Source organism: Vanessa tameamea, chromosome W, assembly GCF_037043105.1.
Source record: "Vanessa tameamea isolate UH-Manoa-2023 chromosome W, ilVanTame1 primary haplotype, whole genome shotgun sequence".
Lineage (NCBI taxonomy): Eukaryota > Metazoa > Arthropoda > Insecta > Lepidoptera > Nymphalidae > Vanessa > Vanessa tameamea.
The window spans coordinates 5279593-5351681 of NC_087340.1; the positions used below are offsets into that span (position 1 = coordinate 5279593).

Consider the following 72089-nt stretch of genomic DNA (forward strand, 5'->3'; position numbering starts at 1 on the left):
CACCACTGTAGGGGACCATCGCCCCGACCAGTTACCCCGGGACTCATGCGGGCCTGCGTGGATATCTCTCGTAATACAGTCTTGGTACGATTAGAAGAAATAGAATACCAGACTGTAAGTTGCTGCCAGAAAAGGTGATATTGAAAAAGCCCAGAGGTTATTCAGAAGAATATGTAGCTGACCTCAACGGCACCGACATATCTAATGTGGCATGGAAAGATAATAAAATTGTCACTCTGGCTTCTACTTTTGCTGGAATACAGCCTGAAACTAATGTTCGCAGATGGAACAAACAGAACTCTAGGTACGTGAGCATAAAACAACCGAACATTGTAGGAGAGTATAATCGCCACATGGGTGGTGTTGACCTGATTGACAGCATCATGGGGATATATAAGATACAGTTGCATAGCAAACGATGGCAAATACGTCTATTCTATCATTACTTGGATCTCACAATGGCAAACGCATGGTTGCTTTATAAAAGAGTCTGTAAAGACAAAGGCCTCTCATGTCGTTTATCTTCAGCAGATTTTCGTCTAGATGTTGCAGTAACTCTTTGTAAATTAGGTGTAAAGCCTAGTATGTCTAGTCGTCGTTCGCTAGAGAATAAGATACAAGCAAAAAAAACATAAAGGACCTGCACAGCATGCACCTCCTATGGCAGTACGACAAGACCAGATTGGACACTGGCCCCAATGGTCTGACAAAAAAATCAGGTGCAAGTTCCCAAAGTGTACTGGGTTTACTCACAATACATGCGAAAAATGCGGGTTTGCTCTATGACCAAAACCAAGAATTGTTTCAGGAACTTCCACCTGTCATAACTTTTTCTTATATCTGTAGCTTTTAAGCTTATAGCCCAGTGTTGCTTTCAGGCAACGCACCCTGTTTTTCTTTTTTTTTTGAAAAATAATTAAATAAATGAAAAACTGTAAAACACGTATATTTTTATTTTGTTTTAATTACCCGTAAACAACAAAAAATAAAAAATCCATGTTCTTGAGTTATATAGAGGTTAAAACAGAAATAGAATATATATATATATATATATATATATAGAGGTTAAAACATAAATACAACATTTTTTAATAAATAAAAAACATGAATGTGCTGATCTCTTCAATGACAACAACTGGATGGCAAAATTGGCATATTTGAGTGATATTTTCCAACACTTAAATCAGTTAAACGCGGAAATGCAAGGTCCAAACCGCACTGTAGTAGACATATATGAAAAAATAACAGTTTACAAAAATAAGACAAAGCTTTGGCATGACAAAATTTGTAATCGTCAATTAGCAGCGTTTGCCACATTAAGGCTGCCTGTCCACCGGAGCGGAGCGAGGCAGCGGAGCGGAGAAACGGATAAATATTAACCAATAAGATTGCACAAAATCTCCGCTCCTCTTTAGTGGACAGGGAATTGCGAACTAGTTTAAAAATTCATACAAAACCGGTAAGCGGAGCGGAGATGCGGAGTAGGGTGGCGGAGCGGGGAAGTGGAGCGGGGAAGCGAGTGCGGGCTGCGCTCGCGCCCCGCAGTGTGCCAGCGACCAGCGTAGTCTGACTAGTGCATTTGTGGACGACGTAGTGAAGAAATGGATGAAAAACTTATCGATAGTGTGAAAAAGTTTCCGTGCATTTGGAACACGTCTTTAGAATTTTACAAATGCAATGAAACAAAAGATGCTGCGTGGAACCAAATAATCGTTGAAACAAAAATATCGCATGGTAAGTAATATTATAAATCTTTATTCTATAATACCCTCTAGTAGGCGTATGTTCATATATTTTTTCGATCATTTAAACAAAAGATGCTCAGTGCCATACAAGTCGAGTTAAAATATGATGCTAACTAAACTATATTTTTTTTTATTTAACAGAAGAATACCTAAATAATATCCGATACCTAAACCATATTACTGATTAGAGATTCTTTTCAAAATTCTAGAATCTTGCCATGGAACCTTCCCCTGATTATTGAAGTATGAACAATACATTTCGCGAACTTCATATCCATCTAAGATTTTAAATTAACATGGTTATTTTTATTACTAACATTATCTAAAACGGGATATTTACCATGTTTTTTATTTTTATTTGGTGGAGCTCGATATTTCGACATTATCTACGATCGTCAAACGTCAGTCTCGTGAACAAGACATTCGTAGATAATGTCGAAATATCGAGCTCCACCAAATAAAAATAAAAAACATGGTAAATATCCCGTTTTAGATAATGTTCATATCCATCGTTACTAGAATGTTGTGTTTCTGTAATATCATCAACTGATAATAATGTTTGCTCCATGTTACTTTCAATATTGTTTATATAATCTAGTTGTCTTTGAATTAAAAAATTGTGCAAAACACATGTTGCTTTTATTGCCTTGTCAACTGTTTCTAAAGGGTTTTCCATTAAGGGCGCTTGATCTTTGAAATGCAAAAAAAAATACATGTAGGAGAGATATTTGCGAATTTTTTTTTTTATTTGGAAGGTCTATCGACCCCATTATGTATGGAATATGACATCATTCAAATGACCGCCACGGCTTCGGTTGGTGGCGCGCACACGAAAGGTCCAATTTTCGATGACTCTGGCGCACAAATCGGGCTGTATTTGATCGATGGCGTGGCGTATGTTGACTTTGAGGGCATCGGTGGTTTGCGGCTTGTTGGCATAGACCTGCGACTTAAGAAAACCCCACAAGAAAAAGTCCAGCGGGGTCAAATCGCACGATCTCGGTGGCCAGTTCACGTCGCCTCCGCGCGAGATGACCATGTCCAGAAATTGCTCGTGCAGAACTTCCATCGTAGCGTGTGCTGTGTGGCACGTAGCGCCGTCCTGTTGAAACCACATGTTGTCCAGATCCATATTCTCGATTTCAGGCCAAAAGAAGTTGGTTATCATCGACCGGTACCGCTCACCATTGACGGTGACGGCCACACCATTATCGTTTTCGTAAAAATACGGACCAATCACGCCTCCGGCCCAAAATCCGCACCAAACAGTCACTTTCTGCGGGTGCATTGCCACTTGGTGAACCTCGTGTGGATTGGTCTCGTCCCAAATACGGCAATTTTGCTTGTTGACATAGCCATTCATCCAAAAATGCGCCTCGTCGCTGAAGATGATTTTTTTGCCAAAATCGGCGTCAACTTCCAACTGCTCTAATGCCCAGTCAGCGAACACACGGCGCTGTCTATGGTCATTAACCTTGAGCTCTTGGGTCAGCTGGATCTTGTACGGGTGCAGGCTCAAGTCACAACGCAAAATTCGCCAAGTTGTCGTCTGCGAAAGGCCGAGTTCCTGTGCGCGACGCGGAATTGACTGCCGCGGGTTTTCGAGGACACTGTCGCGCACAGCGGCGATATTCTCGGCAGATCTCGCGTTACGTTGACGCACGGGAACCGGCTGATTGTTAACTGACCCGGTTGACTCGAATTTGTCCACCAATCGACGGATAGTCGACTCGGCAGGACGATCATCGCGACCGTAAAACGGGCGAAGTGCGCGGAACGTTGCTCGAACTGAAGACCCATTTTCATAAAACAATTTTATGATTTGCACGTGCTGCTCGACACTGTAACCTGCCATGGTGGTTTGGGAGGACGGAATGAATATAACACACTGCATTTGTCAGCTGTCACTCAAACAACATGGCCGCAATCAGCTGTCAAAGTTCAAGCGTCCCTATTGGAAAACCCCTTATTTTGCATTCGAAGTTTTTACGATACACGTACCATTTTTTTTTTTTTTATTGGTTCATAAAACTGGTTACAATCCTTAAAATGTTAAACTTAATATAAACATGGACTTAATATAAACATGAACATAGATTGAAACTTTCTTGATATGAACACAGCATGCGTATATATATATAAGTATCATGTGGTGTACAATCAAAATTTTAAATAACTAAAGTGAAACTAGGCATTTATATAAAAATATATAACTAAAAATAATAAAATAAGAGAGAGAAAACTACTCAGCTAAATATTTACAATGTAAGAATTTGTTTTTTAAAAGAGGCTAAAGAACCACAGAATATATCACACTCATTTAAGTGGGCATTTATTGTTGCACAAATGCGATACAAGGGCGCGTGTTGGAATATATTCGTTCGACATGTGGGTAAACTAAAGGTTGTTCTGTTATGTAGCGTACTACTGGGGCGGTGTACACTAAATTTAAGGCGCTCAAGCAGATCTGGTGACTCAATATAATCATGAATAATTTTATATAAAAATAATATGTCAATAAATTTTCGACGGTCACTCAGAGACTTCATGTGATAAAATTGTAATTTAGACTCATATGAATCCAAAGTCTGACACCTATGACCCGTATATGCTAGATGATACAAAAAACGTTTTTGCACAAATTCTAATCTCATTGAATGAATATTATAGCTAGGATTCCAAACAGTGCTGCAATATTCTGTGATGCTTCGAACCAAAGAGTTATATACCGTAATAATTAGATGAGGATCATTAAAAAGTTTCATTTGGCGATTTATGAAACCTGATAGTTTAGAAGCTCTTTTAATTATGCTGTCAATATGATCACGAAAAGATAGGGTATGATCAAATAATACACCTAAATCTTTGATAACATATACTTGTTTAAGTGGAAATTTATTGATGTAATAAGTTTTATCAATTACATTTTTTTTCCATTAATTTGTTTTTACACCATAGTTCAATATTTCCGAGATCTTTTTGTAATATCAACGGATCTTTGTCATCATTAATTACACGATATACTTTTAGGTCATCAGCGTAAAATTTGAATTTAGAATTAATAACATAACTGAGATCGTTTATAAATATTAAGAAAAATATAGGCCCCAAGTGGGAACCTTGTGGAACCCCACATGGGACGTGAAGAATATCGGACTTAACTCCAAATAGCGACACTAACTGCGATCGATTTTTTAAGTACGACTCACACCATCTTAATAAAGAGCCGTGAATTCCCATGTTGTTGAGTTTGGAAATAAGTAAATCATGGTTAACTAAGTCAAACGCTTTTTTAAAATCAGTGTAAATAGCGTGTATCTCTTTATTATTATCAAGGGCTTCTGCTATATCTATAGTGTAAGAAATTAAATTAGTCGTAGTCGATTTTTTTGGTAGAAATCCATGTTGGTTATGATGAATATGTTTTTTTAGGAGAAATAATAATTTATTGTACATAAGTGATTCAAAAACTTTAGCAGACGTTGATAAAATTGAAATAGGCCTATAATTGCTAACATTGTTTACCACACCTTTTTTATGTATAGGAGTAAGATGAGCTAACTTCCATTTGTCCGGAAAAACGCCAGTGTTTAAAGATAAATTAAAAATGAATGCTAGTGGAAGAGATAAATTTGTGGCACAGTTTTTAAGAAAGAGAGGAGGTATCATATCCGGGCCACAACTTTTAGCCACATCAAGTGAGAGTAAGACTTTTTGCACCTCTTCTTTGGTGATTTTAACGTATGATGCAGATATAGTATCGTTGAGGCAATTAGTATTGATATTTGAAAGATTTGTAGCCGGAGATGTTGTATATTTACTCGTATAAACAGATTGAAAGAATTTCAAGAATAAGTTACATATCTCTTGTTTGCTATTAGCAACTTCATCATCTAGATACATTTGATTAGGTATTTGGGTAGAATTTTGTCTTTTAGTATTACAATAACGCCAAAAATAATAAGGATTCCTTCGAATATTACTGCCGGCTGTTTTTTTAAAATTGTTGTAACAATCCGTAATTAAAGTACTACATCGTAGTCTTAACAGATCAAACGTTAATTTGTCCATTTCATTTTGATATTTTTTATATTTCATATGATATTTAGCCTTTTCTTTTAAGGCTTTTATTAAACTACTATTAAACCAGATAGGGTAATGTTTTGAATAAGTTTTTGATAAAGGAGTATGAGAATATATAATTGGAAGCATCTTGTTATAAAAAATATCTACAACTTGATCAATTGAGGCAACATTACTGAATTCCTTTTCCCAGTCGATTTTTATTAGTTCACTATTAACTGATTCATAGTCACATCGTTTAAAATTAAGGGTAGGGATTCGTTTTCTTGGTTGAGGCCTACCACTTATATAGTTAAGATGTAAAATTAAACATGGATGATATTGATCTATTGGAACCAGACTAAAATCAGATTCTTTAACTGTAAGTGACTGGATATTCGATAGTACTAAGTCTAGAATACGACCGTTACAATTTAAAACCGAATTATATTGCGACAAATCACAGTAAGTCAAAGTATCCACGAAATCACTCTCAATAAGATTAAAAGATGACTTTGGAGCTAATGTACACGTATCACTATCCAGTTCCCATCTAATATTCGGCAAATTAAAATCGCCTAATACTATTAGAGGCGACTCTTCTTTAATATAACTTTGTCTGACATGAGTCAAATTTGTTAAAAGCGCTTTCATGTATGTTGAGTCCGTTGGAGGTGGAATATATACAGCACAAATATAAATAAAGTTATTATCATGAGTACGAATTGTTAACCATATATCTTCACAAGTTGATTCCCATTCTGATTTTCTAGTAACTTGAAATTTGTTTTTAACTGCAATGAGTACTCCAACTCCATCTTTTTTTGTACTATTCGATGAGGTAGAACAGCGATCGCGACGGTAAACATGTTATCTTTTGTCGATAAATTCATAATTAAACACAGTATCATTAAGCCAGGTTTCGATAATAACTAATATGTCATAGTTTGAGCGCAAAATTGCTTGATACATTTCATCTGTTTTTGTTCTTATGCCTCTTACATTTTGATATAACACATTTAACTCGAAAACAAAACATTAAAAATTGTTATGCATGCACTAATAACAAACACAGAAAACAATAAATAGAACATAAAATCAAAAACTTGGAAAACAGAAAAGAGATACTACAACTGCTTTAAACTATCAAAATTCTTTATCAACACAGCTGGAGAAGTGTCATTTCTTCGTACAAATTTTCTCGTCAATACACCGAAAGTTGCCTCAACAATGCGACGTGCTCTAGATAATCGGTAATTAAATATTTTTCTTTCTGTGTTTAGTCTAAAAACTAAATACCACAGGCCGGTAACGGGCAGCAGCGTCACCGGTGCGAGAAGTTGCGTCCTGCGATCGCCAACCCGCCTGCCCAGCGTGGCGATTATGGGCAATACCTCCAAATGGGAATAACAGGTAAGCCACGGCCCCCAGTTCCCGGCGGTCCCGCTATTCCTCGTCATGGTGGCGACGGTGGTAACGGCGGGACGGGGGGTGCTAAGAATCACCGGGCTACGGGAGGCCACCACAACCGACTGACCCTGGCGACATACAACGGACGCACGCTACGGCTTGACTCGCATCTAACGCAACTCGAGGTGGAACTTGGGAAAATTAGGTGGCACATATTAGGGTTATGTGAAGTCCGTAGAGAGGGAAAGGACACCGTAACCCTCGAATCGGGCCACCTAATGTACTTCCGAGAGGGAGACCAACAATCCCAAGGAGGCGTTGGGTTTCTGGTTAATAAGTCCCTAGCTGACAACGTTACGGAAATCTCCAGTGTGTCGAACAGGGTAGCGTACCTCATTATAAAGCTCACCGAGAGGTACAGCCTCAAGGTGGTGCAAGCGTACGCACCGACCTCGACACACTCGGACGATGAAGTGGAGGAAATGTTCGATGATATATCGAGGGCCCTCCACTCCACCACGAAAACCCACTACAACGTTGTCATGGGGGAATTCAACGCTAAAGTGGGAGTACAGAATTGTAGCGAATCGGTAGTAGGACCCCATGGATTTGGAAGCAGAAATCATAGGGGGCAAATGCTTGTCAACTTCCTCGAACGGGAGGGGCTCTTCTTGATGAACTCCTTCTTCAAGAAGCAGCCCCAAAGGAAGTGGACGTGGCAAAGCCCCGACACTATGACCAAAAATGAGATCGATTTCGTCATGACGGACAAAAGGCACATATTCAGAGACGTCTCGACGACGTCGTAGTGATCACCGACTTGTCCGAGGCTCTCTGAATATCAATTTTAAGGCCGAGCGCGTCCGTCTGATGAAGTCTACACTCCGACCATCCCTGCTCCAAACCACTGCGGGATCTGAAACGTTCCAGTCAAACCTGGAGAACCGATTCGCTGCCATGAAAACCACAACAGACATAAACCAGAACCTCAAAAATGTAGTGAGAATTCTCAGGGAAGAAGGCACGAGATTTTGTAGCATGCAGCGTAAGGGCAGAAAGTCCAAACTTTCGGAAGAGACTTTAGGGCTAATGAAGAAACGACGTGAAAACCCACCTGTCACTTCGTCCGAGAAACGGCAACTAAACCAAGAAATCAGCATGCGCGTACGACACGACCTCCGGTGCTCCAATACTCTTACGATTGAAAGAGCAGAATCGGGGGTCTAAGGTGTTCGTACAATCTCTTGGAAGAAGCCACCTGACGAAGTTGACCACAGCAAGTGGAGAAGTCGTTTCTTCCAAGCCGGCAGTTCTTTCGGAAGTAGAGGACTTCTACGGCCGGTTATACGCATCGCATGCATCTCGACCTGATCCCGAAAATGAGGATCCTAGAGCTACATTAACACGCCATTTCACCGAAGACCTGCCAGAAGTCAGTATTGGCGAAATCGAGATTGCTCTTAAACAGCTTAAAAATGGAAAAGCCCCTGGAGAGGACGGCGTTACAACAGAGCTATTGAAAGCAGGAGGTAAACCCGTACTGAGGGAGCTCCAGAAGCTTTATAACTCTGTCCTCTTCGAAGGGAGAACTCCGGAGGCGTGGAGTAGGAGTGTGGTCGTCCTGTTCATCAAAAAGGGAGACAAGACCCTGCTGAAGAACTATCGACGCATATCCCTAATGAGCCACATCTATAAGCTGTTTTCAAGAGTGATCACGAACCGTCTTGCGCGAAGATTCGACGAATTCCAACCCCCGGAACAGGCCGGATTTCGGAGCGGATACGGCACCATAGACCACATCCACACAGTGCGGCAGATTATACAGAAGTCCCATGAGTATAATCGGCCCCTGTGTCTTGCATTCGTGGACTATGAGAAGGCCTTTGACTCGGTTGAAATCTGGGCTGTTCTGGAGTCCCTGCAGCGTTGCCAAGTTGATTGGCGATACATCCAAGTGATGAGATGTCTCTACAAGGCCGCCACCATGTCCGTCCAAGTACAGAGTCGGCAAACGAATCCCATACCATTGCATCGAGGAGTGAGACAAGGGGACGTTATTTCCCCCAAATTGTTCACTAATGCAATGGAGGACATGTTCAAGACACTGAACTGGAAAGGGCGTGGCATCAACATCAATGGCGAGTACATCTCTCACTTGAGATTCGCAGACGACATCGTCATCATGGCAGAAACGCTGCAGGACCTACAACAGATGCTGAATGAGCTGGCTGATTCTTCTATGCGCATCGGCCTACGGATGAACTTGGATAAAAGCAAGGTCATGTTCAATGAACATGTTCTACCGGAACCGATTGCGATACACGGTACCGTCCTCGAAGTTGTTCAAAAATATGTCTACCTCGGGCAGACATTGCGATTAGGTAGAAACAACTTTGACGATGAGTTGAATAGAAGAATTCAGCTAGGTTGGGCAGCATTTGGGAAGTTACGACGAATCTTCATATCGTCGATCCCACAGTGCCTTAAGACGAAAGTCTTCAACCAGTGTGTCCTACCCGTCATGACATACGGAGCCGAAACGTGGACACTTACGACAAAGCTGGTCCACCGGGTTAAAGTCGTTCAGCGTGCTATGGAAAGGGCTATGCTCGGAGTATCTCTGAGGGATCGCATCAGAAATGAGGTGATCCGTCAGAGAATCAAGGTCATCGACATAGCCCACCGGATTAGTAAGCTGAAGTGGCAGTGGGCTGGCCATATTTGTCGTAGAACCGATAACCGTTGGGGAAAACGTGTTCTAGAATGGAGACCGCGTCTTGGCAAACGTAGTGTAGGACGTCCTCAGGCACGGTGGAGTGATGATTTGCGCAAGACGGCTGGCAGGAGCTGGATGCGAGTTGCCGAAGAAAGACCACAGTGGCGTGCATTTGGAGAGGCCTATGTCCAGCAGTGGACGAATGCGGGCTGATGTGTGTGTGTGTGTGTTTAGTCTATCACGTGGGTATGGCCTCATAAATTTTTCCATTAATGGGAAAGCTTCGTCTCTTATCAATACGAACGACATTTTTGCGCCACCTTGATACAATGGTGCCGGCGCAGGTAAATTTAATCTCTTCTCTTTTAGACTCTTCCCGAAAACGCTGTTATCAAAAATTCCTGCGTCAGAAAATCTCCCCATAGAGCCCACATCAATCATAATGATTTTTCTTCTGGCATCAGCTAAACACATCAATACGACAGAAAATCTCTTTTTGTAGTTGAAAAACGAGGACCCAGTTTTCGAGGGAGCCTTGATGTATACGTGCTTGCCATCAAGAGCACCTGTACAATTTTTAAATTGCCATAGTTCATCAAAATCTTTTGCGATTTCTTTCCAGTCGTTTTCAGTTGGTTGCGGCATAACAAGAGGTTGCAATACATTCCATAAAGCATCACAAACCTCATCAACTATTCTCGATACACTTTTCAATTCAATTTTAAAATTCTCTCCCATCGTTGTAAATGACTGACCGGTTGCTAAATACCTGAAAAAAAAAACCTATTTAATTATACGTAACGTATGTGCATCTATTATTTTTTTTATAAATAGACCATAGAATACATTGTGTATGTTAACTGTTTCAGTGAAAACTGCAAAATCGCGATGGAAACAACTAAGAGATAACCATCGAGATGCCTTAAAAAGACAAAATGCAACACGGAGTGGATAGGCTAGAAAACAACAAAAAGAATGGAAATATCAGAAAGCCATGTCGTTTCTGTTGCCTTACATGTGCAACAGAGACCGGTCATCAAATTTTGCGCCCTTGGACGATTCAGCAAGCGAAACTTCAAATCCACCAAATACCATTGATGAGAGTTCACGGGATTCATGCAATTTGTTGCCGTCAAATTCAAATAGTCTTCCTTCTGTTGGTGTTCCTAATAATTCAACAGCTCTTGAGCCTCTCCCGTCCACATCCAAAAAAAGAAAGAATGATGAAATTCTAGATCTATTGAAAAAAAATCAAGAACGCCGTGAACTGTTAGAACGAGAACGGATAGAACTTAAAAATATAATGTCAGCCAGTAATAAATACGATGAAATAGACTTATTTTTTTAAAATTTGGCTGCGTCGACGAAAAACTATCGTATTATTTACAACTTCAAATTAAAAAATCCTGCTTTAATGCGGTAATATTAGCTGAAGAAAGTAATCTTCAAAATAATTGGTATTCTCCAAATAATTATGGTTATTCTACAGGATCAACACCTACTCCCGAAAATGTTAACACTAGTGTCGATACTCCTACTGCTCCAAGTGATATCGAAACTAGTATCGATACTCCTACTGCTCCAAATGATATCGAAACTAGTTTCGATACTCCTAGTGCTTCAAATAATATCAACACTAGTAGCAATACTCCTAGTGCTTCTCAAATTCAAACAATCCAGGACATAGACACATCTGTATTAGAGCGAACAGGAGCCAATGAAAATGCGGCGAACTTTGAGATGGATTATGATTTTTAGTAAAATAAAAGTTATTTTGATTTCTAAATGTGTACTTACTTTAAATACACTGCTAATCTTTCACAGCTACTGATTGATTTCCTGTAATTTGTGTCTTGTTTCCGAATATATGGTTCTATCAGAGAATGAAGTTCATGAAAAGTACATCTTGAAACTCTATAAGAATTTTCGAATGTTTCTTCATCAGCAGTTTGGAAAAAGGTAAAATATTCACTGCGTTCTGAACGATGTTTGATATGATTTCTTAACCAAAATCTATGTTTCCTTATAGAATTGTTCAAATGGTATATGGTAAGTAATTCTGTTTCTTCTGACTCCAACTCTTCTGCCTCGAGTAATGTAAAGTAATAACGTATTAACTGTTTCGACAACATGTCTGCTGTCACTGACATTTCGCGTAGCACTAAATCAATCGCTTGCCGCCGAGAGCTCGAAATAGCTCGTCGCGTACTCATATCCCCGCGTATGAAAAATAGTCCGCAACTCCGCTCCGCATTATTTTCTAGCTCCGCTCTGGTGGACATACACAGTCTGCAACTCCGCTCCGCATTACTGTTACTCCGCTCCGCTCCGGTGGACAGGCAGCCTTAACTTGTTTTTAGATCTTAATGACAACAATATTTTTCTAGAGACCATGCCTATCTTTTTAGAACATTTGAGGCATCTTAAAAATGAAATAGCAAGATATATTCCACAAAATGTCCATGTCGAGAAATACAGTTGGGTACGAAATCCTTTTGAAGTAGATGTAATGGCGGTTGAAAATCATGCTGGATTACAAGAAGAATTGCTTGAATTGCAGGGTGATAGATTTTTAAAAGAAAGATTTGCCACAATGAGTCTCACAAAGTTTTGGGCAGAATTAACTGGGAAGTCTATTCTCAGCAATGAAGTTGAAAAGGCTCTGCTGCCATTTCCAACTACATATCTGTGTGAAGCAGGATTTTCGTGCCTTGCTGTTTTAAAAACCAAGCACAGAAATAGACTGGATCCTCAGCATGACATGCGGTGTGCACTTTCAATAAATTTAACTCCGCGTATAAATCTCCTTTGTTCAAAAGTACAGCGGGTAGTCACTAATACAATTAGCGATGATAGCCCTCAACTTTTTCACCACTTTCTTACACATTTTATTCGTTTCACGCATTGAAATGATATAATTTTTGCTTGGATAATTTTTTTTCTTGTGTTTTATGTGGGTCAGCAAGTTATTGAAATTAAAAAAAACTTACCAATGACTTCTAAATTTTTTTTAAAACTCACTTGAAAACTTTAATGTTGTACTTCTTCTGGTACTTAAATCAATGTTCCTTTTTTTTATACTAAATAATATACTCCTATTATTTTAATATCACTGGAACATAAATAAAAAGTCAGGGTCGCAGTCTTAAAATATATTTACATTTTGGGTCATCAGCCAAAAAGGTTTAGAACCGCTGATCTAACGAAAGGACAATGGGCGGTTTCGTCCCAAGTGTTGTAACATTTTTCTACCTACATCATTTGAAAGATCTCAACGAGTGTTATGTTTTTTTGTATCGGCATAACTCCGTATCTCGTGCAGGGAAACTGTTATAGTGGTATTATTAATTTCACAAAAATGTTAAATATAACTTAATTAATTAGTTTTTTAATAACTATAGGACTAAAGCGATTTAAAAAAAGTGGAAAAAAACACACGATCGACCAGGTAGTGCCTATTTCGACCCAACAGCCCCTCTACCACCCCGCGCGCCATGCGCTGCCATTGTTTTTCATTGTAAGCACAGGAGCAGCGGCAACGAACGATATTTCATGAGACAGCGCTACATGTTGGAAAGAGATGGATCCCGGCGATCCTTCTAGATGCCATTATTTACTTAGTGGGAGTGTAGTTTTGTAGCTGTGCTGTACTATCGTCTTTCAAAATTGTTACTCCGCTATTAATTTTTGACGACTTACGCATTGATAAAGGACCCCTGCTTCTACGTTTACAACGATCGGCTTTGGCTTGTTTTGTGGACTTTGATATTGTTGTAATTATTACTAACTATGGAACATTTGTGTGTGACCTGTACTCGGTCTTTGAGACCGCAGCGAGTGAGACATGAAGTGTCAAGACCCATATTAGAAGCAAGACCACGTTTTGCTGAATATATTTTGGAGCATATGAGAATAGACCAGGTATGTTTAATGTAAATATATATAACACATACAACTGTATATTTATACCAATCTTATCTATATCAATAGCAACAATTATTTATGCACTATTATCTTCTGATTTTATGTGATAGCACAATTTAAGACAATCGACTAGTACAATACATTTTATTTAAATAATTAATTTGTATTATTCAATAAATGCAAAACGAGTGTTATCACTAGGATATTATTTAATCTCTATAAAGCGAATCGAAGGATTATCATCTATCATTATCAGCATTTTTATTTTTTTGCAGGCCCTATTGAATGATCGGCAACACATTTGCCATCGTTGCTGGGTGGCTGCTACTCGACATGAGGCGAGATTAAACGAACTTGACATGGAACCTCAAGATTTACCCCACAATCCGGAACAACCGTCAGTTGATGTTATGTCTATAACTGGTTACAAAAGATCTGCAAATACATCCAACAGCTGTCTTTTCCCGAATTGCAGGGCAGATAATCCAGTAAGAGTACCACGATTTATAAAATCTCGGATGTTAGTGCAATAAGTTATATATTCCACCAAGTGCCCGCATCTGTCACGTTCATTTGACTTTAAACGAATGGAATGAGTTAGAGGAGCTGAATAATTCGTCTTTTAAGGCTGAACATTTAAAGGACATGCTAGATATGTTAAGAGATGCCTGCCAACAATCTCGATTTAATTTCGACAATATTGACTCTATAACAACATCTGAGCTTCATTTTTGTACGGGTCTAAATCATGAAGAATTCAACAGACTTCTGGAGCAGACGCCTTTTATATCCCAACGGTCGCAACGTCCTAAAACTGTTCTCGGAGCTTATTTAATGAAAATAAGAACGGGAGAACCAAATGAACGATTATCAAGCCGTTTAGACATGAGCCGGCGTAGTTTGGAGTTAGCACGTGAATGTTTAACAAATGAGTTTGTTCCTCGTCATCTCGGATGGGACCACATTAGCCGTGAAGAAATTGTAGCAAGAAACTCAACAATTCCAAATGCTATATTTGGTGTTGACAATGAAGTGCCACCAGCCATTTTGATATGCGACGGAACCTACATTTACATCCAGAAAAGTAGTAATTTTTTGTTTCAGAAGCAATCATATAGTCTGCACAAATTCAGAAACCTGCTAAAACCTTTTCTATTAATATGCACAGATGGCTACATAGTAGATGTGACTGGCCCTCATGCTGCTACGACTTCAGATGCGACGATAATGAATGCCTATATTGAAAATGAAATGAATCCAATTCATTATGTCCTTCATAATAATGATGTATTTGTATTAGACAGAGGTTTCAGAGACGCAATTTCAACCTTACAGACTTGGGGCTATCAAGCCCACATGCCTCCAACAAAACTTAGAAGTGAAAGCCAACTGAGTACAGTAGAAGCTAATAAATCAAGATTAGTTACAATCGTGAGATGGGTTGTAGAGGTAGTGAATGGGTGGATTAAACGCGATTTTAAAATATTCAGACAAGAATATTTTAATCGGGCAATGACGCATTTATTCGTTGATATACGCATTGCTGCTGCTCTTTTAAATACTTTTAAAGAGCCTGTAAAAGACCATCCTCGAGCTCATGAAATAATAGAAGTGCTAAATAGGAGAATTCATATGGCCAACAGTCTAAGTGACTATGTTATCGAAGAGAATATAAATCGACAGCGAGTATCTTTTTGTACTATCACCGCAGATGACAATCAATTACTGCAATTTCCAATACTAACAGAAGAACTTTTATTGATTTCATTAGGAACTTATCAAATAAAACTTGCACGGTCTTATTTGAGCGAACACATTAGAAACGGCATATACACAATAGAAATATGCATAGGAGCTATTCCAAACCTTGTGCGATACAATATAAACATTGTAGATGGTATTCTTTTAAGGGGGCGGATAAAATCGCGACACGTATCTGGTAGAATTTATTATTCGTACATTTTGATCAACAATACAGCAGAAACAGCGAGAGAGTCAATTTCCCATTATTATTGCTCTTGTTTGACTGGGAAGAGAACAGTAGGTACTTACGCTCACATAATGAGTATCATTTGGTACCTTGGCTGGGCAAGACACCAGCCAAGCATATTGTTACCGGCGACCTATTTGGACGACATTGTTGTAGATAATGTCCATTATTAAAAGATAGGTACTGTATATTAACATAAATAAATATAAATACTGTGATACGATAAAGAATCTGATTGTTGTAGCACAAGTACCAGTGTATAAAGTGGATTCTTTAAGTTATATAAGAGAATTATTCAGCTATAATTGTACTATTTTCAACTGTGTGTTTATTAATAACTGTCTAAAATTACGATTACTGACTCTACAATTATTATGAACGTAAAAAGTATATGAGTACGTAGCACAAAATGTAAAAAAATATGATTAAAGCATTATTCAATACAAAAATTCTTTTTTCATTTGCACCCCAGAACCTTTGACCTGCACGCAATTATAATAAAAACTTGAATTATTTATAAAAATAAAACTTAAGTGAACATGTTTAAACTAGTCGCAACATGTTACAAGGGTTGGGACGCAACCCATACAATAATGCCCATTGTCATTTTCAAGTGCTTATCCCATGGTTACGGCTACTAGTGAAGAGATCGCCCGCAATTTTGTTCATTTCATGTCTTTATTTGGGTTTCCTAAAACCATTCTAACTGATCTAGGTACTTGCTTTACCTCAGATTTATTTAAACAACTCACTGAAATTCTTAAAATAAAGTCTATTTTTTCTACGCCTTATCATCCCCAAACAAATCAAGTCAGCAGAAGGTCCAACAGGGAAGGTGTATGATCCTCCACGTCTGGTATTCGCGTTGGCGAGGTGACCAGTTGTGTCAAATCATATGCCAAAGCGAAGTCGAGAACAGATCTACCCGCATGATCGGTAGTGCGTGATCCAAGCCATTCGGCATGGTGGACATTAAAATCGACAAGAATTACGATCTCTGCGGATGGGATCTGCTGCAGCACGGAATCTGTAGCCATTTGGACGTGCTCAACCAGTCGGTCGGTTTCGGTATTACCGCTATGGGACCTATAAAGGCACGCCTACATTCGCGGATGGTCGTCGCATTCTACACGCAATGATCGGTAGTGCATGATCCAAGCCATTCGGCATGGTGGGCATTAAAATCGCCAAGAACTACGATGCACAATGGCAATAACTCTGTTTTCCCAACTGAAAACTCCCCACCTTGTAATACACCACCTGTTAGTGAAGTCGAAAATTCATCAGAAGAACAAGAATCTGGAAGTCCTACTGGTGACTCCTCTGGTACCGATCATCATCAAAGGAAAGGGGTAGAAAACGTACTCGTAATCCTAAGAGCTGGAAAAAAATATAGCAAAAAAATTAAGGAATTCCGGTAATGAATATCGATTAATTAAAAGTGGCAAAACAGTTCAGGCTAGAAAACTTGGTCCCTCTTGTTCAGATAAGTGTCGGCTCGCTTGTTCATCTAAATTTAGCCAAGAAAAAAGGATTCAAATTTTCAATTCTTATTGGGAGCTAGGCAGCCTAGAAAGACACCGTGATTTTTTGAATTCCTGCATCAGACCACTCGAAATTGCAAGCCGGCGTATTAACACGAATCGTCGGTACCCGAGACAAGGTAACTCTGCATTTTATTTACTCAATGATGGTCAGTCAGTCCGGATTTACAAAACATTTTTAATCAACACCTTGGGTATTTCACCAAGACCTATACGAACTGTCATTGATGCTAAAAAACTTAATGACGATATCATTCCCGAAGACCAACCAGGCAAACACGGGAAGCATTGCAAATTGGACGATGAAATGATAAAAGCCGTCAAAGACCACATTGAATCTATCCAACATACAAGTAGGCTTTTTTATTGACGGTGGCTTGACCATTGCAGAATTACACAGAAATTATAAGGAAATACAGCAACAAAATAATAGGCCAGCAGTTAATTACGACGCCTATCAGCGTATTTTTAACCATGATTTTAATATTGGCTTTTTTAGGCCGAAGAAAGACCTTTGTGACCAATGCGTTGCATATGAAAATGCTCCAGAAGCAGAAAAAATCAAATTATATGACAGCTATAAAGTTCACCAAGAAGAGAGGAGCTTGAGTAGGATTGAAAAAGATAGAGACATGAAAGAATGTCAAGATCCTCAAAGCACAAAGATCGTATGTACCTACGAGTTACAAGCTGTCTTGCCATGCCCATTAGAAAATTCATCAGCTTTCTTTTATAAATCAAGGCTAAATTTTACTATTTCCAATGCAAAATATAAAGAAACTACATGCTATTTTTGGCATGAAGGCTTAGGCAACAGGGGATCTATAGAAATTGGATCTTGTGTGTACTCATATTTGTTAGAAGTTGCTAATAAGTATCCTGGCTGTGACGTAATTTTTTATTCAGAAATTCATTCTGCGGGCAGCAAAAAAACCAATTCGTATTTGCAATGTACCATTTCGCAGTTACAAAATTAAACATATATTCCATACAACATAACTTTTTAATACGCGGGCACACACAGAACGAAGGCGACACTGCGCATTCAGTGATCGAAAAAGCGATCACTAGAGCCAAAAAATCTAGTCCAATCTATGATCCTGACCAATACATACGAGCAGCGAAAAAGACAGGGAAACCATTTTTGGTGAGAGAGATGAACTACAGTGATTTCGTCGATCTTAAGGCTTTGACAGATAATATAAACTTTAACATGAGCAAAAATATTAACGGGGATACTATTAAAATTGGCGAGATTATGAGTATTAAGTTTATTAAAAATTCCGCCAATTATCAATATCGAACAAGTACAAGACTGAAAACTGGTAGGAGGCCAAAGCTGTAATAGAACCAAATAGAAATAACTTACGTCGAGGTCGGGGCAATTTTACAAACATTAACGAGGTCCTTTGGAAACCAGCGTATACCTCGAAGATTCCTATTACAGAACGCAAGAAGCGCGACCTTTTGAGTTTGGTAGAGACAAACATAGTACCAAGATACTATGAAAAGTTCTTTAGAGATCTCAATTAATTTTATTAAATATTACCAGGAGTTGAAAACGAATTCAATATTTTGTTATATTACAAATTTTATATTTTTTGATGCTAATTGTTTTGTAGAATTTTGTCAGTGATTAATAATACTACACTGATAAGAATTATTAAAGATATAGGTGATTAACTCGCTGTGATGTGTGATGTGTGAGTGTGTGTGTCATAAGTCTGATTAAACTTAGAATTCAGATAATTATTGTGACTAGATCTAGGAGTATTGGTTCTGAACCCAAAGTTATTTTTAATTGTAAGTAAATTTTTATTTAGTTTTATAAGATAAAAAGGGTATACGTACTTACGTAAAATTCTCATTTAGTTCTAATAAGATTGTTGATTGAAAGACTACACTATTTACTTTCATTTCTTTTATCTTTTATTCTTTTTGTAATACACCTACGTAGAAATGTTAAGAAGTACAAGGTTCCTTATGTTTATTTTTAAGAGTTTTGTATTATTTTATTTCTTTTGTAATAACAGTGAGTATTCCTGATTTTAAATAAAACTTAGTAAACAATTTGTTCTGGATTTCTTTTTAATTCCTTATGACATCATTACAGTTATAATTTTTCGTTAGCCACAACGTCACTTCTGAGTGGGTTGGAAAGTTTAAATAATGGTAAAGTATATTTTTTACAATATAAAGTGATTAATATTTATAAAAAGTAAACTTAAAAGTTGACTTTGTAGTATAAACTGTTCATATTATCAATATATTCTAAAGTCATTGTTTTTTGAGATATCAAAGTTTTAAATGTGTCTCCTGAAAAACTACATTTTTGCATAAATGACAGTATGGCACCGGGGGTGCGATATATCAAAACCTTTGCTCTCATTCAGCCTTCGGCTGCCTACTCTGTTTTAAGTGACGATAGAATGCATTATGCTATGTTCAATAATTTAGATATGTGTAAGATTATAAATAATGAGTATTCTATCTGTGAAATGCCTTCTGTATATTCTTGTTTACTATTATGTTTGTATGAACGAAGAAAACACATGAGTTTGTCATTAACCATGTAATTCCGTATCTAGCTTCATTCTGTCACACACTATTTTTTACACACCCACTTAATTTACTTTATTATTTAACAAAGTAAAAAAGTACCCTACATTTATAATCATAACATTGTACATAACATACCTCCCCCCTAAGATTAATATTTAATTTACAAAAAGTACTATTAAGAATCAACACTATTTGGTTATTATAACAATATAAACATAAAGAACAAGTTTTTCAATTAACTTTAGATAAATAAGATTTAATTAATTCAGGGTCTTTGATATGGTAACTAAGAATGCAAGTTTAATTTATTTCTTGTTTTTCCTATACTATCAGAAAAAGTAGAGGGAATCCCCAACATCTCTTCCCATTCGCTAGCATCTGGTATCTCAATTATTCTATCAAATTCTTGACTATTTCTTACTCCTTCCTTAATTTCTTTATGTACTGTGTTATCCGTGTTTTGTGTACTCTTAACTACAATTCCCTCTTTCTCCGGATGTGTAGTAATAGATCTTTTTTTGATTAGTTGATCTATATGCCTTGTAATTACTCCACCATCATTTGTCTGTACCCTGTAAGTCGATGGGCCTCTTTTGTCAATAATTTTTCCTGTTAGCCATCTTGGGCCACTGGGGTTGTAGTTTCTAAACATTACTTGTTCTTCCACATTAGTCTCCCTATTTTTCTTTTCATTATTCTTAGCGATTTGTTCTTCAGTCTTCTTACGTTGTATATTGTCTGGATGCAAAGTATCTAATAATGTGCGCAAACGTCTTTTCATTAACAATTCGGCCGGACTTTTGTTTGTTGTGGTACAAGGAGTACTTCTAAGTGTTAATAGTAAATTGGGAATTCTTATCTCCCATTCCAAATCATCCATTTTTCTAAGTTTATCTTTTATTGTTTGCACCATACGCTCTGCCAACCCATTAGTAGCTGGGTGATATGGTGCTGTGGTCACATGTCGAATATTATTAGCAAGTAGGAATTTTTTCATTTCATTTGATACAAATGATGTGCCATTATCGGATACTATTGTTTCGCATAATCCGTGTGTAGAAAATGATGATCTCAAAAGTCGAATTACTGTAGCCGACGTAGTGTTATTAACCATAAACAATTCAGGCCATCTCGAATACGAATCGACAATTATAAGAAAATATTTATTATGAAATGGCCCAGCAAAATCCATGTGTATTCGCGACCATGGTCTTGAAGGTGTTATCCATTCATGACTAGTCTTTGACGGCATGTGTCGATTTTCTAAACATTTGGAACAACTGCCAATTAACGTTTCGATGTCTTCACTGAGAGAAGGCCACCACACATAGCTCCTAGCTATCGCTTTGGTTTGCACTATTCCAGTGTGTGTTTTATGTAACATTTTTAATACCGCCTGTCGAAATAACTCTGGTACTACCACACGACAACCCAGTAGTATACAATAGTCTTGTAATGAAAGCTCTGTGCGGTGTAACCAAAACGGACGCAAATCTGTATCATTAACTTTATCAGGCCACCCACGCTGAATATAGTTCATAACCCGGGATAATGTCTTGTCTCGTTTCGTCTCAGAAGCAATATGTTGGACGTCGTAGGGAAAATCTTCAGGTGCTTCAGCAATTAAAAGAATGTCGCTTAATTGCTGTTCAGGTTGTTCTGGAACAGGTTGTGGCCATCTACTTAAACTGTCCGCACTACCGATTTGTGATCCCGGTTTATATACGATTTCATAATTATGAGAAGTTAAAGCGATGGCAATTCTAGTTAAACGAGGTGAAAGCATATTCGGCATTGGTTTCTTCGGGTCAAAAATACCAAGTAACGGTTTGTGGTCGGTAACTATGCGGAAACGCCTAGCCATAAGATAATTGTGAAATTTTGTTATACCAAACATAATCGAGGTGGCTTCTTTATCAAGCTGTGAATATCGCCGTTCATATGAATGCAGTGTCCGAGATGCCATGGCTATAGGTCGTTCTTGACCGTCTTCCATTTCATGGGATAGGACCGCTCCTACGCCATATTCTGAACTGTCACAAGTGAGTATCAATGGCTTATTTTCATCATAATGTACTAGAGTCAAATCAAAAGTAAGTAAATGTTTTGCTGTTAAGAATGATTTCTGCTCTAAATCCGACCATTTCCAAGACCGTGACGAATCTAATAACCTATGTAAAGGCTCTAGTATTGTAGCTTTATGTGGGATAAACCGTTCATAGAAATTGTAAAGCCCAAGAAATGCTTGTAGCTTTTTTTTATTTTTCGGTTCCGGAGTGTTTAATATTGACTCAACTTTACTCGGTGCTGGATGAATTCCCTCAGAGTCGATAACAAAACCTAAAAATTCTACTATTTCTTTTGCAAATTTGCATTTATTTTTATTTAATCTAAGTCCAGCTTTTTCGATTCTACTTAACACCATGTCAAGCCTTTCTTGCATTTCCAACATTGTACGACCACAAACTATAATATCGTCAATCAGCACTGCTACTCCTTGTATACCTGCTAGTAGCGAAGTCATTAACCTTTGAAAAATTCCGGGGCAGGCTTTAACCCCAAAAGCTAACCGATGTACCGTATAAAGGCCTTTAGAAGTGTTTAATGTAAGCAATTTCGCTGTATCATCATCCACCAATACCTGCGTGTAGGCTCAGTCTAAATCCAAAGTGATAAAAAATTTACCACCAGCTATTATCGCAAAAACTTCACTAGCCGTCGGCATTGGATAAGTGTCCGATTCTGTTGCTTCATTGACCGTACTACGATAATCTCCGCACAGTCTAACTTCACCAGATTTTTTCAAAATAGGTACAACCGGTGTAGCCCACTCTGAGAAAGATATAGGCTTCAAAACTCCTTCTCGTTCCAACCTGTCTATCTCTTTTTCCACTCGCGCTTTGATTGCGTATGGTACAGGTCGAGCTTTAAGAAATTTTGGGTTTGTCCCTGGTTTAGTATGTATAGTGACCGGCTGACCACGGTAGCTGCCTAGTCCGTCCTTAAATACTTCTTCATATTTTGTAATTAATCTGTCCATTTGTAAAAAATCTTCGTTGGAAATAAAGTTGATATTCATTATTATATTAAGTGGAGCCAACCAGTCACGCCCAAGAAGATTTGGTCCGCTACCCATAGCAACAATAACATCTAAGCTTTGCTCTATGTCCTTATACTTTACTGGTACTGTAACCTGTCCGAGTATGTGTACTGGAGTTTCATTCCATGTTCGTAGATATAACTGAACTTGTTGCAGCGCATTACACGGTAGATGTTTACGAAGCATATTCCAAGTGTATTCATTAATTAAGGTAAAACTAGCTCCTGTGTCCACTTGCATGCGAACAGGCATGTCGAACAAAAACACTTCTACTTCAAATGGCGGGATGCGGCTTGAGCTCTTTACATTATAAATGCCATTTAAATAGTCGTCACACTCTTCTGTGTAATGAACATTTTTGTTAGTAGACTTCTTCTTTTTAATGCAAATTTTTTCGATGTGTCCTCTCTTTTTGCAATACCTACACACAGCATTAATAAAATGACATTCTCCCGGGTGCCGATTTCCACAACGAAAACACATTCTTAAATTAGGTGTCGCTTGCACTGCATTAACTTCCATCGGTTCCGGGGCGTCGCCTTCGGGTGTCGTGGCGTGTGTCGGCAGGTCTGAAATAACGCTGGTAGACGCTGCTCTTTGGATTATTCGAACGTCACGTCCCGCACTTTCAGATGACAACATCGCATCTACCACATGTTGATATTGTAAATTTTCTCGTTTCAATAGTTCGTATTGCAACCTACTGTCACACATTCCACACACCAGTCTATCCCGTAGCATTCTTTCTAAGTCACTGAAGTTACAACCGGAGCTTAGTTTTCTCAGTTCAACTATGTATGACGATGCTGATTCCCCGCGCTTTTGGTCGCGTTTGTAAAACTTGAAAGACATTGATATTTCATTTGGTTTCGGACTATAATGTTTGCCCAATATAGTTTCTATCTCCGTAAACGTCACATCGATCGCCTTCCTGGGCGTAATTAACGCAAGTAAAGTTTCGTATACGCGTGAACCACATACTGTAAAAAAGTTAGCACGTTTCACGTTGTCCACGATGATTCCGTTTGCTTCGAAACAAAATTTTAACCTTTCGATATAATTGTCCCAATTAGCCGTGTCCGGATTAAACTCGTCAAAACTTATTGCTTTTTTGTCCATTTTGATCACTTTTACCATACGTCGCCACTATTATGTTTGTATGAACGAAGAAAACACATGAGTTTGTCATTAACCATGTAATTCCGTATCTAGCTTCATTCTGTCACACACAATTTTTTACACACCCACTTAATTTACTTTATTATTTAACAAAGTAAAAAAGTACCCTACATTTATAATCATAACATTGTACATAACATTTACTTAATCCTAATTGTGAATCCAGATTACTGACGGAAGTTACCCTGTCATTACCAACCGAATGTAATTCTAAAATATTGTTTGGAGAGATTGATCTCCGACAAAAATTAAGAAACAACAGATGGATTTTTGTCCAATCTCATGTTAAAAAATTAACTATAAAATGTGATGAAGATATCACAGATTATTCTATTGTCGGTACAGGTTTTATTAACTTAACCGAAAATTGTATTAGGTATTCTAAAACGATTCAGTTAACTCTTACTAATTTATATTCTTTTCAAATGAATTCGCCTTTAGACGTAACTTTTGATATAACATCTGATGATTGTTGCAATAAGAAAACTAAATAGAACCTTGCCTCATTTATCTTCAATTTCTTTATGTAAAATTAACTTAGAATCATTAAAATACGGAACTCATCAAATGAATAATTTAGAAGATGAAATTAATAATTTAGAGAAGGAATCTCATTTTGTAAAATACATATGTTCTTATAGTGTGTCTATTTTTAATATTTAACATTTATATGTTATTATTTATATTTTATGATATTCAAATGTTTTAGAAACCGCCAAAGTCACGTTTCTGGTTCTGGATGCTGTATACAAATATAATTAGCTTATAAAGATCGAAGATCTCTAACTCGATAGAACTGTCAAATATTTCTACATCTGATGATGATAAGAAATCAATGTAATCTATGCCAGCTTTGCAACAGCACAAATCTTTTGAAACTATACATAAGGGTGATTTTCTCAATTCAAGTATAAGAAACTTGAACTTTTGATTTTAATTAAAATAAATATTTAAATTGTCTTAGATAATATTAAGATAAAATAATGTTATTTCTATATAAATTGTTCTTAAACACTAATGTAAAGAAAAACTTAACACTGTTCTAAGAATATATAATTTGTTTTATTATTTTATTTTCAAGTATTCAACACTTTGTGTAACAGTTTTTTATATTTCAAAAGGTGATTTCTACTTACAAGTGTTATTTCAACTGATTGAATGGTTTTAGCACTAGTTTAATCACATAAACTGCATAGTCCTGCTGGCCAACTGAATGTCAAATTCATTACACTAAGCTCTAACAATATTCTGACAATATGGCAAATTATTACACGGTGATTGAGTCTCAAAAAGCACTAGAAGCATCTTTATTTAAGAAGATGTCAGAATTTGAGAAGCAGCTCAAGTCAACGGCAGTGAATAGTGTTTCGATAGGCAGTCTTCATGAAGAACTCTGTTGCTTCAAGGAACAAGTTTGGGCAATTCTAAACATCTTACGGCAACAAATTGCTGACATACACTGAGTGGTTGATAATGTTGAAATGAGGCACAGAAGAAAATATATCCTATTCAATGGAGTACCCAAACAAGGTAAGGAAGATCTTCCAAACACTATTTCAAACATCTGTATTAATAAGCTTGGCATAAATGCTGCTACGACTGATAAAATTATTGCCTGTCACCGCCTAGGCAAAAGCACTGAGGGTAGATCTCGTCCCATTCTTGTGAGATTCAGCGACTTGAATCTTAAGGCATCTGTGTGGAAGAAGAAGGCAGGCCTGAAGGGTTCACCTTATGTTATATCTGAGTTTTTAACTCATCAGCACCAATCACTGTTTCTCCTCGTACGTAGAACTCTTGGAATGAGAAACTGTTGGACATTAGAAGGCAATATTATAGTTAAGCTTCCCGATGGCTCAAGACTTTATATAGATTCTGAAGAGAATCTCTCTAATCTAACTGCCTCTATTGATATAGCCAGAGAAGTAACTCTTCCAAGTAGTAAAGAAATACCATCTTTTACAGAAGCAAGCAAGACCAAGAGAGCAGCCAGAGTTAAAAAATAATACTTGATTTCTTATTCAGTTGAAATATACTTATTTGTAATTATTCCTTGTCTCTTTCTTTCGTATTTTTGTTTGTTTGTGTAATTGCCTTCATTAATTTATTGTTAACACACAATTCCTGTTAATGTATGGTCTCTTCTTAAGATTTTAGTAATATATTCAATTAATTATGAATATTTTATCTCTTTAGTTTTTGTATTATATATTTGTACTATTCATCTATTTGTATTATTATGTAACATTACTTTCTTAGTTTAGATATAGTTAACTCCAATTCTTGTATACACATGATCTGTTTCGAAATCAATTTAGTTAATGTTATAGTTTGTTTTACTCATCTTTTAGTAACACTCAATTTCATACATAATTAATTTTCAATTTTTCTATAATTTGTATGATCTGGTTAATATCAACCTTAAAACTTTTGTATTATAACTTATCTAAAAGTCACTTTAGTTGCACAATAAAACTAATCTTATTTTGACGCACTGACAGTGATATATTCTGTCAGTGTAGCTACATCAAACGTCACAGATAGTGTTAAGTTAGTTTTTGTATTATTTAATCTAGGAATATTTGCGTATCAATTTATCTACAAATATTAATAATATATATAGTTGTTAATTACTTTTACAGTAGTAAGAATTATAATGCATTCCTATTGTAATATCCTTATTTTTAGGAAATTATTATTGTATGGCATGTGTCCTATGTTGTTCTTATTTAATTCAATTTTTCGTTATGCCTAAATTAAGGATTTTTTTTCTATGTTTTTTATATTTCGATTAGTCTTAGTAATCCAAACGATTTTGTCTATTTTTTTTTTTTTTGTTTTTTCTTTATAGTTTATATTTTTGATTATACTATTATGGTTTTGTGTGTATTCTAATTATTGTAACTGTCAGCTGGCAGGACAAGCAGAAATGACTTGTAGTTACTTATAGTATAATAAAAATAGAGTAATTCAGAATATCAGCATTATTTTAAATATTTGTTTTATATATTTATACTAGCTGTGCCCGCGACTTCGTTCGCGTAGTTGTCGGAAACACTATCATGATTATCGTTTGATTGCTCACGTTGGTTTTTGTTATTATAATCGTCAATAAGATTTAATAATATGTTTTACAGTACTTCAGCGTAGATTATATTTTTAGTTTTATTTTCTTGTGGTAGAAGAACATACTGGTTTTGCCCGCAACCCGATCTTGACAACGCGACATATAGTTGGCCGTGTGAAAAGCAGTCTTGACGTAAATCGATTCCTACGTGTTTAAATGTTTGGCCCTGTGATTTATTAATGGTTACGGCAAAAGATAACTTAATGGGAAATTGAATTCTTTTAAAATTAAAAGGTAAATCATTTGGAATCATTGGGATGCGAGGTATAAGCACTGTTTGACCAACTGCCGGACCAGTCAAAACTGTTGCAACGATCACGTTATTGCGAAGGAATTTTACTTGAAGGCGGGTCCCGTTACATAAATTTGGTGGTTTAAGATTTCTGAGTAAAATTATCGCAGCACCTATTTTTAACTTCAGGGAATGTGGTGGAAGGCCGCTCGGGTTTAAAGAATTGAGAAACTCTTGTGGGTAATGGACAGCATCTTCTTGATCCATTACATTATCAATAGTTGTGTAGGTAGTTATATCGCCTGGAAGTTTGGTTAAAATTAGGTCGTTAATTTCGTCAACGCTACTATTTCTCGCCGCCAATATTGCCCTTTGACACATCCATTGGTAATCTTTATTTTCTATTTCGACGATATTAGGGTAAACTTTTGATATTAAATCCTCTATGCTAGTCACTTTTTCTCCTAAATCGCGATCAATTTCAATTTTATTTTCAGAATGAGGTACTTTTCCATCTCCTATTAAAAGTAACTTTGAAAGAAAATTTGTACTTCCTCCCCCCAAATGTGCTCTCATATTCGTAGATAGTTTTAAGGTATGGTCAAATTTCCATAACGGTGAACTTTTAAAGCAAGACCTTACAATGTCTGCTCTAGTTCCTCTTAAAATTACCGGTAAAGTTTGTCTAAATAAATTACCAACATCTGTGTTTTTATTGCTTATTGTTATACGGTCAATTATGACAACCCTTTTCTTAAACATAAAAGAAATATTGTACAATAGTGTACGATTGCGAATATTTTTTTTGTTAACAATTCGATGCAGGTGTATCGACATCTGGATGTAAGACAAAAGAAAAAGTCAATTGTAAATAAATAAATCACAAACAAAATTCATACTCTGCCAAAACAAACAAAACGTTCAACAGGAAATGTAATAGTAAATCTGAATGACTTTTCTTTGTCTTGGATTAGGAGAAAAGTTCATGAATTGTAATACCTGACGGTAGACACGTTTGCTTAAACACTCAATTTTGATTCCAATTTTCTGTCATTATATAGGACCACTATGTACGTATAGGGTTTAAAAAAACATCAAGAAGAAGTGTATTTATCGATAGACCAGATTTACAAATTTGGAGTATATCATATATTTACAAACCTACCTTGGCTGACACCGCCTCCAAAAATAACAATAATTTTAACTATAATATATTATCGTAATAACTTTGCTGACTTTTAAATAGTCTAAATATTTTTAATTTCATTTTACATAGTATAAATCTAAAAAATATTGTGATCATTGTTTGTTATTCATAGGTTTGTGTTAAGTTAGATTTAAAGTGGGTAGGTACATACTTATCTCCTTGCGTGGAAACACAGAACGTACCTACATATTGGTAAGTAGAATAAGTTACTTGATTATTAAGTTGTAGAATAATAAGCAATTATTTTTTACTTTTTAGAGCATATTATTTTTTTTCTCTTTTGAAGTCGGTTTTTTTTTGTCAAAATTTTTGTTTCTAAAAGATTCGGCCTAGTATCGCTAACGTGCTCCTTAGAATTGTTCCGTTCCCTTCCGTACCGTTACTTTGTCATGGATCCTATGCTCAGAACCTTACCAAACTTTCACCATAGTACCCTTGAAGTATATCCTTTATAATAAAAAAAGAATCATTAAAATTGGTTGGCACAATTTTGAGTTATTCACCTATTTATCACGCACATACATAATGCACATTTAAGACTTATATCGTTTTCATAAGGATACCATCATCGTAACAGGATAAAATTAAAATGGGGCCCCACGGGAAGCACTACCTTTCAAACAAAAAAAATATATCAAAATCCAGTGAAAAGTTATGAGGTAACAGACATATAAAAAAAAAAAAATACAGACGAATTGATAACCTCCTCCTTTTTGAAGTCGGTTGAAAACAAACAATATTAACTTAAACGTAATAAGATAAACAAACCGAACAATAAGAAGTTTAGATTGTTTCTCCTTTGGTGTTATTATTTCATAAGGTGATTATAGTACAACCGTGTTGAATATGCTTGAACGTAATAGAAATTACTTGAAATATTGAACTACTAATTTATTTGTGTAGTCATTTTAAACGATATTCACCTATTTGCTTATTTGCATAATTTATTTTCTCAGTGATGATTAATCTGCATCGGTGAAAGTATCGCTCGCCATTTTGAACTTTTTTACGTGTGTAATGTAATTTTTATACCTTATTTATACCGTGAAACGTTTGAATTGTTTACTTGCAAAGTACGAAGGAATGTTCATTGAAATTTTATCTTATATCGTAAGTTAAAACTACAGCAGATTATGATTTAAATGTAACCGATTTTAAACGATAAAAAATAATGAGCAAATAAGCTGATAACAAAACCTAATTTTGATAAATAATTTAACTATTAAGAATGTTAATTTTTTTTAAGTCGTTATGTGCATTGCTACTTCGCAGAACTACACCCGCGGTTGAGAGTGGCGAGCGCGGCGGCGAGGCTGACCCGCCTCCCCCTCAGCCGCCGCCGCGCCCCGCCTGCTAGCACACTCTTAACAAATAGACATATAGTGTCACGGACTTTTTTTTTATTATTAAAAGAGGAATATATCTGTCATACACATTTTTTGAGTAACTTAAAACGTTTATGCTGCGCACGCATCGAAAGTCCATAAATGTGAATAATTTTCCCCGTTTTTGCAACATTTCTCACTGTCGCTGCGCTCCTATTGGTCGCAGCGTAATGTTATATAGCCTAAAGCCTTCCTCTATAATTGGACTATTCAACAAAAAAAGAATTTTTCAAATCGGACCAGTAGTTCCTGAGATTAGCGCGTTTAAACAAACAAACAAACAAACAAACAAACTCTTCCGCTTTATATATTAGTATAGATATATATTTCTTTATATACATATTATACATATTCTAATTTTGTCTTATTAAGTGCATTATGTTGGATGATGACGACGAGGTGTTTATGTCTGCATGCAGTAGCTGCTCTTCCAGAGAAGATGAGGACTCTTTTGATGTCCCTGAAACTCTTGGTTCTCTGTTGTGCAACTCCCTTCTCAATTGTTCTCAGACTTTTAATATTTGTCATTTAAATAATCAAAGTGTACCTTCCCATTATTCTGATTTCTTAGACACCTTTTTAAATGCCCCTGTAGATGCCATTTTGGTATCTGAAAGTTGGCTTAAACCTTCACTTAGTTCAAACCTTTATAGCCTTCCTGGTTTTGTTCTGATACGGAATGACCGAACAGGTAAAGGTGGTGGAGGCCACCACCTTTACCTTTGCTATCTATCTCCGTAGCGAAATACCTTATACCATATTATGCACCTCTCCTAATGCTTTCTCTTTCACTGCTGAATTCATTTTTCTTGAAGTCCAACTAAAGGGCATTAAAGCTGTTCTCGGAGTTATTTATTGCTCTCCGACCTGTGATTATTTTAACCCATTAGAACCCGTCCTTGAATCGCTGTCTTCGGATTATTCACATATTATTGTCATGGGAGATTTGAACACTGACCTTTTAAAATCTACTACTCGCTCTCTTCGTCTCTCTAACTTTTTAAAATCAATCGCTCTTTACATTCTTCTTTTTGGTCCCACTCATCATAATTCGGATACTTGGTTAGACGTAACTTTGATTTCCTCTATCGATGATGTCTTTAAATATGGACAATTATTGGCTCCCGGATTTTCTCGACACGATCTCTTATATTTGGCTTATAAGCTAAGACCCCCTAAAATGAAACCTCCGACTGTGTGGATGCGCAATTTTTCAAAAATAGATAATGAGGCTTTAATGAGGGACGCGAACTTACTTGACCTATCATTGGTATACAGTTCTTCGTCACTTGACGATAAAGTCTCCCATTTTAACTCCTCCATTTTATCGCTCTTCGATAAACATGCTCCACTAAGACCGATTAAGATAAGACGGCCACCAGCACCGTGGATAACGCAAGAAGTGCATATGGCCATGACACGACGTGATCGCTCCTTCAGGAGATACAAAAATGAAAGAAGTGCTGAACATTGGTACATATATAAAGTTGCTCGTAACAGGTGTAATATGATGGTGAGAACAGCAAAGCGCCACTACTGTCACAGTAACATTTCAAATGCTTCCACGTCCACTGTATGGAAGTTCCTTCAAACCATGGGCTTAAACAAGCGTGAAGGAAAAGTTGTTGTCTCAACACTTTCTCCTAATGTTTTAAATCAACATTTTTCCTCAGTCACGCCTTTGTGCTCAGCTATTAAATTAACGACTATTTCTGAAATCAGGTCCATGTCCGTTGCTTCAAGTGATAACTTTGTCTTTTCTCCGATAACTGATGATGAAATTCGTAAAATTTTATGTACAATTAAGTCAAATGCTACTGGTTTTGATGGTATCAATCGTCTGATGATTACATCTATTGTAATAAAGTACTGCCCGCTATCACTCACATTGTTAATTTTTCCATGTCATCCGGGATGTTCCCTATAAATTGGCGCAAGGCTTTTGTCATTCCTCTTCCTAAAGTCTCTAACCCTAGCCAGTTAACTGACTTTAGACCTATCTCGATTCTGCCCTTTATGTCCAAAATTCTTGAACATACAGTTTACAAACAAGTGACCTCCTTCGTTTATAGTAACAATATCCTTAGTTCATTTCAGTCGGGTTTTCGGCCCGGTCATAGTACTACTACGGCTCTTCTGAAGGTCACGGAGGATGTTCGGAATGGTATGGAGAATAGAATGGTCACCATTTTAGTCTTAATCGACTTCTCTAATGCTTTTAACATGATTGACCACGATATTGTCCTTGCTATATTCGAGCATCTCAAGATTTCGCCATTAGTTTTGGAGTGGTTCTCATCACATCTTCGCGGCCGCCAGCAAGCAGTTAGATTGGATCAATCGCTCTCCGATTGGTTTAACCTTCATACTGGTGTACCACAAGGTGGCATTTTATCTCCTCATATTTTCTCTCTGTTTATAAATCTCCTCACAACTTACATCAACTATTCTTATCATTTTTACGCCGACGACTTGCAGCTCTACTGTCAAACCAAGTTGGATAACATAAATGATGCTGTTGCTACTATTAATAATAACCTAGCTAGTGTCTCAAATATCAAATACTTGGTCTCAAAAATTCGGTATAAAGGTTAATCCATCTAAATGTCAGGCGATCGTTATTGGGAGCTCTCGCCTTGTCACCAATCTGAGCTTAACGTCTTTACCGCCCGTTTTGTTCAATGACATCAATATTCCTTACCGCAATCATGTAAAAGACCTTAGTCTTCATATTGATTCCACATTCAGTTGGTCTGTGCATATCTCTGATATTAGTCGCTCAGTTACAGCCACGTTAAGGTGTCTGAATCGACTTCGAAATTTCCTTCCCATCAAGACTAAGATTATACTTGTGCACGCTTTGGTCTTTCCCATAATTGATTATGCAGACGTATGTTATTACGATTTCAACGAAAATCAACTGGATAAACTTGATCGTCTCTTAAATAACTCTTTGCGTTTCATTTTCTGTACTCGTAAGTTCGACCATATCTCTCAGTATCGTGATAAACTACAATGGTTTACAATTCGGCAACGTAGATACTTCCGATTACTTTCATCTCTATTCTCTATTCTCTTTGATCTTCTCTCTCCCGATTATTTGAAAGGCAAATTCAAATTTCTTTGTGATAACCACAATCGTCGACTACGTTCTAAGGATTCTTACCTTCTTTCTGTCCCTACTCACACTTCCGGTTTCGTCTCTAAATCTTACTCCGTTCAAGTTGTCCGATTATGGAACAAAGTACCAGAACATATTAGAAAAGCTACCTCAAAATTTACTTTTAAAACTCGTCTACGTGAGCACATATTGTCAGAAAGCCCCTAGCTCTTATGATTCCTGTTACGCACTATTATTATTGAATTAACTATTGTTATATTATATATATGTTTTTACGATAGACAGTATATATTAATATTTATTTTGTAGATACTATATGGATATGTATGTATGTGTTTTTTTTTATGTAGTTTTATATAAGTATGTGCATATATTGTTATATATTGTTAATTAATTTTTAATTATGTTTTAATTAATTTAATTACCGCCTTCATGGTTTTTCTGTTTGATCTAAAGGTTGACTGGCAGAGAATGCCTTCAGGCATTAAGTCCGCCTTTTGTCCCATTACCTTTATGGTGGTCAATAAAGTATTTAAAAAAAAAAATAATAATAATGTATTGCTACGATATTCTATGATATTGTTATACGATAAGGGCCCCTTCATTGTCCGTCTCCCGGGAAGTTGCTGATCCTGCTGCAGGAAACTCAATCGAGCCATCAAATTCGGTCAAAAACTGACCGCTATAAGCACAAAATTGGCTCTTATTAACGATGGAGTTAAAAATGTTGGCCGCAATAAAATTGTAGTTCAATTTTCCTCAGCTCAATCTGCTAATATTTTTTTAATAAATCCAATCTTAGAATCATGTAAGTACAAAGCAATCTTACCAACTTGAATGGGTCTCGTGAAAGGCGTTCCGGTTGACTGATCTATGGAGGATCTTATAGAGTCCATCGAGCTTCCTCATGGTTATGGGGAAATTATAAAAATGAGACGATTAAATCGTAAAACCATCAACGAAGGAGTTGTGTCCTGGATTCCAACTCAGTCAGTTGTAATAATTTTTAAGGGTCAAATTCTCCCCCAATAAAATATATTCATTGCATTCCGCTCTTCCCATTGAAACCTATAATCTCCCTACTATAATTTGCTTGAACTGTTGTCGTTATGGCGACATTAAGACTCAGTGTAGATCCACTCCAAGATGTTTTACATGTCCCAATCTCATATAGGTAAGTTGTATGAGGTTACTAAAGAAAATTTTACATGCCTTCACTGTTCTGGTAAACACTTTGCTTCAGACAAGGATTGTCCAGAGTATTCGCGACAGCAATCAATAAAAAAAATTATGTCTCAGGAGAATATCTCTTACATAGAGACAGCCTATCGATTCCCTAATGTTCGCAGATCCTACGCTGAGGTAGCAAAAGAAATGTTTTCCTCTCCTGTATACATTCCATCAAGCCCTAGTCCATCTAAATCCTCCCCACCTCCTAATAGATCATATAGACAGACCATCTTCCGTTCTCCTTCCCCTAGAGTTCCTCAAGGTATGGTAAACATGCCCACCAAGCTATAGTTGGCAAGTGCACCTCCTCCTCTCCAAATGGTTGTGCCTTAAATGTTGGTAACCCCTCCCTTCCTAAAAAAAATCTAACATATTAGAATTACTCACCAAAATCCTCCCTAACACTCTAAGCACGTGCAATGAAATCCCTTTAGAGTCCAACGTTGCCAATGATTTAAATCACCTTTTCAATATCCTTAAAAATGGCCCAAATCAGATTCCTTCAATGGTGTGTTTACATTATAGTACCTTATTGGTAAGCGTGAAATAACTAGACGCAGCAGGAATCAAGTCTGTTTAATTGAGTATTTATTACAACACTGAATAATAAAATTATGTGACATAGTATTTATAGTAGGCACAGTACATCCCCCTTTAATTTAAATAATTGTATACACAATACAATTTAAAATTATTTTATGACAAAAGAAATTAATAATATTTATCACACTAAAAAATTAGTCAGATATAAGTTTACATTAATTGTTTTTTTGTGATTTAATACTTGGCTGTAATTAAAATATTGTTTTACGATGCAATAATAAAAATATAATATAATATATGTATAAAGTAACGTAAAATCTAAACAAAAAATTAAAAAATCACAAAAGTTTTTAAAATACACTCAATAACATTTTACTTATCACTATCACTTCACTTCACACAATCACTTGTCGAGGAGGTGAACTGCTGTTTAAGCTTTGTTCCCCTCGACGAACTGTTATAGTCGCCAGTCCTACATCCTGTAGCTCTCTTCTCATATAGTGCGCGTAATTTTCTTTGCACTTCCTCCACATCATGTACGCTATTCCTGCCAGGATACATGTGAGGATAAAGAGTAGATATATTTCATATCTAATCAGTGAAGCTTGATTTGATTCTTCTGTTGCTACTGCGGAAGAGGCGGCACTATTTCCTGCCCCATTTTGAGCTATGATGATGTGCTCTTCTGTATTTTTACTTTGTGTTTTCCCCATTATTATATATATTGTAGAGATGCTTTATTTTTTAAGAAGATGTAGTCACAAGGCGAAGCGAACTGTTGGTTTAATAACGCGACCGAATCTCGATACTTTAAGATTGTTGTTTATAGTTTCGCTTGCCCTATTTGGATGGTTCTCGTGTTTATTTGCTAAAAGTGCGAACGCAGGTTTTAAGCGATCTATACTAACTACTTTCTCTGTATCTCCCTGCATGATTTTAAAATATTTTTCTTCTTTACTTATCACTTTAAACGGACCGGAATATGGATGTGTTAAAGGTTTTGAAACTTTATCACAGCGCACGAATACGTGTGTACAATCTTTAAGTTCTGGATGAACGAATATTTTGCCTTGAAGGATTTCTTTTTTCGTGAATGGAGTGTAATTCAGGAGCAAGTGAAGGACTAAGATGGAGAATGTAAAGGGATAAAAAGGATATATTGAAGGCTTTTATAGCCACCGCATTGATATGCTGGCTAAAATGAGGTAAGAGAATTTGGGAGAAGGGAATAGAGTGCCTGATCAGGATAGCACTACCTGCATACCCATCACTTCTGTCATCCCTCAAACAGGAAAAACCCGGAGTCCGAAATCGAGAACCGGAATTAACCATGTCTCAGAGAGGGCAATAATGACGGGTTTATATGAATTAAAAAGGGAGAGGAGGTCAGGTTTCTTATGACGGACGCTTTTGCAATTCCATTGTGCCTACTATAAATACTATGTCACATAATTTTATTATTCAGTGTTGTAATAGATACTCGATTAAACAGACTTGATTCCTGCTGCGTCTAGTTATTTCACGCTTACCAATAAGGTACTATAATGTAAACACAGTGGTGACCCCGTATCAGCGTGAATACTTTTGAATCTTACTTTTAAAGTAAAAGAAAAATGACTTCTCAACAAATAGCAGGAGCAAGCATAAGTGATCCACCAGAATTAGCAGTTGTTACCGTGTCATCAAGAATACCAGAATTTTGGTGCGACCAACCGCGACTTAGGTTTGTTCAATGCGAAGCCATCCTTGTACCTCAAAAGTTATCGGATGAAGCGCGATTTAACTTAGTTGTCACCAAGTTGGGTAAAGAGGTCATACAGCAGGTCAGTGACATATTGCTTAAGCCGCCTGACGTCAAGAAATACGATACCCTTAAAGAGCGATTATTAAAGGTTTATGAAGAATCGGAAATTAGGCAGTTCCAAAAACTACTGAGTGAAATGGAACTTGGAGACCAAAAGCCTTCTCAGCTTCTACGGCGAATGAGAGACCTAGCACGTGAAAAAATTTTGGACGAGACATTGCGTATAATGTGGCAAGGTCATCTACCTCCATCAGTTCGAGGTGTTCTAGCAGTCAGTGAAGTGAGGGATCTTGAAAATTTAGCTGCCATTGCCGACAAGGTTATGGAAACTACACGACCCTTGCAAGTTGCAGAACTTTAAGCCATGTCAAGATCCAGCGCCAACGCCAGCACCAGCAGTGACATCGCTTTCATTATTGCGGAATTAGCGAAATTAAATCTAAAAATTCGTAACATCGAGAAACAAAGGAATAGACGTGAAAAATACAGAGGTCATCGTTCGCGATCTCGATCGGCGTCTCGTATTCGTAATACGATGCAAAACAACCCAGAATGGTTATGTTTTTATCATTTTAGATTTCGTCACAGAGCAAGAAAATGTATAGAGCCGTGTGCTTGGAAAACGTTACAAAATAAGGAAAACTAAATGTGGTGCAATCGCAGGTGGAGATATGCGCCATAACCCCAGTCCACCGCCTTTGTATTAGAGATAACAATAGTGGCTTAAAATTTTTAGTCGACACAGGAGCAAATATATCGGTTTTACCAGTAAATAGTCGAAAATTTTACAATAGTGGGTGTGAGGAGTACAAACTTAACGCCGCAAATGGCACCGAAATTAAAACGTATGGTGAAAAAACTTTAAATTAAGACTTTAGTCTACGTCGTTCATATCGTTGGACTTTTGTATTTGCGGACGTTAAGCAACCTATCTTAGGGGCTGATTTTTTAAGCCATTATAAGCTGTTAGTAGATGTAAGTAAAACAAAACTCATTGATTCAGTGACTAGTTTACAAGCTATTGGATCCATAACTTTACAAAATTTTCTTTCTGTTAGAACAATAAATTGTAAAAACGAATACAGTAACATTTTATGTTAATTTCCCAATGTTACCAAACATATGTGCTTCAAGGAAACTCCATAGCATTCTGTTGTACACTACATAGAAACTATGGGTTCAGCTGTTTACGCGCGCCCGAGACCGCTACCACCGGACAAGTACAATAAGGTTAAAGCCGAGTTTCAGAAAATGCAAGAAAGAGGCATTTGTAGACCATCGAAAAGTAATTGGGCAAGTCCATTACATGTAGTTACAAAAAAGAACGGAGAAATAAGACCCTGTGGTGATTATAGACAATTAAATGCTATAACAAAACCAGATCGATACCCAATACCCCGTATCCAGGACTGTACGTACCTTTTACATGGCAAGGTTATATTTTCGAGGATAGACATGCAAAGAGCTTACCACAATATAGGAATTAATGAACAGGATATACCAAAAACTGCCATAACAACACCCTTTGGACTATACGAGTTCACGAGAATGACCTTTGGGTTAAGAAATGCTGCCCAGACTTTCCAAAGATTTTTAAACAATGAAGTATTACGGGACCTAAACTTTATATTTATCTACATTGACGACATCATTATTGCGTCATCCTCAATATCGGAACATAGACAACACATTAGAGACAAGTACTAGATCGTCTTAATAAGTATGGTATAACCATTAATTTGGCTAAATGCTAGTTCGGAAAACCTGAGTTAAGTTTTCTGGGATTTCAGGTATCAAAAGAAGGACTGAAACCGTTAGAAGAGCAAGTTAAGGTTATATCGGAATTTCCGAGACCAAAAACAGTCGAAGAATTACGTCGTTTTCTCGGAATGATAAACTTTTATAGACGTCATCTTCCTAAAGCCGCCGAAATTCACGCAAAATTAAATATATTTCTACATAACGCTAAGAAAAAAGATAAAAGTTTAATTCCGTGGACAGAAGAATCTATCGAAGCGTTTGAACTGTGTAAACAAGGCATTAAAAACGCTGTTAAATTGTCCTTCCCAGGACCGGACTGTCCGATAGCCCTAATGACAGATTGCTCGAATACTTGCGCAGGCGCGGTATTACAACAAAAAGAAAATAATTCATGGAGACCTTTAGGATTTTTTTCAAATAAATTAAGTGAAGCTCAACAACGTTACAGCACTTACGACAGAGAATTGTTAGCGATATATATGGCCATTAAACACTTTCGACCTCTAATCGAGGGCAGGCCGCTAACTGTATATACAGATCATAAGCCTATAGTTTATTCATTAGCAAGTAATAAAATTAGTAAGAATGACACGCCAAGGCGAATTCGACACTTGGATTTTATAATGCAGTTTTGTACTAACATAAAACATATTAGTGGAACGCAAAACATTGTTGCCGACACCCTCTCGCGAATATCAGCAATAGAGTTGCCGTCACCTATCGATTACGAGGATTTAGCTAACCTGCAACGCAAGGATGACGAATTAAAAAATCTTATGAATTTTAAAAACCTAAATTTCAAACAAATTAAGTTGCCCAATTGCAACAAGTCCATATATTGCGAAGTATCTAGGAATAGAGTACGTGTATATTTGCCCGAACGACTTCGAGTATCAGCTTTCAACGCGTTACATGAAGTCAGTCACCCCGGCACGCGCGCATCGCGAAAGATGATGCAAGATCGATACTTCTGGAAGGGAATGAATAAAGATATTAATAATTGGACAAGGACATGTCTAAAATGTCAAAAATCAAAAATACATAGACATACTATATCACCGTTTGGACACTTTGTCAATAGCGATAGATTTGAACATTTACATATGGATATAGTAGGACCCTTAACATACTGCAACGGTTATCGATATATTGTCACAATGATGGATAGAAAGACGGGTTGGCCAGAATGTTACCCTGTAAAGGACATTTCGGCCGACACCATAGCTGATGTTATTTATTCCGGATGGATTGCGAGATTTGGATGTCCGTTAAAGTTAACAACAGATCAAGGACGCCAATTTGAGTCTAATTTAGACAATTAGCTAAAAGATTGGGTATTAATAAGCTTAGAACCACTGCTTATCATCCACAATCCAATGGACTCATAGAACGTTGGCATCGCTCGTTAAAAACATCTCTAATGTGTAGAGGCAATACAGATCAGTGGGTTTCCGAATTACCATCTGTATTACTAGGCCTACGAGTGAGTTTGAGAGACGATACGCAAATAAGTGCAGCCGAAATGGTTTATGGAGAAGCCATAGGATTACCTGGAGATTTCTTTCAGCCAATACAGCAGGAAACCTCAGACAACGAAAGTTTTCTTTAATCACTCAGAAGAAAAATAGCGAATATTGCATCTGTTCCGAAAAAAGAAATCCATCAAGGCAAAATATTCGTTCATCCAGAACTTAAAGATTGTACACACGTATTCGTGCGCTGTGATAAAGTTTCAAAACCTTTAACACATCCATATTCCGGTCCGTTTAAAGTGATAAGTAAAGAAGAAAAATATTTTAAAATCATGCAGGGAGATACAGAGAAAGTAGTTAGTATAAATCGCTTAAAACCTGCGTTCGCACTTTTAGCAAATAAACACGAGAACCATCCAAATAGGGCAAGCGAAACTATAAACAACAATCTTAAAGTATCGAGATTAGGTCGCGTTATTAAACCAACAGTTCGCTTCGCCTTGTGACTACATCTTCTTAAAAAATAAAACATCTCTACAATATATATAATAATGGGGAAAACACAAAGTAAAAATACAGAAGAGCACATCATCATAGCTCAAAATGGGGCAGGAAATAGTGCCGCCTCTTCCGCAGTAGCAACAGAAGAATCAAATCAAGCTTCACTGATTAGATATGAAATATATCTACTCTTTATCCTCACATGTATCCTGGCAGGAATAGCGTACATGATGTGGAGGAAGTGCAAAGAAAATTACGCGCACTATATGAGAAGAGAGCTACAGGATGTAGGACTGGCGACTATAACAGTTCGTCGAGGGGAACAAAGCTTAAACAGCAGTTCACCTACTCGACAAGTGATTGTGTGAAGTGAAGTGATAGTGATAAGTAAAATGTTATTGAGTGTATTTTAAAAAACTTTTGTGATTTTTTAATTTTTTGTTTAGATTTTACGTTACTTTATACATATATTATATTATATTTTTATTATTGCATCGTAAAACAATATTTTAATTACAGTCAAGTATTAAATCACAAAAAAACAATTAATGTAAACTTATATCTGACTAATTTTTTAGTGTGATAAATATTATTAATTTCTTTTGTCATAAAATAATTTTAAATTGTATTGTGTATACAATTATTTAAATAAAGGGGGATGTACTGTGCCTACTATAAATACTATGTCACATAATTTTATTATTCAGTGTTGTAATAGATACTCAATTAAACAGACTTGATTCCTGCTGCGTCTAGTTATTTCACGCTTACCAATAAGGTACTATAATGTAAACACAATGGTATAAGCGGTAATGATGCCGCAGACTCGTTCGCTAGAGCTGCTATAACAACTGGCTCTCTATAGTACGGGCGCTTGTACACGCTAAGAAAATTTGCCGTTCCTGCGGCAGACAAGACAAATTCTTCGTGTAGACGACAAGAACTTTGTCTGTTCCACACACGAAAACCTTTCGTGTCTTCCGCAGACAAGACCAATCGAAACGTGTACACGACACGATTTTTTTCGTGCAGTCATCAGTCGGGCGTAGGGCGCGCAAGTAATAACAAGTGTGATAATCAGTGTGAGTTTCGTTTATTTATATAAATGTTAACTACAAAGCAAAAAAGAATGATAATTGCATATTATTATTATAACAAAATAAAAAAGGAAACAAAAAACAAGAGACTTTACTTGATTCATCCAATTATACAAGAGAAAAATGAGTTTGGTGGGTTCATTACCCTTTACCGTGTCATGCGACAACATGAAGAAAAATTTGTGGATTATTTTCGCATGAAAATGTCTACGTTTGACAAGCTTTTGACAAGTATAGAAAATACTATTTTTTTTTTTAGCATTAGCAGCCTGTAAATTTTCCACTGCTGGGCTAAAGGCCTCCTCTCCCTTTGAGGAGAAGGTTTGGAGCATATTCCACCACGCTGCTCCAATGCGGGTTGGCGGAATACACATGTGGCAGAATTTCGTTGAAATTAGACACATGCAGGTTTCCTCACGATGTTTTCCTTCACCGCCGAGCACGAGATGAATTATAAACACAAATTAAGCACATGAAAATTCAGTGGTGCCTGCCTGGGTTTGAACCCGAAATCATCGGTTAAGATGCACGCGTTCTAACCACTGGGCCATCTCGGCTCAATAAAAATAATATACGACATGAAAATACCAAAATGCGAGAAAGTATTCCTCCATACATTAGATTGGCCGTAACATTAAGGTAAGTAATTTTTTTAAGCATATTGATTTGAACGTTGTACAATAATAAATGTCTTTGAAGTGTTACATGTTTCCAAATTCAACAGACTCCAAATGTTCATATTCTTTAGAATAGTCAAAGTGAAATTCATCTGTATGCGATGTTTTCACACTACTAATAGTTTCGGTGTCAAATTCAATGGATGTAGATTTTTGAGTACTGTAACCTGGTCGAGTCGAATATGATGGGCCGCATACGTTAAATGACGACTTAGAAGGCTGCGTTGTTTTGTAATACTCAGTACTCCATTGATGCTGAACATCACTACCCTTTCGTTGTTGCGTAGCACGCACAAGTTTTAAAACTTCAAACTGGAAATCCACCATTTCCTCATCACTAAACTTATCAACACTCGGAGCTATACTTTTAAAAAATGACATGGCACGGCTCTCTTCTTCTTTGGTAACAGTTTTTATAAATTCTGCCATATTTTTGTCCACCTCGCTAACATCCTGTTTCTTTTTTTTCGCGATCGGTGTATGTTCTATGGGACTTTTTTCCACGTTTGTTGTTTCGGGTATATTTGACTCAGTGTCTCGCCGAGTTACAATTTTTGTTAAAAATAACATTTCATCGTAAAAATCACATTTACGAATCTTCTTAGCACCTGATCCCGATTTCATTTCTTTAAGTTTTCTGTGACATTTCATCCAGCTATCTCGCAAACTTGTCCATCTTTTTGCTGTAGACTTTGCTGAAACAAAAAACGAACTACCGTAAGAAAGAACCATCTATTGCAAGTACACATAAACTTCATATAAAAAAGGAAATGACCTCATTGTAAGACATTGTTACAATTTTTTACAGATACATGGCAACTGGAGATGCCTTCGCACGTCTTCATTTCGATTTTCGAATCGGAATAAAAACAGTAGCGAACATTGTACGTGAAGTTACTCATCATATTTGGTCAGAATTATCTACATTTTATATGCAAATGCCAACACAAGAAGAATGGTTGAATATAGCACAGGGATATGAAATAAATGCCAATTTTCCACACTGTCTTGGAGCACTGGACGGGAAACATATTAGAATGATTAAACCTAAAGAAAGTGGATCAATGTTTTTAAATTATAAACATTTATTTTCTATTGTTCTCATGGCTATTGTGGATTCCAACTACAATTACATTTTTATTGATGTAGGGTCGTATGGTAAAGAATGTGATTCAAATATTTTCAAAGAAACACAGTTTTGGAAAAAACTTGTTGACAATACGTTAAACATACCATCCCCATGCTCTATAATAAATACTAACTATATATTACCATATGTTTTTGTAGCTGATGAAGCTTTCGCACTTCATGCTAACGTACTTCGACCCTACGGTGGTAACGAACTCACAAAAGAACAAAAGATATTCAATTATCGCTTGACAAGGGTAAGAAGATACGTCGAGTGTGCATTTGGAATAATGGCCAACAAATGGAGAATTCTGCACCGATCTTTAAACTTAAGTCTCGATTTAACAGTTGCTATTGTAAAAACTACTTGCGTTTTGCAAAATTTTATTCATACAGAAGAAGGTCACGTTGAGCCTTTAATCAATCGAGACCGATTAAATAGTCGATTTCATTTAAAAGGCAATAATCTGACAGCAGACGAAATTCGTCAAAAATATACTGATTTTTTTTCCTCTGATGAAGGATCATTACCATGGCAAGATAAATACACATAAAAAATAAGTTCTAAAACTAAAACCCGACTACTAAATTTTATTCCAAAAAGTGTGAAACAAGGAAGTATTCTTCCTATTCTGCCATATTGTTTAAATAAACAAGTACATATAGAATATCTGCATTTTTGAAAATTGTAAAAAGATAGTAATAGGTTGTAGGTACTTACCATATTCATTTTTTTTGACATTTGTCATTTCGTCGAAGTCTTTGTTTAAGATAATAAATATTTCTCTCCATGCTTCGTATGTGAGTCTTTTATCTTTATATATCTCTTGTTTTGTCCCACAATACCGGTCGTCCTTCTACTAAAGTTATAAGTAACTCATCAGCCATTTTGTACTCTACGCTGCAATACACGTCCACACTAAACGCACAACAAAAACTACCTGGCTGGGCTGGCTCAACCCTACTACACCGCCCCCCGCCGCTCCGCAACAACGTTCGCCGCGTCGTGTCTTGCGCAGATAAGATTTTTTCGTGCACCACTGCGAGCAGTGTACACAGTTATTTTCTAGTTACGACACGAATTCTTGGGTAGGCCCGGCCGTTTTTTCTTAGCGTGTACAAGCGCTCTAACCGTCACGAGAAGCTATAAATTATGTAAACAAACATCTTTTACTAAGTAAACATTTTATACTGCGAGATAATAATAAATTGACCATATACTATCGACATGAAATAAAGACGGGTTATATGAAAGTAACAACCTATTTAATTTAGTCGGATCATATTTTAACGACGCAAAGCGCTATCGTTTGTGTTTTTTGGTACCGGAACGCGTCCGTCGCAGGGATTGTAAACTATCGGGACGCCATTTTGAAATAAACGCGTCATTCGAGTTTCGAATGCGTACGAGTTTGTTTCATTGCTTTGCATATATCGCGGATCTGGTTGTTATTGTTCATTTTGTTATTGTTTCGTTATCACTTTTTTATTGTTGTTGTAATTGTTGCGTTAATTTTATTTATTATTACGTATAATGGAGCCAGTAGCCAGTACATCTAAGGAAATAAATTCGCCACGAAAAAAACGTCAAAAGGTGCGTAATACAATTTATCTCAAATATATGACGATGAAGATTTGCCAAATCTTAGCGAAACAACTCTCAGGCGGCTAATAAAGCATTTAAACTTTAAATATATAAAACGACAGCGAAATAACGCACTTATTGATAGAGATGACATAACAATATGGCGGCGAAATTATTTGAAATCTATTAAAGACTATAGACAACAAAATCGCCAGATATTTTACATGGATGAAACATGGGTGAATGCTGGTTAGTGTGTTTTTTTTTTATTGCAGTGAAACGGCAGACTACCATACGGTTCGCCTGATTGTAAGCAAATACCGTCGCCTTTACCGTGAAGTGATGTGTATGATACTGCAAATCTATTTGCAAAATATAACCCACGCGCCGCCGACCTTGAGACATTAGTTCTTAAGGGCTATCACAAGTGTGTATTAATAATAATGTACTTCAACTCTTTTACTGCGCAAGACGCTAATTAACAAATGTTTAATTGTTTTTACAGGACATACCGTAAATAAAACTTGGTTGGACAAACAAGTTAAAAGTAAGAAGCAGGTTTTCCTAGAAGGTCTTAGCATTGGTGCACGTAACCCAACGTCAAAAGGTAAACGATTAATAATTACCCATATCGGCAATGAGAACGTTTTTGTAGAGGGCGGTGAAAATATATTTGAATGCAAGAAGACGGGAGATTACCATGAATCAATGGATGCAACACATTTTGAACAATGGTTTGAAAACGTTCTCCCAAAACTTGGAGAAAATGCATCAGTGGTAATGGACAATGCACCATACCACTCAAGGCGTCTTGAAAGAATTCCTACTACTGCCTGGAAAAAAAATGATATACAAAATTGGCTTGTAAGTAAGAATATTTCTTACGACGACAATGAAATTAAGACTGAATTACTGCTAAAAGTAAAAAATGTTAAAGATAATTTTAAAACTTAGGTAGTGGACGAGCTCGCAAAAAAATATAAAGTGGAAGTATTCAGACTCCCGCCATATCATTGTGGGCTTAATCCAATTGAGCTAATTTGGGCCAACGTAAAAGGATATGTTGCTCGCAAAAATACAAATTTTAAATTTGATGAGGTAAAACAATTATTACAAGAGGAACTGCAGCAGATTACTTCGGAAAATTGGAAGCGTTGTGTGGAGCATGTTATCAAGGAAGAAAATAATTTTTATTCCATAATCGATGAGATGATTGATAAAACTGTAGACAGCTTCGTGATACATGTCACTGATTCTGACACAGAAATGGAAACATCTGAATCTGAGGAATAATTATTCTTAAATAATATATGTTAATTAATATTTGTTACTTAATAATTTATTAAATCTTAAACAAATTCATTTTTTTTGTTGGTCCAAATGTTGTGAACTCCTGAACACTTGTTTACAAAATTTATAGCTTCTCATGACGGTTACTATAGATCATTTTTAAAAATCAACTCAGGATTTGTGTTCTCTAGCGAAAACTCATCTGGATAAAAATCCTGGAACTCTGTTTGGAAAGTCTCATCAAAGTCTAAAGGTAGATTTTACGCATCTCTACAACCAGACATTCCAAGGCGACCTGGGTTTTCTCTTCACAGGCAAGCTAATCGTTGGATCACCACAACTATCTGCCGACTACGCCTTGGACATGCATGTACTCCCATACATCTATGTAAAATTAGAGTTAGAGATCACTCTTTGTGTGAGTGTGGCTTAGACGACGGTTCCCTACCCCATATACCGTATTCTTGCCCCAAACTCCTCTATCCCGTATACGACGTTCTCCCTCCTAAAGTTCCTCGCCCTATTAATGTTCAATGTTTGTTAATGTTTGTGTTTAGATCCCGCGCACACAGACAGCGGTCAGGAGTTCCAAGTTCCGCGTTCAGCGTTCATTAGAATGTACCGAGTCTATAATAACAACGCACACAGAGGGCAGTCTGACCGCGGCGGTCAAAGCGGAACGTCGCGTTCCAAGAGTTTTTTTCCCGCCAAGACAGGGAACGTCGGAAACGCCGCGATGTCTGAGTTTGCAAACACGAAAAGTTGATTGAATTTGTTAGGGAAAGGAGTTTATTATACGATTTAAGTAATAAAGACTACAAAAACCGCGGCAAAAAAGCTGAAGCTTGGCTTAAAATTGTCACAGAAATGGGATTTGGAGAAAGTAAGTAAAATATCACTTGTTCATAATTATAATAATTTAATAAAATAGTCCTCCCATCGACCCCCGCCCAGAGGACCTCCCTGTCCTGGAGGTACGCCTCCAGCAGCCTCTTGAGATAGGTCGGCACCCCATGGTATCAGAGTGCCTCCCGTATCGTCTCGAAAGGGAGACTGTTGAAGACGTTCGCCACGTCGAGCGACACCGCCAGGACGAATTGCCCCCGGGCCACTGCTTCCGTCGTCCGAGTCTTCAGGGCGTCCAGGGCGTCGACCGTCGACCGGCCCGCCTTGAACCCGTACTGAGCTTCTGAGAGACCCGGACCGACCTCCTCGAGGTGCTGAACGAGACGGGCTGCGAGGACCTTGTCGAAGAGTTTGCAAGTCTCGTTCAACAGCACAATCGGCCTGTATGCCGAAGGGGAATCCATCGGCCGACCTTACTTCGGCAACAGGACCAACTTCCCTTCCTTCCAAGGCTTCGGAAACTGCCCGCTGCGCAGAAACTCGTCGAACAGCTCCCGAAGCCTTGCACTGAGGAATTCCAGGGCGTCGCACAGAACACGCCCTGGAACCCCGTCCGGACCCGGCGCCGTGTTCTTGGCCCTCAAGCGGACGAGGGCCATCTCCATCTCCCGCTCCGTGATCAGTGGTGGAGCCACTGCGTCTTCGATCACGGAGCGGGGGGCCACCTGTGTAAGGACATGCTCGCCTGGATGAGGGAAGAGTTCTCCGACCAAGCGCAGGAGGTGTTCTGGTGGCATCGTCTCGGTGACAGGGGCGCCCAGGACACAACTCCTTCGTTAATAGTCTTGCGGTTAAAACGTCTCAATTTTATTACTTCCCCACATCCATGAGGAAGCTCAATTGATTCCATGAGATCCTCCATAGACCAGTCCACCGGGATGCCTTTAACTAAACCCATTCTGGTAATATTGTAGGTAGGTATACTAGCATTGTATTTGCAAAGCTCTAAAATTGGGTTTTTTAAGAAATTATTTGCTGCATGTGCTGTTGAAAATTGGATTTCTATTTTATTTCGACCCACATTTTTAAGACCATCATTCACAATAGATCCAATCTTGTGTTTGTGTAAAAATTGTCCAAATTTAAAAGCTCGTATAGAATTCCCTGCAGCTGGATCAGCAACTTCCTGAGAGACGTTTTTTTTTTTTTTTATAGTAGAGGTGGCAAACGAGCAGGAGGCTCACCTGATGGAAAGTGACTACCACCGCCCATGGACATCTGCAACACCGGGGGGCTTGCAGGTGCGTTGCCGGCCTTTCAGGAAAGATTACGCTCTTTTCTTGAAGGTTCCCAAGTCGTATCGGTTCGGAAAAACCGCCAGCGAAAGCTGGTTCCACAGAGTGGTTGTGCGAGGCAGAAAGTGTCTTAAAAATCGCGCTGTTGTGGATTTTCGGATCTAGGTGGTGCGGGTGATATTTGGAATTTTGACGAGATGTCCGAAGGTGAAATTCAGCAGCCGGGATTAATCCGAACAATTCCTCGGAACATTCCCCGTGATAAATTCTGTAGAAGATGCAGAGCGATCCAACATCTCTACGCAAAGCCAAAGGATCAAGCAGATCGGAGAGGGCTTGATCGTCGATAATTCGGGCCGCTCTACGTTGGATATGGTCAAATGGAAGGAGCTGGTACTGGGGAGCACCCGCCCAGAGGTGAGAGCAGTATTCCATGTGAGGCCGAATTTGCGCCTTGTATAGTCTTAGACGATGGGCCGACGTGAAATACTGTCTTGCCTTGCTGAGCACACCAAGCTTTTTTGATGCCAATTTGGCTTTGCCTTCCAATTGACCGCGGAACTGAACGAGGCTCGAAACATCGACGCCAAGTATTCCGATACTAGCTGTGGCGGCTAACGGAATGTTCTCGAATCGTGGCGATACGACAAATGGTGTTTTTTAAGCAGTTAACGCGCAAACTTGCGTCTTTTTGGGGTTGAAATGGACTAGGTTTAGCCGACCCCAGTTCGAGACTTTGTTTAACGAAGACTCGATTTCAGACACAAGTTTGTTCCGGTTTTCTTTGACGTTTTCCCGAGAAATATTAACACGGCCGGTGTATGAGGTGTCTACGGTGCTGTCGTCTGCATAGCAGTGAATGTTACTGATTTGCAACATGTCATTGATATGCAGAAGACACAGAGTGGGTGAAAGAACGCAACCTTGTGGAACACCAGCATTGACGAATTTTAAGTCGGAGCATGCACCGTCGACAACGACCTTGATGCTCCGATCTGCCAAAAAACTGGTAATCCAATTGCATAATTTCCCGGGAAGCCCATAGGAAGGAAGCTTCGAAAGAAGCGCTTTGTGCCACACGCGATCGAAGGCCTTCGCTATGTCCAGACTGGCTGCTAATGCCTCCCCCTTGCTCTCAACTGCTTCCGCCCATTTATGAGTCAGGTAAACTAGAAGATCACCGGCTGAGCGACCCCGACGGAAACCGTACTGGCGGTCGCTAATCAGCTGGTACTCCTCTAGGTACCGCAGGAGCTGGCAGTTAATAATGGACTCCATTACCTTGGAGAACAAGGAGGTGATGGCTATAGGCCTATAATTGGACGGGTCTGAGCGGTTGCCCTTTTTAGGGATCGGATGCACCAAAGCAGTCTTCCAGGAGTTCGGGACGACGCCGAATGCATAGGATTGCCGGAAAAGACGCGTTAAGACCGGTGCCAACTCGGGAGCACAAGTCCGTAGCACGATTGGAGGGATGCCATCGGGTCCACTCGACTTATGAATATCCAAGGAAAGAAGTGCTTTACGAACTGCACTTTGCCGGAATGTAACCTCCGGCATCGTGGTATCACACCGCGGGATTGTTGGTGGTGACTTTCCTCGGTCATCTAGAGTCGAGTTCGCCGCGAAGAGAGAGCCTAAAAGATCAGCTTTCTCCTTCGCGGTATGGGCCAATGACTCACCGTCTCTGTGCAAAGATGGAAAAGAGGGCTGACAAAAATTCCCTAAGACAGCCTTAGCAAGAGACCAGAACGCACGTGTTCCTGAAGGGAGGCGCACCAGTCTCTCGCCAATTATGCCAATGTACTCCGTCTTCGCCCTAGCAATCACGTTTTTGAAGGACCTAGAGGCAGAGTTATATTCCTTTCTTAATGCGCTGGTGTTTACATCACGAGACGCAGATGCGTTAGTCCAGTCTTGGTAGCGTTCCCATTTTCGGCGTGAAGCCGTTTTGCAGAAACGACCAAACCAGGGCTGGGACTTGCCACCGATGTGGACCGCAGAATACGGAATGAACAGTTCCATACCCTGAAGTACCACATCGGCGTGGACAATGAAAGGACCTTTGTCGTCATACGTATAGTTTTTAGGGCCATCGATAAAAGAAGGATTTACATAGACAGTCTGGATAGAAGAACTTGCAGTAGTAGGGTGGACTACTGTTTTCTTTACAGAGGAATCAGGAGAATATGAAGACTTATTCCCGGAAGTTTGCGAGAAGAGGATGTTAAGGGATCAATTTGTAGTTCTGAACTGTAGCGAAAGAAGACAAATGTAATAAGATCAACTCAAAGGTAATATAAAGATAATAAATCACAATTAGTTCAGGAATGCATAATGCATAAAAAGCGCATTTTTATTTTAAATGTCAAAATTAGCGGTAATTTTAAATTATGCGTAAACATAACCTTAGAAATAGTTGTCAAAATGAATTGACAGATGACATCCAATATTTTATGTTAGAAATTCAATAATTTTGTCGAATTGATTGACGTTTGAGGTGCCGTGTGGATTTGTTCGTTTTAAGGTTATTTTCCTTTGAATCCAGTTATCCCCTTATATTTTTGTGTGGTGGTGATTATTTGTAACTTCGAGTAGGTGAGTAAACCTTAGTATATTGTTGGCCAATACGGCCATGAATAGAGATGAGCGATTGAAACCCCCCGATAAAGGGGGTAGTGTTTACGTATGTGAGATGGAGACTGAACATTATAACGCTTCTGTAGCTCGAGAAACATCCCGTAAAAGAACGGCTGACAATATTAATACTGAGCCATTGTCCAAACGTTCTATTACGGACCCAGACAGCGGTCTTGGATCAGAATCGCAAATTTACAAACACCCATCTCTCGAGATCAACTGTCGTAAATATGGCGTCGAAGATTTTGGTCCATTTATTGTGCATGTGTCCCGCATTGCAGACTCCCCTAATTCTGGTGTGAGCTTAAAACCCAGACTGGGGCTGTTCTTGTTTGAAGGTGGTGTCCAACATATAAAAAAAGATGGTATCAAACAAAATGGCCGTAATAGGTTGTCGGTAGAGTTTGACTCCGCTAAGACAGCTAACGACTGTCTGGACCATGGAATTATATCCAAACATAATTTAAAAGCTGAAATTCCGTCTTATAATGTTTCCCGATTAGGTTTAGTTTGTGGTGTACTAACAGATTGGTCGATGGAGGCCTTTATAACTGAGAAGGCTATGGGAAGATCATGAAAGCTCGCCGACTGAACCGTAAAATAAAAAAAGATGATGGTTCGCCTGCTTGGATACCTACACAGTCTGTCGTTCTGACATTTGAGGGCCAAACTCTCCCAAAGAAGATCTTCGCTTTTTACACTTCTTTGGTAGTTGAGGTGTACCAGCTTTCTACCATTCAGTGTAGGAAGTGCCTTAGGTTCGGCCATGTTCAGATTGCTTGCCGTTCAAACGCTCGCTGCTACAAATGTAGACAGTCACACTCTGGTGATAGTTGTAACATCCCCTCTGACCGTATCAGGTGTCTTTTGTGTACAGGGAGACACTTTGCTACTGACCCATCATGTCCCGAATTTGAAAGACAAAAGCGAATTAAAAAAATCATGTCCGAGCACAGTATCTCATACATGGAGACTTCTGCGCAGGAACCTCCAGTAAGACGGGCTTACTCTGACGTGGCAAAAACGATGTTTGCACAAACTCCACCCCAGCCAGTACAGACTTCACCAACTCTTTGCTCAATTCCTGGATCTACTCCTCAAAAGACATCCTATCGCAAAACTGTCCAAACTCCTCCCCGTACAAGGACTCCCCTCCCGGAGGGTTATGATCGATCTACGCATGACAAAATTATTAGAGAACCATCACCATCTCTCCCTAATGGTTGTGGACTGAAGAAGTCTACCTCTTCCACTACCTAATGAAAATTTGCCAGAATTACTAATTATGCTAATAACAAATATATTCGCTAAATTTAGCGATAGCGTACGACGTTGCCCCCTTACTTGCTAGACTTGCAGAAATTGTTGCTAATGCCCCCCTCGGGTTTAACCCGAATTCTTCAATGGAATAGTAGAAGTATTGCCCCTAAAAAACCTGATTTAATTCATTTAATTAATGCTCATTCTGTGTCCGTTGCGGCCATTTCTGAGACATGGTTGAGGCCTGGGTCTCACTTTAGAGTCCCAGGGTTTGCCTGTTTACGGGATGATCGTGATGATGGCAGGGCAGGGTGTGCATTATTAATTAAAAGATCCTTTCCGTTTTCCATTATCCCTCTCCCTCCTCATTCCCGAGAAATCAACGCTGTTTCGGCTTGTATAGGCAATATTAACTTTATCTCAATTTATATTCCTGATCCTAAACTCTCTCTGATCCCTGACCTTTCTACAATTTTGTCTTCAGTTCCTTCACCACCCATTATTTTAGGTGACTTCAACTCACACCACAGTTCCTGGGGATCATATTATACAGATTCTTTCTCCCCCTGGCTGGTGGACCTCTTTGATGATATCAATGTTTGTGTCATAAATTGTTATTCTCCTACCCGCCGCGTATATCCTGGTCAAAATCCTAATTCTGTAGTTGATATTTCTGCTTGCTCTCCAGAACTCTCATCTTCACTAAATTGGAACACATTATCCCACTCTTTTGGCAGCGATCATTTCCCTATCATAATATCAAAACCTTCTTCAGTAATTCCAATCCCTACCCCTGAACCCCTTCTAAAACATAAATTACAAGATGCTGACTGGAAAATTTTTTCTTCTTATGTTGAACGTAAATTAATCGAATTTAACCAAAATTCTTCTTTTCAAAATTACTTAAATTTTCGTAATACATTGATTGAAGCTGCCAACTCATTCACCCCCAGGAAAAAGTCTTACTCTAATAAACTTTCCTCACCTCCCTGGTGGGATTCTGATTGCACTTCCCTTGTAAAAAAAAGAGGTAGGGCCGAGGACATCTTTAATAAATCTTTAAACCTTGATGATTTTCAGATTTTATAACAAGTAACTGCTCTTACCAAAAGACTACTTTCCAAATAGAAGAAGAGAGGATGGAGGGATTTTTGTGAGAGTTTATCCCACAGAACTCCCCCATCACTTGTATGGAGAAATATGAAACGGTTTAGAGGTTCATTAAAGCCTGACTCGCTTCACTCATATGATTCTTCAGTTTCAGTTTGGCTAGAGGACTTCGCGGATAGCCTGGCCCCTCCTTCTGTTCCTTGTTATTTCTCTTTTTCTATTCCCTCTTCTAATTTAACTTCCTTGGATGAAAAGTTTACATTTGATGAATTAAATATGACACTTACAGGGTTGAGAGATTCTTCTCCAGGTGAAGATGGTATCCCATATAGTTTTATTAACAAATTAAGCACTCCCAGTCTTCTGTATCTTTTGGACATCCTAAATGACATTTTTATTAAAGGAGAAATACCTGATGATTGGAAATGCCAAATCATTATCCCTATTTTAAAACCAAATAAAGATCCAGAGAAGGCTAACTCCTATAGACCAATAGCTCTTTCATCTACCTTAGGGAAAATTCTTGAGCATCTTATAAAAAATCGTTAGGAATGGTATTTAGAAAATAATGAGTCTCTAGCAAAGAGCCAGTATGGTTTTCGCAAAGGCAAAAGCACTATGGATAGTTTGTATATACTCACAACTGATATCCGTCTTTCTTTCTCTAAAAAAGAACACCTTATAGGATGCTTTTTAGATATTTCGTCTACCTATGAAAGTGTCAATATTCCGGTGCTCAGAGCAAAAATGCTAGAGCTGAGTATCCCAGTGAGAATTGTTCACTATATCTGCAAAACTTTTTATGGGCAGATCTATTAAAATTCGAAAGGGCGGCCTTCTCCTTCCGCCCCGAACTCTTTGGCAAGGTATTCCGCAAGGGTCAGTATTGAGCCCCTTACTCTACAGCATATATACTTACGATCTTGAGCAATCGGTCCTTCCTTTCTGTAATATTCTCCAATATGCAGATGATATCACCTTATATACATCTTCTGATTGTATTGATACAGCAACATCTCGTATAAATGAAGCTTTAAGTTACTTAAATATCTGGTTAGACGAACATGGTCTTTCATTATCCCCATCTTAAAGTACGGTTGTTGTTTTTTCCCGTTCAAGATTTACTCCATTTGCAAATGTCACATATGAAAGACACACCATTCCTAATGAACCTTCCGCAAAAATCCTTGGAGTTTTTCTGGACTCCAAAATGACTGGTGTCCCTCATTTAAATTATGTAGTGAGCCAATGTGAAAAAGGTATTAACGTCCTTCGTGCTCTTTTAGGTGTTTGGTGGGGCTCCCATCCATATAACCAAAAACTTATATATAATGCACTTATCCGCAGTCGTATTGATTATGGATCGTTTATCTTGGAACCGTGTAATAAAACAGCCCTAAAGAAATTCGACATCATACAGGCTAAATGCTTACGTATTATTCTTGGTGCAATGAAATCTTCACCAAAAAATGCACTACAAGTGGAATGCTTAGACCCTCCACTATTCCTTCGTAGACAATATTTGTCTGATAGATTCATTTTTAGGGTTATGTCATGTTCGTCTCACCCACTTATTCCTCGTCTAGAGTCTCTCTGAAGAAGTAACAAATAACCGATATTGGCATCATAAGGAAACTCCCAAAATCATAAAGAGTTTTTAAAGATTAAAAATCTTTCTGTGCCTGTTTATAGTAGTAATATTAACCCTTTATTTCAAACTGATTATTCTTCGCTAATGTTAACCCCTAATGTAATTTTAAATTTTGGAATTGAAAAAGATGACCCTGTGGCTAATCAGAAATTTATCAGACTTCTGTCTGATTGGCAAGACTGGATACCGGTGTTCACTGACGCTTCAAAATTATCCGATAATCCTGATGGTAATGTTGGTGCTGCGGTTTGGATCCCAAAATTCAACGTGACTTTACCCTTTAAATGCCCTTCTCAGACTTCTGTGTTCACGGGTGAAGCTATTGTCTTATATGAAGCACTCCTATTTGCTGACTCTCATAACTTCTCTAGAACAATTATTTTTACAGACTGTAGAAGTTGTTTACAAAAAATTTGTAGTAATCAATTCAAAATAAAAATTAAGCTCCCTCTTATTTTCAACATTAAAGAGTTACTGTTTAAGTGTAGGCAAAAAGGTAAAGATATAGTCCTTGCTTGGATTCCTGGACAGTCTGGTATTGCAGATAATGAGATGGTGGATTCTTGGGCTAAAGATGCAACAATAAGTGGATCTGAAAATCATAGTGAAATATATCATTCCGATTTGTTACCTCTAGCGAATTTGCATGTAAGAAATGATTGGCAAAATTTATGGGACTCTTCAAGACTTAGTAAAGGGCGTTACTATGGGAATATACAACCTGTGATACCACGGAAACCATGGTTCTTCCGATTTCGAAAAGGTGGCAAACAAGCCACATCTACCATATGTCGCCTCCGTTTGGGTCATGCATGCACACCGGTCTTCCTTGCCAAAATCAGAGTACGCAATAACTCTCTCTGTGAATGTGGTTTGGACGATGGGACGGTTGATCATATTTTTTTCAATTGTCCTAAATTGACATTGTCTTTATACGGCGTTCTCCCTCCAGATATACCCCGACCTATCAATTTTCAGTCTCTTCTCACTTATTCGCATTCTTCTTTTGTAATTCATTTAATGAAATATATTACATTTCATGACTTAAAATTTTAGTCTTTTTTTTTTCCTTTACACTTGTAGTTAGATTATTTATTTTTTATTTTGTTTTTACCTATTAATATTTTCCATTTCCTACTAATAAATTTATTTTTATTTTTGTATGATACCGTTCTTATCTTGTGATGTCTGTGTCATCATTTTATGTTATCTGTTTTAGGTGTCCTGGAACAAATCCCTGACAGTTTCCAAAGCTAAACACCGAACACTTTCCCTGCGTGTTATTTTCATATAATGTCGTTATTGGCTAAATACGTCTCACAAACAAGAGATGTGAATGCCATTAAAAAAAAAATATATATATATCGAAGAAGTTCCTCCAGGGTTATTTTTAAAAAGCGTGACGTCAGCATTGCTGACGTCACTTTCAGCAACATGATGTTGATGGCTCATTTTGCAATGAAATAATAAAACTATTTCAGCAAAATAATAGGTTTATTCAACAATCGATCAGGACACAACGTTCGTCTGAACAGTCCGACAGCTCGAATGAGAATGAACCCCCGAGCAACCGTCGCACTGCTTTTTATAGCAAAAATCATAACAACAACACCTGTTGAACACAGGAGTTCAATCAATGACATAACATTTAAAATTCATTATTATGTTTAGTTTTCACAATTATTAACTAATTCCTGTTCCCTTTCTAAACAACAAACAACAACCCATTTACAAATTAATTAGAAATAACTTAATTAAACAATCAATTTAAAGCGTTTGCGCCGACACGGCCATTCTGAAAGGCGGTGCGCGCTCTGCACCAGCCTTATCTCGCCGTTTTCTTGTAGTTTTCTCGTGGTCAATATCTGTAAAAGAACAATTTTTGGTTTGAGCCTAGTATCTGTTAATAACTTCTAACGAATCACGAAGGGTTTTTTTTTATAATGATGTTGTTGTATTTGTACAGTTTTATAATGATAGTTCGGAGTTTTTATAAGGTTCTCGTAGTGTCTCGGAGGTTCTCGGCGGTTCTCGAAGAGTCTCGGAGGTTCTCGGAGGTTCTCGAAGAGTCTCGGAGGTTCTCGGAGGTTCTCGAAGAGTCTCGGAGGTTCTCGGAGATTATAGTAAATGTGTGCAATCGCATGTAACTGTATGTGTGCGTGTGTGCGCGTGTGCGTGTGTGTGTGCGTGTGTGTGTGTGTGTGTTTGTATACATGATGTTAAGTGTGCTTATGTTTCGAGTGTGACCGTAACTCGTCCAAATGTTAGGTTATAATGAAGGAATATTACTTACGTTTATGTTTTTAAATACTTATCGTTCAGATTGTGATTGCTCAGGTAGCTCAAGGTTGTGCGAGATTGATGAGGATGTGGTTTGGATCGGAAGAGTGTCCGAATCCTGATCCCACTTCTGATATCGAAGAAGTTCCTCCAGGGTTATTTTTAAAAAGCGTGACGTCAGCATTGCTGACGTCACTTTCAGCAACATGATGTTGATGGCTCATTTTGCAATGAAATAATAAAACTATTTCAGCAAAATAATAGGTTTATTCAACAATCGATCAGGACAACGTTCGTCTGAACAGTCCGACAGCTCGAATGAGAATGAACCCCCGAGCAACCGTCGCACTGCTTTTTATAGCAAAAATCATAACAACAACACCTGTTGAACACAGGAGTTCAATCAATGACATAACATTTAAAATTCATTATTATGTTTAGTTTTCACAATTATTAACTAATTCCTGTTCCCTTTCTAAACAACAAACAACAACCCATTTACAAATTAATTAGAAATAACTTAATTAAACAATCAATTTAAAGCGTTTGCGCCGACATATATTTTAAAAGAATGTAAACATGTAACGTACGCCAAAATTATGTTACACATTCTTAGAACACTCAATCATTTTAATCTAATTGTGTTTCTTTTTTTATATTTTTTTTCATAATTTAAGCCATTATTTCTTGATTTTATTAATTTTTGTATAATATTAATGTAACATTTGCATAATATATGTTTATATCTTATATATCTTTACTTAATACTAGACTGGAAGAGCCCATGTCATCACCAATCAGATCAATTATTGTGATATCATTGTTATTTGTGAGTGGGCACTAACACTAAGGTATACACTTCTATAATAAAATTCCACAGACATTTTTAACTTTGCTGTTTCATAGATTCAAGTCAATTCTAAAAAATACATTGGTAAAGAAGGCATATTATTCGATAAAAGATTATATTGATGATAAAAAAAGCATGGAATTAATGCTTGTTGACTTCCAGGCAGGAGACACAACATACATATATAATTTTATCTAACATGACTGTATTTTTAGATATTGAGTTTACTACTGAGTTTCTTGCTGGTTCTTCTCGTTAGAAACTACATTCCGAACCGGTGGTAGCTTTACTTTAAATAGTTTGTTAAATGATGATTCAAAAGTGCTTGTAAAAGCCTACTTGAATTAAGTATATTTTGATTTGATTAATGAGACTGCATTTCCAACCATTTGATCAAATAGACACTGAGTTTGTGAGGCCTTTAAGTTGAAGCTATTATTTTCTAATTCAGATATATATAGTTGGGCCTTATGTAATTAAATTTTTAACTCATTGGTGAGCATGAGGGCTTGGTCATACTCATCTCTGCAATTATCAAACCCACTGACTATTTGTTGCAGATTATTTCTTTGTTCTTCCATATCTAATATATCTAATATCTAAGTGTAACTGAGAAAGCTCAGTTTTTAATTTATTGTTTCTATTAAGAATATGCAAGATTTCTTGTTCATCATCATCCCTTTCTTTTAATAGTAAATCACACTGTATCCTGGATGCCTTTAGTTCCTGGAGCGTCAGCTAGTTGTTCCTCCGCCTGACGAGCCATCGTGGTATACGTCATCATGATTAATAAAAAATAATAAGTTGTATGATCAAATAATACAAAAGGCAGCAGTGTGATTAAACAGTTCCTGTAATATTTGAGTATATAAAGATGTTAAATAGAGTTTCTATAGTGAGATGAAGGGATAACAAGAAGTTGAACAAGAAAACTTTTCAAAATTGAATTCGTTACCTGCGTAATGTCGGCTGACGAACGCAACACAAAAGAAACACTATGCACATTATACACTCGACACTCAGTATATTGTTATATCTTTTATAAAACAGATTAATACATTGATAAGGATATGAAATCAAAACTTATTACAATTCATTTGAAAAAAAAAAATTGTAATTCAATTCTTAGTTTAATGGCTTTTAGTTGTGCCACAGGGCACAGATTATTTCGCCAATGTCACGTAGGATGGAGAAGACACGAATGAGATTGATCGGTATGGTTGAGATAACAAACTCAATTAAATTTTAAAGCCAAGTATAGTAGTAGTAATTTCCTTGTTAATCCGTAACCTAGAACAACACAAACATTAAGGGTTAATAATAGGATAAATTACAAATAATTGTTAGTACTCTAAACTATATATAATAAGATATATCACTCAATTGGACTATTCACAACTTAATTTTATTACATTTAATATATTTACACAAAAAAGAACAAAATGGACTAAACACAAACGTCAACAAACATTCAACATTTGTAGGACGAGGAACTTTAGGAGGGAGAATGTCGTAAATGGGATGAAGAAGTTTAGGACAAAGGAACAGGATGTGGGTAGCGGAACCTTCGTCTAGGCCACATTCACACAGCGAGTGATCTCGAACTCTTATCTTTGCTAGGTGGGTAGGTGTACATGAATGGCCGAGGCGTAACCGACAGATAGTGGATGTGACCCAACGGTCAGCGTGCCTGTGAAATGAAAACCAAGGTCGCCTCGGAATTTCAGGTTGTAACGCCGAATAATACTTACCTTTAACCGATTTTGATGAAATCCAAAAAGCATTCCAGGATTTAACCATTTGAGCTTTCGCAAGAGTGAGCAAGTCTCGAGAGGAATTGACAAAGTGCTCAGATGAACCAGATTGGATAGCAATCTTAGCATATGAGTCAGCCATCTCATTTCCAATAATACCGGAATGACTTGGAATCCAGACCAGCAAAACCTGAAGGCCTTGTTGGGGACAGGACAACAGAGCCTCTCTGATCTTAAAAACGATAGAAAGTCTTAATTTGCTACGAAAAGCAACAATACAAAACAAAACAAAATGCAACAAATGCATATCCGGCTAAAATGACAAAAGATAATACTTGTGTATCTGATGGTCAAGACATTTGTAATTTATTCGCATCACACTTTTCATCCATCTACGTTCAGAGTAAACACAAACAATATGATAACAATAAAATCCTAAATAACCTAAATAATATTAAATTTAATTGTCACTGCCTATCGTCTATACAGTTTGATCGTGATGAGATAATTCAGAAATTGAAACGTCTTGATCGCTACAAGGGTGCTGGACCTGATCAAATATCACCTGTGTACCTAATCAATTGTGCTGAGACACTTGGTCTACCACTACAAATAATATTTAATAACTCATTAAAAACGGGAACATTTCCTAAAAAGTGGAAAATTGCCAAGCTAGTACCAGTATTTAAGAGTGGTGACAAAAAAAGTGTTATGAACTATAGACCAATTTCCATACTTTCTTTGCTTGGTAAGGTATTTGAATCCTTAATTTATTTAAGACTCTATGGCTATTTAAAACACACGTTTAGTATTTACCAGCATGATTTTATAACAGGTAGGTCGACTTGCACAAACTTGGTTAATTTTTCAGAATTAGTAATAGACGGGGTTGACAAGAGGAAAAGAGTAGATGATATCTACACTGATCTAAGTAAAGCATTTGACCTAGTGCCAATTTCTATCTTACTCTTGAAGCTATCCGTATATGGCATTGCTGGTTCAATTTTGGGTTTGTTGAATTCATACCTTACTGACAGATGTTTTTACGTAGTAGCTAATGGATTTGAGTCTGTAAAATACGAAATAACATCAGGAGTACCCCAAGGATCGCATTTGGGTCCCCTCCTATTTAATATATTTATCAACGACCTTCCAAACTGTTTAAAACATTGCACACCATTCATGTTTGCCGATGACCTAAAAATTTTCAAGATCATTAATGGTCCTGATGACGTTAGCGCCTTACAGGCAGACTTGGATAGCTTGTATAGATGGTGCGAACTTAATGGTATGATACTGAATAAAAATAAATGCTTTCATATAACTTTTACAAAATGCAAAACTAATATTACAACTAAGTACTACTTAGATAATATCCCGCTCAGTACAGTAGATACTATTAGGGACTTAGGTATTATATTTGATAGTAAACTTACGTTTATACCGCACATAGACTCTATTGTTAGCAGAGCTTCTAAAATTTTTTTTTTTTTATGTTAGAGGTGGCAAACGAGCAGGAGGCTCACCTGATGGAAAGTGACCACCACCACCCATGGACATCTGCAACACCGGGGGGCTTGCAGGTGCGTTGCCGGCCTTTCAGGAAAGAGTACGCTCTTTTCTTGAAGGTTCAAAATGCTGGGATTTGTAATTCGCAATTGTAAAGTTTTTAGGAAATGTCGTACAAAAATAAACCTATATAAAAGTCTGGTTGTCGGTATTTTGGAATACGGCAGTATCGTCTGGAGACCCCACTTTGCATACCATTGTCTCAGAATTGAAAGAATTCAGAAGCGTTTTCTTTACCACTTAGCTTTCTCAGTTGGGAAATCCAGATCACTCGCAACATATACCGGGAGACTTACATATTTTAATATGCAAACTCTTGAAGACCGAAGGGACATATTGGATCTACATTTCTTATACAAAAGTATTAACAGCGTTTATGACAACCCGTTTCTTGTGTCTATGTTTAATTTTAGAGTCCCTAGATGCCCACGTAAACCCGGGAACTTATTTGAAAAGCCTTTTCGCAGAACTGTTTTGGGGAACAATTCACCTGTGTCGCGATTATGTAAAATTATAAACGATTATAAATGCTTGGACCTATTCAGAGATTCGTTGCCAAAGTTTCGTAAAAATGTAAAAAACTATATTATAAAAAACTATATTATAAATAAATAATTATATGTAACAATTTGATATGTTTAGTAGATTTTGTTTATTTGTTTAATTTCATAGGATCATAGAATTGTTGTTTTTATGTATAACTATCTCACACTTATTTTCGCATGCGGTATTCACCTTAAAAGGTAATGCATTTAGCAATAAAAACTTTGTAACTTAGCATAATTATTACTTTAACAGTGTAATTACCACTGGTGAATCTTAATAAATAAATAAAAAAAATAAAAAGGATTTTCTTTAATAGCCAACGGACAGCTTAATGAGTCACATAAAATAAGTGATTGTTGTATGTTGTGTGACTGGGCATACATAATAGCTTCCAGTAAAGCAATGGCCTCACCGGAAAATATAAAGGTTTCAGGGGGGCATTTAAATAAAAGGGCTATATTATATTTAGGTATCCAACAAGCTGCGCCAACGCAGCCGGTCGGTGAGAGTTTAGAGGCATCAGTATATATAGGGAGGTGATTTGGCCAATTTTGATGAAACATTTTTTGAAATTGGACACTAGTATCAGGGGTACAGTATAGTACAGAGCCGAGATGGCCCAGTGGTTAGAACGCGTGCATCTTAACCGATGATTTCGGGTTCAAACCCAGGCAGGCACCACTGAATTTTCATGTGCTTAATTTGTGTTTATAATTCATCTCGTGCTCGGCGGTGAAGGAAAACATCGTGAGGAAACCTGCATGTGTCTAATTTCAACGAAATTCTGCCACATGTGTATTCCACCAACCCGCATTGGAGCAGCGTGGTGGAATATGCTCCATACCTTCTCCTCAACGGGAGAGGAGGCCTTAGCCCAGCAGTGGGAAATTTACAGGCTGTTTATGTATGTTATGTTATGTATCAGGGGAACCTTTTATAAGATCAAGGTTTGTTATAACGGGGGTATTATAAATAAGAGCTTTAAAGGAGGTGGAAAAAAGAGGATTAGAAGGAAAAGTGGTAAGGGAAGAGGGAGGTTGGTATACTTGAGGAAACTGTTTAATAGGAATGAGGATTTCGGACTGTCTGGGTTGTAAAGGTGGGATAATTTGTTTAATCGTGCCAATAGAGGATGGGAAGATAGCTGTAACAATTTGATGATAAAGCGGTCACATAAGTGTAGTGTGTTATGTACAAGCATGTATGTAACGTATAAATTAGAACAACAAATACACAGTCAGTCAGTATCATTTGAGCATCCAACATGTTTTATTTCGATCTCCAATCTCAACCTTATATAAGTATTGCCTCCTTATATGTAGAGAAGGGTCAACACACTCAACCTGCAGAGCATTAGTAGGAGTGGATTTCATAGCACCCAAGATTATGCGCAAACATTTAAACTGAATTTTCTTTAATTTTTCTGAAGCTGATTTATTGAAGGAATCTAGAACAAACAGTCCATAGTCCAAATGACTACGAACTATTGCGTTATAGATCAGCTTCAATGTATAAGGGTGAGCTAAGGGCATTAATTGATTTTTCACATTTCTTGGCTAAATAGTCAGAGTGTGAAATTCCGTTCAGTCGGTGATCGAGAATAATACCAAGAAATTTTGTTTTGTCTACAAAGTTAATGCGTTGACCCTCATAAAACAAATTAAAGGTAGGTATACGTCTTTTTTTAGTAAATACCACTGCTTGACTTTTGGCTATCGACAGCGATAAGCCATGGTCAGAGAGCCATTGGGATAGGTAATGCAAAGCAGAGTTTAATCGAAATGTTAAATGTTCAATGGAGCTAGATCTACAATAAACATCTTGATGTAAATAAGGGGGCAGGTCCTGATAATATACCACCTATTGTCATAAAATCGTGTGCCGGTGAATTGTGTTATCCTTTATTTTTGATTTTCAACATGTCCCTCGCGAATGGAATCTTTCCTAAATACTGGAAAAATGCCTACGTCTTTCCAATACTAAAATCCGGTGATCGCTCACAATGTGAAAATTACAGGCCGATAAGTATACTTTCCGGCTTTTCAAAAATATTTGAATCACTGGTATACGATGCTATCTATCACCACGTGGCCCCGGTATTGACAAACAGACAACATGGTTTTGTTAGACATCGTTCCACAACATCGAATTTATTAGTATATAAAAACTACATCTGCAACACTTTTGCAAAACAGGGACAAACGGATTCCATTTACACAGATTTTTCCAAGGCATTTGACAGAGTTAATCATACCATCTTGTGTCACAAACTAGAAGCTTATGGTGTTTGTGGAAATCTTTTGAGATGGGTCGAATCTTACTTAAGTAGAAGAACGCAGTTGGTTGCAATCAAAGGATTTATATCATCACCCACTATTATTACATCTGGTGTTCCCCAAGGATCCCATCTGGGTCCGCTTTTCTTTATAATCTTTATTAATGACCTTGCTGAATGCTTGTCTTGTCCTTCTTTATTTTATGCTGACGATCTTAAAATTTATAACACGATCCGTAACACCAATGATGCTTTGGCTCTTCAATACGATCTTGATACTATAGAAAAATGGTGCGATTTAAATCACATGCAACTTAACACAAGCAAATGCTATGTGATAAGTTTCACACTCAAAAAACAAAGCAAGATTGTCTTTGATTATAGCCTTAAAGGTCAAAATCTAATGCGTAAGACCTCTGTCAAGGACTTGGGAGTAATTTTTGATGAGAAATTAACCTTTAGAGATCATTATGACAGCATTATAACCAAAAGTTGCAAACTGCTTGGCTTCATCACTCGATCCACCAATGACTTTAAGAAGCCCACTAGTATTATACAATTGTATTACACTATGGTTCGTAGTATACTCGAATACAATTCAGTAGTTTGGTCACCCTATTACGGTGTACATCGCGACCGTATAGAAAAAGTCCAAAGGAAATTTATGAGGATACTCTCCTACAAACATATGAAGTATCAGCAGTTGCTGCACTATTCTGAGAGATTAAAATACTTCCACATGCAATCCCTTGCATCTCGTAGAACATATTTCGATGTTTCATTTCTACATAAAACCATCCACGGTTGTATTGATTGTCAAGATTTATTGTCCGCTATCAATTTTAACATAAACTACAGATTTAGAAATCCTAAAACATTTAACATCAACCCGTATTTAAATAATGTATCCTATAATAACCCCATTGCGAGAATGTGTCGTACTTACAACGATATTGCCGCTAATAATGACTCCATTGACATTTTCGAGAGTAAGTTTCGTATATTTAGGAGGTGTTTGATGAATTTAATCTTTAAGACTTAGTACGTAATATATTGACAATGTTATGTAATATTGTTTATATATTTTTTTTTTTTTTCTGCTATTTTTTATACTTATTGCTTAATTTCTCCAAAAATGTAATATTCGTATGATTTTTTTTTCTTTAATTTTTACTTGTAATAGCTTCAGCCCTTGTTAACTGTGATTTCATGTATTCTTGCTTGATGTGTACACAAATATTGGGGTGTAACTAATCTTCGAACTCTGTAATTTATTATTTGGTTATTTATCAGTTATTACCTGTCTTGTGTGCCATATGTAATAAATAAATAAATAAATAAATAAATACAATACAAAACAGTGTCATCAGCATACTGGAGTATGTTACAAAAATTGTTAACAGACAAATCGAGATCATGGGTGTATATGCTGTAAAGCAGAGGACTGAGTACTGAGCCTTGAGGAAGACCTTTCCAGACAAGTCTGGGGGGAAGTGAGAGATGTTGGTGTCTAACCGTTATTAATCTGCAAGTTAACAGATAACATATGAGATGAACTATCCTCGGTGGAATACTCAGCTGTTGCATTTTCTGCCTGAGCAACGGAAGAAGTAAATTATCATATGCAGAAGATATATCTAGAAAGATTCCCACAAGGTACTCTCCTTTAGCAAAGGCAATTCGAATGTCTGTTGTGAGTATGCTTAGATTATCAATGGTGCTCAACCCCTTCCGAAAGCCAAATTGAGAGGGAGCAAGTATATTTCTGCTTTCCATTAACCATTCCAGGCGGTTCTTCAACAGATGTTCAGTGATCTTTGCCAAAGTTGATGATAAAGCTATCGGTCCATATGAGTTGCAATCCGAAGGGTTCTTACCCAGTTTAAGGATCGGGATAACAATTTGTGTCTTCCAAGATTGCGGGACAATTCCTTTGATAAAAACCGAGTTAATTATGTTTAAAAAACATTTTTTCGCTTTATCATTTAATTTAGAAATAAAAGAGTATGGAACGCCGTCTTCCCCAGGAGTAGAATCAGTTAAACCATTTAACGCACATTGAAGTTCGGAAAAAGAAAAGGGGGCATCCATTTAATCCAAAGTGGATGTGGATGCTGGCGTAGAATTTAGAAAACTGTCCTCATAAGGGACAAATGGGGGGGCAAGCTTATCAGCGAAATTGTTAAGCCACTTAGAAGGAGTATTTGAGGAAGGGTCAACAGAATTAAGACATCGGCGGAATTTTTTAAGTTGGGACCAGACTACAGAGGAAGAGGAACGAGGACTCAGGGATTCACAGAAATGAATCCAACTAACTTTTTTCTTTTTAGAAATAAATTGTTTAAATTTGGCGTCGATTTTCTGATATTTACAAAAGTTATCCAAAGACATACACAATGAGTATGATGCTTCAGCCTCTAGTCTCTGTTCAGATAATCGTTTGCATTCCTCATCCCACCAGGGGGTGGAAAGCAAATGATTTTTTGAGGTGTGTTTTTTAGGGAAGTGGAGATTGGCTGCAGTTAAAATACCATTAAGGAAAAGATCATAGCAAAGAATTACATTTCCATAGTCTTGTGAAACAAAGAGGTTGTCGATCATGGAATCAACAGACTCAGCATATGCAGACCAGTTAGCATTTTTTAATTTAAATTTTAATAAGGGATTTGGATTGATATGGGCAATGGATCGGTGATTTAAAGAAAGGAGGATAGGAAAGTGGTCACTGCCAAAAGAGGATGAGAGGACATTCCAGGATATTTGAGAAGCAAGGACTGGAGAAGTTAAGGATAAGTCTACAGCGGATTTTGGGTTTTGGTTAGGATATACTCTACGTGTTGGTGAGCCATTATTGATGATGCAGAGGTTTGCATCATCAAATATGTCCATCAACAAGAGAGCAAATGGGTCACAGAAATGTGAACCCCAGGCGGTGTGATGGGCGTTAAAATCCCCCATGACTAGGATAGGACTAGGGAGATAGGAAATGATGGCAGATATATGAGGAATTAAAGCTGGATTAGGATGAGGAATATACAGGGAAAGAAAAGAGATGTTAAGGGCTCTAAAAGCAACAGCATTAATATGCTGGCTGGGAAGGGATAAAGGAATTTGGGAGAAGGGAAGGGAGTGCCGAACGAAAATAGCACTCCCAGCATAACCATCACTTCTGTCATCCCTCAAACAGGAGAAGCCTGGGACCCGGAATCGGGATCCAGGGATCAACCATGTTTCAGAGATGGCAATAATGACAGGTTTATGGAGGTTTATTAGAGAGAGGAGTTCATGTTTTTTAGGCCGGACGCTCTTGCAGTTCCATTGAAGGAAGCTGATTGGGGCCATTGTGAAGGATGGAGAATAACTGACATAAGTCTTGAGCAACGTTGGACGGTAAGGGGATATCGTTACATGTTGAGATAATACTAAGAAGTATCTTAGTTAGCATTTCTAAGAAGTTGGGATTGTTATTAAGAGGGTTAGGAGTGTTTTGGTTGAGAGCACAACCATTAGGAGCAGTAGAGGGACAATTACTAACGATCGATTGTTGGGCCTGTTTATCATACCCTTTCCCAAGAGGTGATCTTGGGCGAGGAGTACTGATAACAGTCTTCCGATAGGATCTGGTAGTTGAAGGGATAGGTTGACTAGGGAGGATTGGAGAATATGTGGGAGGGGTAAACATCTCCTTTGCAATCTCTGCATAGGATCTACGTACAGGAGGAAACCGAGAGGGTGCTTCAATGTATGATATGTTATCCTGAGACATAACAATTTTGATCGATTGTTGGCGACAAAACTCTGGACAATCCTTGTCTGTTGTGTAATGGTTACCAGAGCAATGTAAGCAAGTGGCGTTATCCTTACTTACACTACAAGACTCACCTGTGTGGGATTTGGAGCACTTAAAACACCTAGGTTGAGATCGACACTTAAGTTTTAATATGACCATAACGGCAGCAATTAAGGCATTGGATAGTGGGAAGTTTATAAGTTTCTACTGGAAGGGACGTATGGTAGGAATACACTTTTGAAGGAAGTGTTTGACCTCTAAATGTAATTACAACAGATTGGGTAGGAACCCATGTAGTTACACTGTCAGCAATTGTTTTTCTGTTCAGGCGTCTTAATTTCATAACTTCACCACATCCAGTAGGAAGCTCAAGTGACATTGCCAGTTCTTCCATCGTCCAGTCCACGGGAATACCCTTAATCAATCCCATTCTAGTTACATTAAAAGTCGGTACAGTAGCTTTATACTTGCACATTTCAACAATAGGATTCGCTAGAAAGGAGTTTGCTGCTTGGGCTGTTGAAAATTCAAATGAAATTTTGTTATGGCCTATGTATTTTCTTAACACCATCGTTAATAATACTCTTAATTTTATGAGTGTGCAGGAATTATCCGAATTTAAATGCCCGTATAGTAGTTCCTAAAGCTGGGTCAGATACTTCCCGGGACACATGAACGATGAAAGGGCCCTTGTCATCGTCGGAATACATTTTAGGGCCTTCAGAGAAGGATGGATGAGTGTAAATCGTTTGTATTGAGGGATTTGCTGAATTAGGATTAATTATGGTTTTTTTAACAATTGAGTCGCAATTAATGGAATCATTACCGAGGCGTTTTCGGGAAACAGGTACAGAGGGAGGAGAAAGAGTATCGGGAACAGGCTCTATTGAGCCACCTGGATCAGGGGGTTCAGGAGGAGGATCAACCTCCATTATAAAACTTAGAAGCTAAAGAATATTAAAACACGTTAAATACTCACAAGATTTACAAACCCACACTACTATTACTATTACATTACTAACACCACTTAACCCAACTACCAACTAAAGCACTATTAACAATAAAATATACTACAAAACTAAACGAAAACACTCAAAATCTCTTAACACGTGTGTTAACCAACGCTAACGCAAGCGAAAAACCCAAAAAAAATTGTAATTTATTGAGAGAAGTTTCTTATGACAATTAGTTAGTGTTGCCACAGAAACAAAAAAGAAGATTAGAAGATGGATATGATGAAGATAGGAAAAACCTTCCGGATAATATTATGGCCGATAGCAACAGCAGTGGCAGAATAGTTGACATTAAGTTGTTAATTTGTGTTAGATTCGTTTATTTTATTATCATAAGACACGATAAGCATTGTACAGGATTGATACTAGGCTATCTACTAAGTGTTTAAATCTTTATTGAGATTTTAAGTTAGACTGTGCTTATTTAAAATTTTAATTAATTTACGATTATATTTATGTTGTGACTTAATAGGGTTACACGATCTCCAATTTTTACCGGAGGACACAGTAAATAGAATAGGCTATTTGACTGGTTTTTAAAATCCATTAGTAGAGGTTAAGGAACCCAGTAAAAGTTGTTTTTTTTTTAATTCTAGTACATATTTGCTGAAAAATATCAAATTAAAAATTCCATATTTTAATTGCGCGCGAAAACGCTACTTTGACAATATGGCGCTGCAATAGGGTCGGTGACGTCACTTGCCTGTATTGTAATCTGTGACACATATAATCCACATATCGCACCTCCGTTCAAATAGCGTCACATCTCAAAAATTTTTAAAATCCTTTTTATTCCATCATTACGTTTGCCAAACATCAAAATGTTATCTCAAATAGTGGCACATTTATAGGTTGATAATTTGACGCTAGATAGCATTAGTGTCGTTATAACGTTAACCGAAAGTGTTTGCTTCCGAAACATGAACAGTGTCACGTGTAGTGCTGGGTCATTTCATATTTTTCGTAAAACGAAACGAACCAGTTTTTTCCATTCACAAAACAGTTCTTTGAAACGGTTATAAAAAAAACCGGTTTTTTTCATAGGTTAACTGAACTATGCTAACTAATGAACTCGTTAACTAACAACATACATATTATATTTTTTTATAAAATAAAATATTATAATAAACTTCCCTTCATACTTTTTCCAGGCTTAGGACTGGCTGAAATACTTGTGTTTCAGGCGTATTTAAAAGTTTATCTATGTACATGTTGTTGTAGCAATACGTCGCTACACCACTAACAACAACAAGCACATGCCACTATATGACGTTATCGTTTGAAACATTGATTAGTTCTTAAAAGAACTGTTTTTTGAAACATGGTCGCATGCGGTGTAATTTGAAACATGATATTAGCTCTGAAAAGAACTGTTTGTTTTCTAAAACATACTCTTAATTTCTTTAAATTATAAATACTTACAACACTACTCGCTAGCGACGTACTATTCACAAACTTCTACCTCCACGCAGCGCTCGAACGTAACGAACGTCGAACGAGACTCAGGGCCGGATTTACGGCAACCGTACCGAGGCAACTTCTCTGGGATCTCTGGGGTAGACAAAGTCAAATTATAATATAACATATATATTTACAATTCTTATCCGCTATAAAAAAGAAGTTTAATTATACTGCCATTCTCCTCCTAAATTGTAATTAAAATTTACTCTATGTACTACAAATTACGAAAAATACTTTTTACACATTAAAACGGTTTTGGTCTAAATTAACGTTCAGAAACATAAGCTGCCTCACTTTATCCGTTTTTAAACTAGCTCTCCTATCTGAAATTATTTGTCCAGTTTTACTAAAGATACGCTCACAGGAGACAGATGTTGCGACCATATTGCAGTTGGTGCGATATAAATCTGCTAAATTTGGGTAAATGTGACGATGACAATACCACCAGGCTTGAGGGTTATTAAATTTACCCGAAGGGTCTTTGCGTGGTAAAATGTCATCGTCGACAAACATTTGAACCTCTTTGATGGCTTTAGAGAGGTGTGCCTTGTTGATTTGTAACTGTACTGGACATAAACTTATCAAATATATTCCAAGCAGTGTCATTATTGCTACTTGAGGAAGATGGGTTAATCTCAGCTGTTGGTGGCTGCCACTTCCGTGCAATCAGCTCCTGGACATAGGTCAGTACGCGGCGCTTGGTATTTTCCGCGTTAGTTTGGTCCGAAAAAGCGGCCATCTTGTAACGCGGATCTAAAAAAGTACACAAAGAAAAAGTACCGCTTTTTTCTACATTCCCTAGCCTTCTATTAAAATTATGCTGCAGAGTATGGAGAAATTGTTGTATTTTTTCGTTGTTAAAATTAATTGATCCACAAAAATTTTCTAAAGAATGTTTTAAAATTCTTGTCACCACAATCACGTCGCTTGCAGTAACATATTTTTCACCACTCATGCAGGCAGTAATTTCATCAAAAGGCTTTAGAATGCAGTTCAAATCAGAAAATAATGACCACTCTTCTTCAGATATTATCGGTAAATTATTATTAAGAAGAGCCATGGTAATTTTCACTTCATCTTTTAATTCAATAATTCTTTTGATCATGAAATATGTGGAATTCCATCGAGTGTCTACTGATTGTATAAGCCGTTTTGGTGTTTTATTTTTTATAACCTGTTGTTGGTTAAGTTTTTCTGAAGCAGAAGTACTTTTATGGAAAAAACCAACGATTTTTTTAACTTTCGTTAAAGAATCATTAAAAATTTCCACAGAGTCCTGAAGGACCAAATTGAGCGAATGGGCGTAACAACCGTAATGTTTCCAGCCTAAATGGTCTTTAACGGCATTAGTGACATT

At 37.4% G+C, this 72089-nt stretch overlaps 1 pseudogene; it reads left to right on the plus strand.

Annotated features, from left to right (window-relative positions):
• Positions 1–1601: 1601 nt before the first annotated feature.
• On the plus strand, positions 1602–11719 carry LOC135194618 (uncharacterized; annotated as a pseudogene).
• The last annotated feature ends 60370 nt before the right edge of the window (positions 11720–72089 follow it).